This window comes from Narcine bancroftii, chromosome 6, assembly GCF_036971445.1.
Source record: "Narcine bancroftii isolate sNarBan1 chromosome 6, sNarBan1.hap1, whole genome shotgun sequence".
Classification (NCBI taxonomy): Eukaryota; Metazoa; Chordata; class Chondrichthyes; order Torpediniformes; family Narcinidae; genus Narcine; species Narcine bancroftii.
Genome location: NC_091474.1, coordinates 234,225,926 through 234,289,722, shown reverse-complemented (window position 1 = coordinate 234,289,722; position 63,797 = coordinate 234,225,926). Strand labels below are relative to the sequence as shown.

The following is a 63,797-nucleotide window of genomic DNA, read 5'->3' as shown; positions in this document are numbered from 1 at the left end:
ATTCCTGTCTTTCAGCTTTCGTCCCAACTCACTGTAATCCCTTTTCAATACCTCCTCCCTTTTCTTGTCAATGTCGTTTGTACCCACATGTACCAAGACATCAGGCTGCTCTCCCTCTCCTCTCAGAATATTTTGGACCCGATTTGTGATATCTTGTACCCTTGTACCAGGGAGGCAGCACACCATGCGGGTATACTTATCTGCCTCACAGATAAGTAATGGAATCATGGATGCACAACCTCTGAGATCAGAAGGCTCTGGAGGTCAGGATTGAGTGGGGATCTCAGGAACAGTGAGGAAGCAGTTCAAACACCTGCAGACAGGGATGCGTTCAAATTCAATCACTCCCAACCTATTCGTTTTAGGTTGTGAGTCCTGTGTCAAGGTTCAACTGACCTAAATATGTGTTGCCACTGATTTTTGTTTGAACTCAGCATCTGATGCCTCTCATCTCAATGTCCAACAATAGAATTATCCAGCATTGACAGAATACATTCAATCCAGTTTTCCCTCACCCTGCGGCCACTGCATCCTATTGTCCACTGCTAAAGTGAGCTTAACAAATTTTAATTGATATTTCAACAACCTAATTTTAGGTCTTACATCTTCTAAATTCCCCAATAAAAATAATTCAGGTACCTGATGGTATTGAATTCCAGTAATTTCTTTTCCCAAATCTTCCTAGAAAGGCCGCACTTTAGGGCATGACCAGGTTAAATGCAAGAAAGTACTTATTTCTTGACCACATTGAAAACATTAGTCTGATATTTCCAATTTGAATTTATGTAACTTTTGTGGTGTAAGACCTAGCTGATGCAAGAAGTTATATTGCACCAGCCGATACCTACATTGATGATGCTGTCCAATAAGGGTAAATAATTCCACGCAAATAAATTGTCAAAATTATTATCGATAATAACACTTAAATATTTAATTTGATCAGACCATCTAAACTTCACAATTTGTCTACATACCGAATAATCCATCTCCGTCAATGGCATCATTTCACTCTTCTCCCAGTTAACCTTATATCAGGATAATGCCCCATACTGTTACAAATGCTCATGCAAATTCACCAGAGATCGTAAAGGATGATCACAACATCTGCAAATAAATTTATCTTGTACTCATTTGCATTCACTTTAATCCCTTTTATCGTGTTATCTTGTCTAATCAAGAGTTAATTGTATAAAGATGAATATTTTTCCGCGAATTCAATATTTGTTTCAATCTCTTCCATGTAAGGTACTTTATAAGTTTTTTAAAGACATTAATTAATTGATAAGAAAGTTTTTGTGGAAAGATAAAATGGTGAGAGTTTCATTACAAAAATTAACTTGGAAATATGCACTGGGTGGTTTACAATGACCTAATTTTCAATATTATTATGAATCAGCCCAATCAAAATTTATAAATACAATGTTTCAAGTGGAGACTCCCTTGATTTGGGCAACTATTGAATTAGATCAGATTGGTGAAAAGAGGATGGATCAATTTATTTATCGATGGAATTCTCAGTTATTATGTAGTTATGATTTACCAGTGTTGAAACATTTACTTGAGTTATGGATGAATAAAAATGAACAGCTTGGTACAGAAGTAAGAGTTTCAGCTAAGACTCCTTTATTTCAAAATAAACTTTTACCATTTAGTTAATAATCAATTACTGAGATTATGGAAACAAAAAGGTGTGAAGTTAGTAGAAGACTGTTATGAAGCAGGGTGTTTTTATTTCTTTCAACAAATGAGAGAGAAGTACAATGTACCTTCGAGTACCTTCTTTACTTATGATCAGGTTAAAGATTTATTGTTAGAAAATTATGGACGTAAATTGTGCCTTCCGAGAAAATCTTAATTTGAAATCCTGATTACTGATGGAACTAGGAAGGGATTTATATCAAATATATATAATTTATTGCAGGCTAAATCTTTCAAGCTGGATGTAGATAAGACAAGAGTGAAATGGGAGAGAGATTTGGGGATCGATAACCCCCTGGAAGATTGGATGTCAATATGTGAAGATAGTATGACTAAAATAGTGGATGTGCAATATAGACTAGTTCATTATAATTTTATTCATCAATAGTATTTAACTCCTGAGAAATTAAGAGGTTTAAATATATTACTTCGGATTTGTGTTTTAGATGTCATAAGGAAATAGGAACTTTTTACATTCTGTTTGGTTCTGTGAGAGTTAAACCTTTTTGCAATAAAAATTAATGAATTTTTGGAAGTTATGTTTAAATTTAAAATTAATTCAGATCCTACGTTTTTTTTACTGGGTGACATTAAATCATTGTCTTTAGAATTGAAACTAGATAAATTTCAGATTGCTTTTCTGAGTTTGGCTTTAGTAGTAGCTAGGAAATGTTTCGCAGTTACTTGGAAAAACGTAACTCAATTGAATATTCAATGATGGCATAGGGAGATGTGATCATGTATTCCCTTGGAGAAAATAACATATACTTTGGGAAATAATTATTCCTTTTTTGAGAAAGTTTGAAGCCCGTATGTAGATTGGATGCATATTAATTTTTGAAATATTTTTCCATGTGTGGAGGGTATGGTCCTCATCCACGACATATGTAAATGTATTATTTTAATTATTTTCCTCCATTTTTTTTCTTTCTATTTGTTGGGGTAGATTAGTTGGAGGGGGGTATTATGGAATTAAAAATGTATCACATTGTATTTGATATATTCTGTTGATATATTCTGTTATTGAATATAAATAAGTTATCAATGGATCAATTTCTATGCCCAAATCTGATTCCCAACATTATCTTGATTTATGAAGCCCTTGTTGAAGGGTCCCTGCCTGAAATAGGGAACACATTTTTGAAATAAATTTTTTGTGCTTCCCTTTTGAACCAGAGTCTCCATTATGCTACACTGCAGTAAGGTCAGTGCTGGACCCAATTGGTCCCTTAAATAAGTTCTCAACTGAAGATAGCAGAAAAAAAAGATGTATTTAAAACTCCATATTTATTCCTAATTTGCTCAAATGTCATAGATTGACCCGACTCATAACAATCCTCAATACATTTGACCCCTCTCTAGGACCAAGTGCCCAGGATTTTATTCTCAATTGTTAACGGAATTAACATATTTTGAGCTAGGGAGAGCGATGTCGGCAGATGAACCCTCTGCAGCTTCACTCACCCAGGAAACAGCTCGAATGCTAGTTCCCTGCTTGAAGCGTTTCCCTGGCTGGTGCTGGCAGAGCAGTTCCAGCTGCATGGGGGATTATGGTTAGGGAAGACTGCCATTTTTTTTCCATTGATCCTGCATTGAGCTGCTTGTGTGCTGGAATAGCCCGATGTGATGCCGGCTGGGAGCGGCACTTCAGGACCCTCAAGTAAGCCCTGGCAATGCAGCACTGCACCCCTGGGATGGAGATTAATTATTGGATCGAGCGGGTAAGGTGAGGACAGTGCCCCCCTGCACACCTGCTCTCTGCCCCACCTTCCATACCTAGACATGCCTATCCAATCCCCCCCCCCCATCAAACTAGTTTAAACCCTCCCCAACTGCTCTAGCAAACATACCCGCCAGGATATTGGTCCCCCTCCAGTTCACGTGCAGCCTATCCTTTTTGTAGAGGTCAGTCATTTCTCAGAAATGATCCGGAAATCTGAACCCCTGCCCCTGCACCAACTCATCAGCCTCACATTCATCTGCTAAAACTTCCTGTTCCTACCCTCTTTAGCGCATGGCACAGACAGTAATCCTGAGATTACCACTCTTGAGGTCCTGCTTTTTAATTTATTTCCCAACTCCCTATATTCCCTCTTCAGGATCTCATCACTACTCCTATCTATGTCATTGGTTCCCATGTGCACCACAACACCTGGCTGCCTACCCTCTCCCTCCCTCCAGAATGCTATGATCAGAGACATCCGTGACTCTGCCACCTGGGAGGCAACATACCATCTGCTCTCCTAACCAATGAGTCCCTAATTACCATAGCTCTCCTCTTATCCCCCCTTTCCTTCTGAGCTGAGGGGCTATCCCCTGAGCTAGAGATGTGACCACCACAATTGTTGCCCGGTAGATCATCCCCTCCAACAGTATCTAACTTATTGTTGAGGGGGAATGGCCACAGGACACTATTTGTCTATTTCCCTTCCCTCTCCTAACAGGAACCCAGTTACCTGCCTCCTGACTTTTAGGGGTGACTGTCTCCCTGAAGCACCCATCATTGCCTCAACCTCTCGAATGATCTTGAGTTCATCCAGCTCCAACTTCCTAACATGGTCTCCCAGGAGCTGCAGCTGGATGCACCTCTTGCAGGTGCAGCTCCAAATTTCCCACATCCTGCAATCGGAGCATTCAAGCCCTAACTGTTGACTCCATTAATTCCTCTTTCTTATCTCTCTCTATCTCTATCACCACTCCTCCTTTTGGATTTACTGCCAATCTCTTCCCTAATATGCTGGGGAATCTAAAAACCAAAGAAATACCTGTAGCCAATTTCAGGTAAAACTTTGGGAAATTCCTCCCCGACTCCTTAATGACAATCAGGCAGATTTGTGATACATTACCAGCAAGACTTATTCTAATATCTAACATCAACTAGTCATAATTGGGAGAGGATAGAGCAGTTGTCTGATGGCTCCACATTCACCAGGAAGCATTAGAAAGAATGATCTCAGTGGGATGGCTCCCTTTAATCTACTTTTGTGCATAACATTTGCACAATGGATTCAGTTTCCAGTCTTCATTTTCTTGTCTTTTCAAGTCAGTTCAATAAATTGACATGAAAACTCCTCAATTGACCTGAAACAGTCTCCAATTTAAATTTTTTTTTAAACATACTACACTTTCATATAAAATGTTACATATATGGATAATGTGGGGGGGGGGGGGGGGGGGAGGCCTCCTTTATTCAGAATAAACAGATTTGAGTGTCTAACCCTGTTAAGGAGTCTAAATACCACTTGAGCATGAACTGTCTTGTTGACCTTTCCAATATTCCCATCTATGTTCACTGCTCCAAAAGTTGTTTTGACTGAAACACATTTTTTTTCTGTGGTTCTGCTCCATTATATTTCTTTCCACACCTAATTGGACTAAGGCAACCAATTAGCAAATAAGATTCAACCAATTCTAAAAAATAATTCAGAATTGTTTTAAACTTTAATAGAAAGGGAACAATTGTCAAATCATACAGCTCTGAAGGAATCCATACATCCCCCCCGTTGTTTGCTGTCACAGTTCTTTGAGAAGGCTATAAAAAGAAAGGTTTATTTTCCATGTCACCTTGCTGTTTCTCACAGTGGTCCTTCCTCCTTGTTAAACCTTTATCTGATGTAACTGCTGGTGATCTTATTTGTAGTCCCTTTCCAAATTAGTGCCGTTCTTCAGGAGGGTTTCATGAACACTTCTGCCACTACAAGATGGGAGTGATGGTGACATTCGATCCAGTTTTCACCCACCCTGCGGCCTCTGCATCCTATTGAACTGTGATTTAAAAATAACTCTACTGAGCTATGAAATTTTAATTTGAGCTCTCTGACTGGCCAAAATGACACAAACTCTGTGGAATTTTGAATTTAACCATGGAAGGTTATTTTCTTTCTGTCCCCATCAATATTTCATCCTAAGTACTGTAATAGAATGTTTCCCAAGAGGACCTGTATCCTATGAGAAAATCATACATGTAAATGTAAAATAAAAGTTTTTTTTTCATTTTTTTTCCACCAGATAAACTTGAAGATTCAAGTTATTCGTCTGTTTTCCAAATGATCTAGTTACATTCCATTTTGGATTTCTTACTCTTCCAGTTGGAAATGTTCCTTTCTCCGCAGTCGTTGCCTGATTACTGAGCATCTGTGCCGTTTTATTTCTTTCATTTATGGTCAATTTCCATCGTCTCTGATTCAAAATACAAGACAGTCCATAGGAAATCATTTGGTTAGTGCAGCAGTTAGTACAATGCTATTACAGTACCTGTGACCTGGGTTTTAATCTACTGCTGTTGTAAGGAGTTTGTACATTTTTTCCGTGTCCACATGGGTTTCCTCTGGGTACTCCAATTTCCTCCCGTGTGGCATGGGCTCGTGGCCCAGAAGAGCCTATTACCATGTCTCCAAATTAAAACAAATTGGATGTACATTAAAAAAAAATTTGGTTCCTTCACCTCATCAGCAGTACTCCTTTCTTTCTTGCCAGTATTTACAGCAAAATGAACGTTCTCAACTTGCTTACAACAGTTAGAATAATTCTGTGACAAATATTTAGTTATCTTTTAAATGGACAAATGTTTTGTTATTTTATTAAACGTATAATTTTCTTACTTATCCTTCAGTGACAAAGCTGAAGTAGATCAAATGCTCATGACTTTTCAGAACTGGGTTGATCCATATGAAAAATAGCTTCAGCACATTTTGATACCCTGAGTTGGGGCTTGATTCTATCCCAATACAATATTGCTCGAGGTGCAAAACTAAAACCAATCATTCAATATCAGCTTAAAAAAAAAAGACAATAAAATATTTTTACAAACTACTCAGTGCATAATTTTAAGTAGGCCAATCGTATTAAATAAAGAACACATGGGATTAGTTTGTCACGCCACTGTATAACCATATAATCTGAGTTTGTCTTGCATTAGGAGCATTAGAAACCCCACATGGGTTCACAGAATTTTCATTCTTCACTCTGCAAGCCTCAGTGGAGTTTCTGACCAACAACGCACAGTTCTGGGTGGGAGACAGATCGGCTAGGGCTTCTCAGGTCGGAAACGTAATAGCCCATCCACTGATCCCCTTCATTCTCCAAATTTCCATCTAAACTGTTATGGAAAGAAAGTAGTTCAAGGGGATTAGAATAAGAAGCTAATGACCATGACAATCCCATTAGGCTGATTTAATGGGTTCACCACTGACTGCAGTTCTTTTGTTACAGAGAACACAATGTGTTCAAATTATACCTGCCCTATATTTGCCATATCGTGGCAGTCAGTATCCCGTCCTTCCTCCAATACCTCCCCATCCCTCATCCCTCCCCAATACTATCCCTCATCTCTTCCCCACTATTCCTCATCCCTCCCCAATACTACTGCTCATCTCTTCCAACACCGCCCCTCACCCTTCCTCCAACACTACCCCCCACTCCTTCCCCAAAGCCCCTCACCCTTTCCCCCAACTACCCCTAATCTCTTCCCTTTTTTTGAATATTATATTTAATTTTTTAAGAAAATACAGAATATAGGACTCAATTAATATAATAACAGTAATACATTGAAAATAAAATCATACAAAAACATTCATAAAGTCTGAAAAAAACAAGGGAAGAAGAGTCCCTCTTCTCCCAATGCCCCTCACCAGATTTAAAAAAAGGGGACAGACAGTAGGGAATAGAGGGAGATAAAAAGAAAGAAAATAGAAAAGAAAAAGCAACCAGAGCAAGGTTCTCTCCCCCCCTCCTTCCCCCATCTCTCCCCTCCCCCTCCCCCCCTCCCCTCTCTTTATCTCAGAGTCCCATCATTTTAAAAGTATTAAATTTCTAATAAGGAGTATGCTAATTGATGAATATCAAAATAAATCAAACAATCTATACATTTAAGTAATCTAAATAAGGTTGCCAAATTTCAACGAACATACTATATCTATTCTTAAGTCTATGTCATCTTCTCAAGGGCAATACAACTTTGCACTTCCATGTTCCAACGATCAATGTGAAGTAGGGAATCCGATTTCCATGTTACCGCTATACATTTCTTGGCTATTGACAATGCAATTTTAATAAATTTAGATTTTTCCAGAAGTTAACTTTTATAACTGCCAAATTCCCCAGAAGAAACAGTTCCGGGTCTAGAGGGAAGTTCACCCCCACAATTTTTGTCAGCTCTTCCCCCAATTCTATCCAAAAGGGTCTTAAACTTCATGCATAACCAGGTGGAATGTAAAAAGGTACCAACATCTGTACCTCACCTAAAACACCTATCAGAAAATTATGGTTTATTTTTATGCATCTTTTGAGGTATGAAATATAAATGGTGCAGACAATTATAATGAATCAGTATTTATCAGTGGTTCTCAACCTTTTTCTCTCCACTCACAAACCACTTTAAGTAATCCCTATGCCATAGGCGCTCTGTGATTAATAAGGATTACTTAAAGTGGTATGTGAGTGAAAAAGAAAAAGGTTGAAAACCACTGTTTTAATCATCCCTCATTGACTCATTAGGTGCACAGTTTCATAACTTCAAAGGAAATAGGCCAGTGACAATTTTTCTCAAGCAAAATAGTTCAGTAATGATTAGGTCCAGAGCAGTGATTCTCAACCTTCCCTTCCCACTCACATCCCACTTTAAGCAATCCCTTACTAATCACAGAGCACTGATGGCAGAGGGATTGCTTAAAGTGGGATGTGAGTGGAAAGGAAAAGGTTGAGAACCACTGGTCTATATCAAGAATTAATTTAGATAGTCATACTATATACACATAGATTTGACCAGCATTGTGGATCGATTACAATGCCCAAATCAGATTCCTATCTCTCTCTCATCCCTTCCCTCAACACTACCTTTCATCATAGAAGTTAAACAAGAAAGCTTGCAGATGGTGATGTCAAGTTCTATACACAAATGTGCTGGAAAAACTCAGCAGGTCATGCAGTGTCCATAGGAAGTAAAGAGTAACCAACATTTTGGGCCTGGGTCTTTTGTCAGGGCAGAAGCAAAAACAGACAAGCACCTGAGTAAAAAGGTAGAGAGAAGGAGAAGAAGAGCAGAAAAAGGCAGGGCAAAGAGTGCAGGATAGATTTAACTGTGCTTATATGCAGTATTAATTTTAAGAAGTTTTCAATGAGTGTTTCATGAAATCATACCAATTAAAAGCAAGAATTACTTATGTATTTTATATATTTATATTGTTATTGAAAAAATGAACATAAAAACTTGACAAATGGTGTAGTAGGAAACAGTAAAGCTTCAATCCTTGATGAACTCAATGCCTTCTACAGCATGCCCACCAGAACAAGGAAAAATCAAAGGTCATCGTCATGTCCCCAGATGATCCTCTACCATTCATAACTGAAGATGACGAACGGGCTGCCTTCAGGAGAATGAATCCGAGGAAAGCATCCAGTCCGGATGGAGAACCCGGCCGAGAACTGAAAACCTGTGCTGACAAACTTGCCAATGTATTCATGGATATATTCAACATCTCCCTCTAGCAGAGTGTGGTACTCAAACAGGCTTCAACCAAGAAGAGTGTGGTAGCTGGCTTAAATGACTACCAACCACTGATACGTACATCCACAGTGATTAAGTTTTTTGAGAGGCTGGTGTTGAAGCTTATCAGCTTGTGCCTGAGTTCCTATTGAAGCAACAGGTTTACAGCAGATCCCATAATACTGGCCCTACAAAAAGCTCTGGAACACCTGGACAGCAAAGATGGATATATTGGGATACTCTCTAACAACTTCAGCAGTGGTTTTAAAACTGCCCCCTTAAGCCAATGACAATTTTTCTCAAGCAAAATATTTCAGTAACAATTGGGTTCTCAACCTTCCCTTCCCACCCATATCCCACCTTAAGTAATCCCTATGCCATCGGTGCTCTGTGATTGGTAAGGGATTACTTAAGGTGGTATGTGAGTGGGATGGGAAGGTTGAGATCCACTGCTCTAGACCCAATTGTTACTGATATATTTTGAGGAAAATTGCCATTGACCCATTTCCTTTGGAGTTATGAAACCGTGCACATAATGAGTCAATTAGGTACAATTAAAACAGTGGTTTCCAAACCTTTTCTTTCCACTCACATACCAATTTAAGCAATCCCTTACTAATCACAGAGCACCTATAGGTATAGGGATTACTTAAGGTGAAATGTGAGCTTAGGGGGGGCAGTTTGAAAACCAGTGGACTACAGATGGTATTCGACACTATCATCCCCTCAAATTGGATCCTGGATTTTTTCACCTGCAGACCCCAATCAGTGAGGATTGGTAAGAATATCTCCTCCACAATCTCCATCAGTTCCATAGAACCACGGGGTTGCGTGCTTAGCTCCCTACTTTACTCACTTTACACCTACGATTGTGTGGCTCGGTACAAAGCAGCACCATCGATAAAGTTGCTGGTGATACCAGGGTAGTGGGTTGTATTGAAAGGGGTGATGAATCAGCGTACAGGAGGGAGATTTAAAACTTAGATGATTGGGAATTCAGGAAGGGAAAACCAGAGGTGTACAATCCAGTGACCATTGGGGATCAGAGGTGGAGAAAATTTAAATTCCAGAGAGTCACAACCTCTGAGGACCTTTGCTGGCCCCAAAACACTAATGTCATCATGAAAAAAGCACGTCAGTGCTTCTACTTCCTCTGGAGTTGGCTGAGGTTTGTTAAGACATTGAAAACCTTGGCAAACTTCTACAGATGTGTGGTGGAAAATGTGCTGACCGGCTGCATCACTGTCTGGTAAGGAAACACCAATACCCCTGAACAGAAAGCTCTGTTAAAGGTAGAAGACACAACCCAGAACATCAAAGCAAAACTCTCCCCACCAACGAGAAAATCTACATGGAATGCTGCTGTTGGAGGGGAGTAGCAATCATCAAAGACCCAATCCACCCAGCACATGCTCTGTTCTTGCTGCTGTCATCAGGAAAGAGGTATTAGTGCCAGAAAACTCATACCATCAGGTTCAGGAACAGTTGCTAACCTCCACCATCAGACTCCTGAACAACAAACTCATCAGAGACTTATTTAAGGATTCCTACATTGTACATTATTCATTACTGAATATTTTTTTCTTTTATTGCAGTTTGTTACATTACTTTCCTCATTTGCATTTCTCACTTTTGTATACGTACAGTATTTTGCATTACTAATGAAATTCTGCCTGGCACACAGGATAAAGAATCTCAGGGTTGTATGCAATGTCATCTATGTACTCTGACAATAAATCTGAGGGGGGGCATGGTGAGATGGCGTAGAGACGAGGCATGTAATCCCTGTCCTCTCTGGTCAGACTTTTAAGTACCCATTTTTTAACCTTTTATTTTTAATTTTAAAATTTTAATCTTTAGTTTGATATTTTGGTGAGCCAGTATGGCTGATAATGTAATAAAAACTAAGTCTCAGTTACAAAAGAAAATACATTTTCAAAGTGCAGAAGAATTGGGGCCTAAATGACTTGAAACAGCCTTGGACTCGATTTCAGCGATCCCCAAGCCTCAACGATCGCCGGTGGGGACAAAATTTAAGGTAACAGCTACTCACCAGTCTCAAGGTGGCGCTGGTTCGACCCGTTTTGCGAAGGAAGGAGCGCGCTCCCGAGAAGTTAGGCACGAGCCTGGAGGCTTGTTACAAAGAATAACTCCGTTGGAAGAGATGGGAGCGCGGAGGAAGAGGACTGTGACGGTAGACAAGCAGTCTATAACGACTGTGGGCTTGAGTAGCGCTGCTAATTACGGAGGATTCTGCAATTTTATTAAAAAATGGTCTGCGGGGGGAGGGCAGTGACGACCCCCTGAGGAAGTCGAGGGGACGTCGTTGGGTGTCCAAACTCGCAGCAAAATGACTAGAATGCTGCCTTTTGAAGTACAACTAGAAGTGGACTTACCTTACTCTACCACTGCACAGGAAATGGAAGAAGAGCTGGAAGAAAGTGAGTTACAGATTACGGAACCGGATTCTGCATTTCAAACTGCATCTCAGCCTGTTTATAAGATGTTTGAAGGTATTGCTTCTTCTTTGGATGTCATTACTGGTCAATTGAACCAGCTGGTTCAAATGAATACTGATATGAGTTCAGACCTAACTGTGGTTAAGGCAGAAGCTAAAAAAAATTGGGAAAACTTTAAAAAATTTGAAGTTTCCTTTTCTGAATGTAAACAACAGATACAATCCAATGCAGAAACAATAATAAAGGTGGAAAAATCAGTTAAAGATTTAGGAGCCCGGGTAAGAGAATTAACAAAAAAAATTGACTATTTGGAAAATCAAAGCAGAAGAAACAATGTGAAAATTGTGGGTTTGCCAGAAGGTCAAGATCCTGTCAATTTAAAAAAAAAATTTCCTGATGGATTGGTATTGGAAAGAACACATAGAGCTTTAAGAAGAACACCCTTACCTGGTCAACCCCCAAGAGCTGTGAGAGTTCGTTGTTTGAACTGTTTGGATAGAGAGACAATTCTTCGATTTGCAGTTCAAAATGCAAGACAAAGGCAAGCTCCAATGATGGTTCAGAATAATAAAGTTTTCTTCTACCCTGATTTGAGTCAAGATGTCATCAGACGCCGACGTGAATTTAATCCAGTTAAAGATGTTTTATGGCATAAACGTTATAAATTTGCTTTTCGTTGCCCTGCTGTGTTGAAAGTGTTTTATGGAAACTATCAGTCTCAATTCTTTGAGAGTGAGCATGAAGCAATGGTTTTTGCTAATTCGTTACCAGATGTCAGAGGACAAAGAAGTCCACCATTATCTCCTAAAAGAAAATCTGACAGTCTTGGAAATGGGAAAAAAGGCAGAAGTGGAAAGAACGGGAATGGAAAGAGTTCATCTACTCTTGAAATGAGTTTACCATCTGGACTGGAATCTCAAGGCTGATTTTTTTTTGTAATATGTTAATATTTTTGATTGGCTGGCTGGGGAGGAGGAGATTGCACTAATTTCTTTGTTAGTCATCAGTCACTAGTTGGTAATTCACACCCAGTTTTTTTAGGGAGTTACTACCTTTTGGTAGTTTTTCTTTTTTCTTATTAACGAATATTATTTTAATTGGAGGGCCTGTATATTTTAATTTGGCGGTCCTATATAAAAATTTTCTTTTTTTTTTCTTTCTTTGCTATTATTAATTTTGTGATTACTTTTGGTATTTAGTAATTGTATTAGATATGTCTTTTGAATTACAATCAATGGAAATGAATGCAGGACATATTCTTAAATTGAATTGTAAGATTTTTAATGAATTTTGGACTCAACAATTTATGCACCGAATGTGGATGATGAAGCATTTATTTTGGATGCATTTTTGCTTCTGGGACAAGCTAATGAAAATGTTCTGGTTGGAGGAGATTTTAACTGTGATTTGGATCCTTTATTAGATAAATCTCCAAAAGATGTTTAAAAAATCCAAAATGGCAATTCAAATTCGAGCTTTGATGAAAGATTTTAATTTAGTGGACATTTGGTGACGTCTCAACCCAACAGAGAAGGATTTCTCTTTTTATTCATTTAGACATGAATCTTTTTCTATAAGTTATGGATGAGAAAAAATAGAACGATAGGTTCTAAGGGTAAATTATTGACTTTAACACCATTATATAATAATCAACTTATTCCTTTTTCAATGCATAATTAATGTTTATTACATTGGAAATCTAAAGGTATAAAACATTTGGGGAATTGCTTTAAAGAAGGTAAATTTTTATCCTTTATAATCAAATGAGGGAAGATTTTGGTATTAATGAGAATTCTTTATTCATTTATGATCAACTTTGATCCTTAGTAAAACAAATATTTGGTAGAGATATGACTTTACCTAAATTGACTAAATTTGAATCTTTTCTTGTGATTGCACCAAAGAAGGGATAAATTTCATTGATGTACCAAATATTATAGGAGAGTGTGGAAAAAAGGGATGGGATAGATCTAAGATTAAATAGGTAAAGGATATTAATTTTATTTTTTCTGAGGATGACTGGTTAGATATTTGTCATGTTAGTGTTACTAGATCGATAAATGTTCATTATGCAATGGTTAATTACAATTTTTTACATCAATTGTATTTAACACCTGAAAAGATTAAAAAATATATGGTTCTAGTGAATCAGACTCTTGTTTTAGATGTGGTAATTCGGTTGGAACTTTTTTTTCATGCTGTTTGGTTATGTGTACATATACAATCTTCTTGGTAAGCAATTCAATTGTTTTTGGAACATTTGTATAAGATTAAAATACTTCTAGACCCGACAATATTTTTGTTGGGTAAGTTGAAGCCTTTGAAAGATTTGGGATTAGATAAATTTCAGATTGCTTTTGTATATTTAGCTTTATTTGTAGCAAAAAAATGTATATTGGTAATGGAAAAAATCACCATGATAATTATTCGTTTTTTCTTAATAAGTGGCGTTTATATTCAGAATATTTACATTTAAATTGACTTTGCTTAGATTTTAGTAAATATATTTCAGTTTATATTTTAGTTTCTTTTTCTCTTTGGCTCTCCTAAAGAGAGCTGGCTGAGGGGGGGGGGGTTCTTTTTTTTTCTCACTTTTCTTTTTTATATAATTTTTTAAAATTGTTCACAATATGTACTTTTTTTACTGTATGTAATAACCTTGTTGAACAAATAAATAAAGCTGTGATGACAATAAATCTGAACTTTAACTTTGAATCACATAGGCTTTGCGGATGACACCAAAACTGATGTTAAAGTGGATAGTGAAAAATGTTATTTGAGATTACAATATGATCTTAATGAACTGGGAAAGTCGTGCAAGGAATGGCAGATGAACAAATGTAATCTGTTGAACTTTGGTAGATGAAATCAGGGCAGTTATTTTACAGTAAATAGAAGGTCCCTGAAGAGCATTGTAGAACAGAGTGATCTCTGGGTGCAGTTACGTAGTTCTAGGAAAGCTGGGACACGGGTTGGCAGGGTGGTGAAAAAAGGTGTTTGGCACATTTGGCTTCATTGGTCTGGGCAATGAGTACATGAACTGAAATATTATATTCCAAATGTACAAGATCATGGTGAGACTGCATTTGGAGTATTGTGTGCATTTCTGGTCATCTAGCTAGAGGAAAGATATCTTTGTTGGAAAAGGTGAAGAAAAGATTCATAGGAATGTGAAAGAGATTCATGAGTTTCAGTTGTAATGAGAGGCTGGGACTATTCTCCCGAAGCATAGGAGGATCAAGTTGATAAAATCATGAGGTTCACGGATAAATAGTCAAAGATTTTTTCCCCCAGGCTTGGGGAGTTTAAAAGTCAAAGGCATATATTTAAGGTGAGACTGAAAAGATATTGGCCACACACAGATAACGGAGAAGAGGTAGGCAACCTGGTCAGCATGGATAAGTTGGGCTGAAGGGCCTCTTTTTGGGCTTTGAAACTGACCTAGTTACCAAATTTAGAGTTAGAACCATACAACACGGAGATGGGCCCTTCAACCTACACAAGCATGCTAGCCTTTTTGCCCATCAACATTCCCCATTTGCTCTCATTAAGACTATAATTTTGTGCCATTTCATAAGTTTCATTTCCTACCCTTTCCCTTTCTCCTTCCTTTAAATAATCAAAGGTGTCACAATTTTATTTTTCTCTGACCGGAATTATTTTATATTATTTGGGAGATTCAGGCTTTGCTGATAAGGCCATCATTTATAGACAGCCTTTACTTGCCCTTGGAAATATGTGGATGAAGTTTCCCTGAGGCCCCACTGGTGAACGAGCTTGTCATTGCAGTTGCAAGACGAGTTGCAGGATTTAGAATCCAATTTCAATGTGTGAATATCCAAGTCAGAATGCCATGTAATTTGGAGGAACAGCCAAGTCAAGTTGTTGTAGTGGAGAAGTGAATATTGGTGATAATGGATGGAAATGGTAGAGGCAGGGACAATTACAAAAAATATTGTGACAGGTAGATGGATAGGAAAAGTTTAGAAGGATATACAAATGCAGACAAGTGGGATGAGCTGAGGAAGCCTCCTTGTTTGATCTTCTGTGATCATGTTCTTTCCTACTGTTAGAGTAGACCAAATCTTGTGGCAGCATGAGGCTCTTCAGTTTGAAAACTAGTCCTCAATCTCTTTAAATTTAATAATATGAAATTTAACGATTCAGCACTTCAGCCCAATGAGACCCAATTAACCTACCAACTCCGTACATTTTTGGAGGGTGGGAAGAAACCATTACACCCAGAGAAAACTCATGCAGGTCATGGCGAGAACGTACAAATTCCTTACAGACAGTGGTGGATTCAAACCCAGGTCACTGATACTGTACGAGAATTGTGCTAACCATTTCCTGATTCTGGATCTCCCTTGACATACCACACTTTGGTCATAATTAAGCAAGGGAAATCTCAGATCTACTGCTCTCCCACATCTGATGAACTTGAACTTTTCCAACTAGCACAGCTCTGGAAGGAACCCAGAGAACAACGAGGACTATTATACACTTTGTAAATTGTCTCCAGTCTTGACCTCAGATCTCCTGATCTCCATTCTCATCCTTGGCTTCCCAAACTCCCAAAAGCATCCTGATTTTTAGTCTCTTCCCCAGCTTCCTGACCTCCACTCTCTTCCTCATCTCCAGTCCTTTTCATTAAAAGCCTCCATTCTCTCCCAAGCCTTCATATCTCCCTTTAAACACCCATTCTCTCCCCAACTGTACTAATCTCCAGCTCTCAGCACTAGTGGTAGTGGTTGCACTCCTATTGAACTCGCTGCTCCACCCCTTTATTAAAGTGCTCTCTGGAAATCTCTATATATCATGATGTCTGGTTCACCTTTGTTGATCTTGTTCATTACATTCTCAAAGAAATACCGTCCGGTATTTGAATCTGAGAAATGCCACCCCAAAACTGGGGTTGTATAAAATTCGAACCGTAACAGCCGAGGTCTCAGCGCTCCCTTGCAAGGTCCATCTGCTCAGTCCAACTTGGTACAGGCTTTAAATGGCCTGTCAAAGGAGTCGATGGTGGTTAGTTTTAAAATATGCTAATAAAATGTAAACCTTTACTGGGTCTTTTGCTTTTAAAATATTATCACTCCTTTGTTCAGTGGTTCTTACTTGGGGTAGTCTTATATAGGGAGTATAGCTCAAAGCCTACTGTGTAAGTGGAAATTCTGGGGTCGTCTTATACACTGACATATACAATAGTCATGAGTTCTATAGCAAGGAAACAGGCCCTTCAGCCCAACTACTCCATGCTGACCAAACCAGTCCCCATCTGCCTGCTTGCAGCCCACATCTCTCAGAATCTTTCCTATCCACATCCTTGCCTAAACATATTTTAAGTGATGCAATTGTTTCTGCACTCACCATTTCCTCTGGCAGCTCTTTCCACCTACCTACCACCTTCTTTGTGAAAACATTGCCCCTCAAGTCCCTTTTAAATCTTTCCCCACTCACTTTAAATTCCACTATCTTGGGAAAAAGACTATTAACCTCTTCTACACTCCATGATTTTATCAACCACCATAAGGTTACCCCTTTACCATTTATGTTCCAGGGTAAAAAAAAAATCCCAGAGTATCTAGTAACCCCTAATAACTTTTGTAAATATGTTGAATATTATTTCCTTTTGATCATACTATGTTATGTCTGCTCAATTGAATTATTCTTTTCTGAATTTCTTGCCATTTCTTTGATAATATATATCTGATCTATAGTTTCCTTCTATCCTGAACAATTGCAGCATCCCAATTTGGAGGAATCTTTTTCCCGAGACTACTCAGAATGGAGGAGCATTCAGATGGCACGAAGCACCAGGAATCCTTTTGTTAGGGACATAAAGACACCCAGTGTAAGTGGCAGAAGATGCACACCGGTCTCCCAAATAATCCACTTGCCTGGTTCATTAAGCACTTCCTGGCCCCACTTGGGGCGGGGGAGTATGTCTGCAAGACCTACATTTGCCTAAGCAATCAGCCATGATGGAACGGCAGGGAGGACTCGATGAGCCGAATGGTTCCTATGTCTTTTGGCTTCAGTGGATGTATTAGAATTGGCAGAGCTGGAAATAAAACATATCATCTTTGACCCTGAGTGGCTGGCTCATTCAGATATCACTATCTGTCCATCTCTGGTTATTATTACCACAGCACGGTTGGTGTAACAGTTAGTGCAACGCCTTTACCATGCCCATGATCGGGACCGGACCTGGGTTTGAATCCCGCACTGTCTTTATGGGGTTTGTACATTCCCCCCATGTCTGCGTGGGTTTTCTCCGGTTCCTTTGATTTCCTCCCACCCTTCAAAATGTACCGGGCGGCATGAACTCGTAGGGCCGAATGGGCCTGTTACAGTGCTGTAAGTCTAAATTTAAAAACCAAAACCACATGGTTCGTTCCATCATCTTTCACTACTTAATTTATCTATTTTCAAAAAGTTAATACAGAGGTCAATATCTCCAGTCACCCAGATGATTCATCAGAGAGGGAAGGAACTTCTGCCTTGGAAGATGACAGATGGCGGTTTCCTTATTACTGTATTGTCACCTCAGAACTTTGAATTCACAGAATGAATCTAGACCTGGAAATGAACTTGGAGACAAATACTTGCAACTGAGACCTGACTGACAAAATAAAGAAAAGAGCAATAAAAGTTGAATGGAGCTTGAGGTTGAACCATAGTAGGGACTGGACAAAGAGGCAGTAAGTGGATGAGTTGAGGTATGATTGAGTTGAGTTGAATGATGGCTGGGTTGTGTAGAATTGAGAGGATGAATTGAGTTTACCGATGCTTGTGTTAAATTGATAGATGGGTGGATTGAGCTGACGTACAGCTGAGTTGTGTTGATGGATACCTGGGTTGAGTTAACGGATGAATGGGATGAGTTGACGGATGACTGGGGTGAGTTGACGATGGAGGTCAAAAGGAGTTCTCCTCCTTAATCTGCAACACTGATTGAAGTAAATACAATACTCACCCAATGCTGTGGAGAGTAGGTTCACTTCCAGCTGAAGTGGATACAGGTAGTCTACCCTGAGTCCCAGTTTTACAATCCAATGGATAAGACCTCTTAACGAAAGGCTGGGGGTGGACACCACTCAGGGTCAGCCTTCTCTGTCGGTCTCCTGACGTTCTGAGCATAAAACTGTTCCTCCATGTTGCCCTAGACATCATCGGGCTACCATCTCCCAGAATGACGCTTGGTGATTGGCCACTCGAATCCACTGTGCCAAAACAGTTTACAGAAGGTGGTTTAGCCTCAAAAATGGAATTAGACTGTGGACAGAAGATGGACGAAGTATTGGATCCAATTCTTGCAGACTTCTGAGATTCCACATTGTCATCAAACTGGTCAGTAGACCCCTTCAGCAGTACATTTGGTGAGATGGGCAGTGAAGAACTGCTGGCACATAATGCTGAGCTGGATTGTCTGGAGCTAGTAGGGGGAGTTGGCAGCTTACGATGTAGGAATGGACTGGCCGGCTTCTGTTGCACAGGTGGGCTTGGAAGCATTCGATGGGTAGGAGGACTGGGCAGCTTCCTTGCCGTAAGAGAGGATCTTGTTGGACTGGGTGGAGGAGTCTGTTGCTTACTCAGTTTTTGTGTATTTAGGTTTCTGTTGGTGAGAGCTTGAGGGAAGTGTCTGGCTTCCCATACTGGATCTGGGCATCTCCTTGCTCCATGAGAGGAAGGTGCTATGTAATCCTTGGGGCGGAACAGGGGTTTGGGATGTAAAGGTGGACTTGCAAATCTCTTCTCTCTGGGAGGGGGTGAGGGAGTTGTGAATCTGGTTGGCTGAGAAGGGGACCTGGGTTGAGAAGGTGGACTGGCAGGTTTTCTATCTGGCAAATGGGATTGAGGTACAGGTTTTGTTGGAGCCATCTTCTCGACAATGGCAGGGCTTCTGAGTGTCCAACTGTCTGGTTGTTGGGTTGAATTGACACAGTGATAGATTGGAAGGTCAGATCCTTGGACTGGGTTGACTGATGGATGGATTGAGTTCACAGATGCATGTGTTGAGGAATGAGTTGAGTTGCTGGTTAGAGGCGTGGCACCAATGGATGAGTTGAGGTATGATTGAGTTGAGTTGAATGATGGCTGGGTTGTGTTTATGGGCAGTTGTGTTGAATTGAGAGGATGAATTGAGTTTACCGATGCTTGTGTTACATTGATAGATGGGTGGATTGAGTTGACGTACAGGTGAGTTGTGTTGGTGGATACCTGGGTTGAGTTAACGGATGAATGGGATGAGTTGACGGATGACTGGGGTGAGTTGACAGATAGCTGGGGTGAGTTGGCGGATGACTGGAATGGATTGACGGTTGACTGGGCTGAGTTGATGGATGACTGGCTTGAGTTGACGGACGATTGGGTTGGGTTGACGGTTGAATGGCTTGGGTTGATGGACGGCTGGGGTGAGTTGACAGTCAACTGGGTTGAGTTGGATGACTGGCTTGAGTTGATGGACGACTGGGTTCGGTTGACGGTTGAATGGCTTGGGTTGACAGTTGAATGGCTTGGGTTGACAGTTGAATGGCTTGGGTTGACGGATGACTGGCTCGAGTTGACAGATGACTGGTTTTGGTTGACAGATGAATGGTTTTGGTTGACGGATGACTGGGTTGGGCTGACTGTTAACTGGGTTGAGTTGACTGACGATTGGATTGCGTCGAGGGATGGTTGGATTGGGCATTCTGATCGCTGGCCCGGTCTCTTCAATGGAGGTGAGGGCACTCCATGTGTGGCGGGGAAGAAGGTGGCTGAGTTTTCACCTGCGCCCTCTCCTCTGTGTGCTGGACCCCTTGGTTTGCCCACTCTCCCTGAGAGAGGTGAAGCTACCACCATGCACCCGTCGCGCTGCTCTTGGCGCAACCTGCCCTCCGCTGAGTAGCCGGAATCACCAGCGTAGCGCAGGTTTATGATTTTGTAAGGTTGCCAGCCCTGGAGCGGCCCGGCCGTCTTCGAAGTGCGCTCACACTCGGTCCCATGAGTGGGCTCCAGGGCCCTTCCAGCACCTGGCCACCGCGTTCCAGACGTGGGCACCACTGGCCTTTGAAGTCCCTTGGCCCCTCGGGCGCTGACGTCACTTCCGGCGGGTTGGCCCGGCAGCCGCGCCACTGGTCGCTCCGCCACTCTTGCCTTGGCGACGGGAGCGCGCGCTTCATCCGACGCTGCCCCGACCGAGCACGTGGCGGGCGCAGCCGCCGCGCCTGCGTGCGACGCCGCGGCCGCACATGCGCATGCCGGCGAAGGCGTGGAGAGGGGCACCGCGGGGAGGTCGGCGCCGGGAACCGGGACGCTGTCCGTCCGCTGCTTCTTGCAGGTTGGACGCGGTACGCAGGGCAGGGTGGGAGGGCTGGGCTGGGGGCCGCGGGCTCGGGGCGCCCCGGCGCTTCCCCGGCTGAAGCTGCCGATCAGCGACCGCACGGATCCGCGGGCCTGGGCCTGGGCCTGGGCCTGGGCCTGGGCCTGGGCCTGGGCCTGGGCCTGGGCCTGGGCCTGGGCCTGGGCCTGGGCCTGGGCCTGGGCCTGGGCCTGGGCCTGGGCCGGCAGCTTCTCCTGGCTGGGCAACACGCTGAAGTTCGGCCGCAGGGAGGCCCGGAGCTTGGAGTGGACCCGGGGCTCGGGGCCGGCCGGGCTCCCCGCTGACCTCCGCCGGGCGGCCTCAACCCCTCCCCGCTGCATCTTGTCCAGCCGCCGGCTCAGCTCCTTCTGCGTCCTCTGCAGCTCCGACAGGGTGGGGTCCTCGGCCTTGCTCCGCAGCGACTCGGCGGACCTCGACCGCTGCTTCCCCGGCCCGCGGCGCCTCGCCCCGCCCGCGCTGCGCGGCCTCGCCGGCGGCGGTCTGCTCTCGTCGTCCGACCAAACCCGCGACGCCGGGGCCGTGGGGACGAATTGAATTCTGTGGCTGATGGCGTCTCGGATCTTCATGGCCATCTCCTCGTTCTCCGGCTTCGCTATCATTTTCAGGACCGGCCGCCCCGCCCCACTTGCTGGCGGCGATGACCGTGGCCTCCGGGGGCATTGGGCCGTGGAGGAATCCGACCACTCGCTCCCTTCCTCCTCCTCCTCCTCCTCCTCCTCCTCCTCGCCGAGCGAGTCGCCTTGAGCCAGGGCCTCGCATTCAACGCTGGTAAGCGGCTCCAGGGCTCGGTTCTGCGCTCCTGATGCGGGGACACGGGGCTGCGAGCACGAAGCTTCCTCCTCCCAAGACGAACAGTTGTGGTTCAGAGGATTGGAAAAGCCCAACTGCATTCGTGTTCTGTTGGCGACAGAGGAACCCTCCATTCCATCGCAACTTGCTTTCCTGCTCCCTTCCTCAGGGTCACTTGGTTGTGTGCAAGACTCTGCCCCGATGCCACTGTCTTCAGAATAAAGGGCCACGTCCCTTGGCTTGGTGTCAGGCCGCGCCAGCACACAAGCCTCCATTTGTTCAATCAGTGTTTGGAGCCTCGCATCCACTTCTTGCTTCATTGCAAGCCTCTTCTGAACAACGTGTGCAGCGCTTTCCAGGTAGTCCCAAGCTTCCTGCAGCACGGTGGCAGTCAGGGCCGTCACTGTTCTGTTGGTGGTGTGCATCTTGTTCACCGTGTAAAGCAGCAACTGTTGCAAGAGGTCAGGTTGCTCTTTCGCCTCAGGCCACGCCAGATGAGGGCCGAGGTCTCTGACCAGCTTTTCGCCCTCAGCAGCTATTTCCTCCAGCGTTTGGTTGATTTCCTCAAAGCGAAGTGTCAGGAAGCACACCATCTGCTGAAGCATCAGCTGAGTTTGCGTGGCCTGATCAGTGAGACACAGGATGGCATCGTACTTGGAAAGGCTTGGGTTGAGGTACCCATAGGCCGCTTGATGGGCTTCCACCAGTGACGTGGGAAAGTTGACCTTTTCTTCATCTTCACCTCGAGATCGGCTTCTTGATCTCGACTTGTTTCTCTTCACTTGGCTGGCAGCACGATGACCCATTTTCTTGCTTTTCTTGGCTTGCTGAACTGTTTGGCCATCGCTGGACTGGCTGCGGTCCATGTGGTCATTCTGAGCGCGCGTGTCCAGAGAAGCACATACCTGTGAACCGATAACCTCGGGTATTGCCACCTTGGTGCCAGTTGCCGGCTTTACCTCATCGGGCTCTTCGTCATAATTTGCATGCAGCTTGGTAGGCACCACTGATGTAGGCACATTCTGGCACTGGCCTCTTGCCTCTTGCAAAACGTTATTCCTGGGACCTCTGAAATCCTCTTGCACCTCCTCGGACAGGTTAGATTCACTGTCAGAGTTTCCTGAGCCCTTGCTGATGGAAAAGGGGTGGCTGTCAGTGGGAGTTCTGTCCACAAATGGTGGGGCTCTAGTTTTCTTTCGAGATTTAAAAGTACCTTTTGCGAGTTGCTGTATTATTTCGCTTTGAGACGGTGCACAACCCATGGCTGATTTTCTGGCAACAGAAAGTACTAATCAATATGCACTAAAAAGGAATTAACACGACCTTGTGGTAGTGCTGTCAGCTGCAGATGCTCTTGTCCTGTATGACTCCATTTGTCTCCCTGCTCTTCAAAGCATTATTGGTTGACAGGTTTCAAAGCTCTGACTGTTCTTAGAATAAAAAAATTGAGCAGTTTCTTGAATATATTTACCATTGAAGTGCTTGTCTTTCCTTTCACCTTTCTCACCACCCTTGCAATTCGAATGCTGTGGATTAAGAGCATTACACGGCCTGTTTCTAAGAATAAGGTTCTTAGCTGATCGGATTAATCAGCTTTCATCAGTCACTTCTTCTTTGCAGCTCATGAAATATTGGCAATATTTGGGGAGGAGTCCAGACCAACAAAATGGTCAATTGAATATGATAAGGGGGAGAGGTAAGAATTGACTTTGTCTGTGTAGAAGGAGATGGAGGAAAAAGGGAGAGAAACAGCTGGGGGAAGTTTCGTCAGCAAGACACTGGAGTGGCTGATTAAAAAGGAATTAGTTGTGGATATTCTGGAACAACAAATCTCTCTGAAAACTGACAAGAATCTTCCTGAGTGGTAACCATTTACCTTTCAAGCAACAAAGCCTGGTGAACTTTATCAATGTTAAATTCTATGCACAATATAAGAATTGCCTGCAACCAGTGAACTTGGAGGAGTGAGAAGTGAGAATGGACTGTGAACCAAATAACTTTTCTGAACTTTTTACACACACGTGCGGTTAGAATTAGAAGGGGGTTGAGTTAGGTTAAGTATGTCAATAGTGATAAGTTAAAGCTTGATTCTATTTTCATGTTTAAAGATAATTAAAAGCAATTTTTGTTTAAGTAACCATTTGTCATGGTGAATATCTATTGCTGTTGGGTTTTGGGGTCCTCTAGGCTCGTAACACCAGTCTCTGAGTGTCTTTGGAAACTTTGAAGAATGCCTCCAAGGACTTCATGTAGGTGTTAATTGGACATGCTGTGGAGAAATGGATTATTGTTTTGGAAAGCAACAAATGAATAAACTCAGAAGATTAGGTCCGGAGCCGCAGTCTGTCTGAGTGCAGTTGGCTGTTCTAAGAGGGTCATGTGGTTTTCTCTGAGGGTGAGAGAGAGAGAGAGAGTTCAGATCTACAGTTCAGCAGCAACTGGGACTGGAACAGGACAAGCTGGCAAACTTGTGGAAAAACCCCATTTTGAAGACAGGTTCTGAGTTTTTAGTTCAGCCTGGTCAAAGCCCTTGTGGTCCATACAAAAAGAGATGGCTGGTTGCATAATGTTTTACTTGTAATAAGGGAAACAAAAAAGGACTCTGGTGACCTGAAAGAAAGAGGTTATCATCTAGAAAACCCTGATGGGGCAAGTTACTTTAGCAAGACACTGAAGTGGCTGATCAGAAGGAATCAGTTGTGGGTGTCCAACGAGCAACAAATCTCTCTCTGAAAACCAACAAGAACTTTCCTGTGTGGTAACCGTTTGCCTTACAAGCACCAAAGCCTGGTGAACTTCATATAAGAATTGCCTGATACAGGTGAACTTGGAGAAGTGAGACTGGACTGTGAATCAAAGAACTTTTCTGAACTTACACACACATTACATGTATGTGCACTTATAATTAAAAGGGGGTTAAGTTTAGAGTTTGATCCTGTTTTCATGTTTAAAGATATCTTTGTTTAAATAACCATTTGTCTTGGTGAATTTCTATTGCTGCTGGGTTTTGGGGTCCTCTGGGCCCATAACATTGGGCTGTTTCTGGACTCACACACACAGACATCCAGAACTGCTGGAAGACCATAATCTTCGTGAAATAATGTAAATCCATAAAGGGTGACAATGCTTACATGGAGTGTTACCAGCCTGGGTGAAGGTTGCCAAGGTAGGATAGCCTGAGAGTTTAACACAAGATTAAAAAATTTTAAAACCAGGTGTTTGTTCAGTGGAAACCGAAGATAGGGTGAGTTCAGAAGGACAGGTTGGTCCCATGGACCCTTCACTGATAGCTGGAAGGTAATGGAAATTGATCTTTGATTGCTAAGAATTTGTTAATCTGTGAGCTGGCCTCCTACAAAACTCTTGCAGACCCTTTGGTCTGTCCAAAACATACTGATCTTGCTGCACGCTGAGACATCAGTGAGGGAATGCTGTGACTGGCACTTTCCAGGCTCCAGCTGTACGTGCAGAGAGACGCACTGAGGATTAGCGCAGCCAATGTGTGGGCACTGTGGGTTAATGACTACGGTTTGCAGTCCTGTCAGCAGGCACTGAAGGTCTGAGATTGAGGGAAAGCCCCTCAAATAGAGGGGGTGGGAAGAAAGGTGCCATAGTGGTGGCAATGCGTTAAATAAAATCAATGTACAGTGATGGAAATATATGGAAACAACACAAAGAATGCAAAAAGACTGAAGTTTTCTTTTTGTAAGTAATTTATTTCGAATAGAGTCTAACAGCAGATGGCAGTGAAATGCTACAAATCAATATATAGGTTGTCTCCAGCTGTTCTCTTCTGCTGCACTATCCTGTTCAACCATTGTGAAGCCCACTTGTTGATTTGGATAAAAGGTGGATGAATTCTTTAACATGGATTATTTCCTTGAAAATGTAAAGTCCACTGTTTAATAACTTTGGCCTCCTCAAGTTGTGGCTTTTATTATTTGTGAGAAAAAGGCAATTTTTCACATAATTTTAATCATGGGCAAACAAAAGAGACAAGTAAACTGGCTAAACTAAAAGGTGCAGGCTATTGTGAAATAATCCAGTTATGTGCTAACTAGCTACATTGTGCAGTAAAATCCATGTTATATGGAATTCAAGCAACTGCCATCTTCAAACATTTGCAAACAAATTATGGAAAATAAATAGTTAAAATAAATGTAATTTAAAATTATCACCCCTTAGTTCAGTAATCTGCCATTCTGCATAGGCCTCGGATACCAGGGGTTTTACTATATTTGGCAATGTTAGCCCATGTGTATTGATTTACAACCAAATTCAGAAATATTTTGATGTGAAGTGTGTACAAGAAATTGTGTGGTTTGTAACAATATTGATAAAAGGAGCTCGTTCACTACCATCATTCAGAATTTCAAGTTAAAGTTTATTGCAGTGTCTACCAAGTACAATGAAATAGTTCATTTTGTGTGCTATCTGGCAGGAAAACTTGCACATAAATACAACAAATAACACACAGTATAGAATGCAGAGTTACAGAGAGAGATGGATTTTTTTTTACTATTAAACCACACAGGAGATTTCACTTTCCAATACTTTTAAAAATATAAATATTTATAGAGACCTATAAAAGAAAGGGAATGTTTGAGATTCATTTAAATTTTAATACCAACAGTTTATAAATATGGGCTTCATATTTTACAAAATGCATGATATTTATCTCTTAGATTGTAAATAATTTTCTCAAGTGGAATACAAGTCCAAACTTCTGCATGCCTTCTATCTATTGCCAAATCAATAACTGACTTCCAAGTTATAGCAATACATTTCCTAGCTATTGCCAAGGAAATTTTAACAAATTTTACTTGATACATATTCAGTTCTAATTTAGGGTTAATCCTTCGAATACCTCCCAGTAAAAATAACATTGGATCCTGTGGGAATCTTCATGAAAAAACAGTGACACCTCAGTACTTTCTTCAATGAATGATCCTGGCTCCTAGTTTATTTTTTAATCCAACAATCCATGGTTCTTAATACAGTATTGCACGCTTGGACTATCTTTCAGATTAAATTGTAAAATAAGGTCAGCTTTGCGCCAAAAGAAATCCGAGTCTCGTTGGTTGAAAATTATGCGCTGCTGACATCTTTTTGTTTTCCTAGTGGGCAACTGCGGCTGTCACAGAAACACAGTGATTTAAAGGCAGAGGTAAAAGGTAATTAAAAGAAAAACAGGTCGATTGGTAGATAGTTATTACTTCCTGCCATTTCTTCCGTGGAATCCCTTCGCCTTTCTATGGAACCCAGTTTGGGAAACGATGCTCTAAACCTTTCCTATCTGTACCTGTCCTAATGTCTTTGAAACCTAGCAATTGACTCCGCTTCTACCAGTTCTTCTGGCAGCTCATTCCATTTGCCCACCATCCTCTGTGTGAAGATACCCCTGGGGTTACTTTAAATCTTTCCCCTCTCACTGTACATGGATGCCAGCAAGTTTTAGATTCATCTGCTCTGGGGAAAATCTCTGATTATTTACCTTAACAATACCACTCTTGATTTAGGTCTCCCTGTTGCCTCCTATGCTCGAGGGAGAAACATGGGGTGATTATTAATGGAAATGAACTGATGTCTTCACATGTCAGATGTATATCATTAAATATTGAAGTATGTTGGAACTTTGACTGCATGTTTTGACAAGTTTGATTTGAAAGTTAACAAGCTGTATGTTTTTTGAATGAATGCCCATGATGTTGATTAACTAGAAAAGTGCCTGCAGTTCTGTCACAAATGTGATGGGTGCTGTAATTCTTGCCAGGACGACAAGCAGCTTGTATTGGTTCCTGTAGATTTTTTTTTCTCTCTATGGTTAATCCTATCTCCATTAAGTACACAATGTATTTCCACAAAAATAACCCACAGGCTACATCTAAAGCAACAAGCACATACCTTCTGTTTGTGTTGTATGCAAGAGTTTTGTGGGGAGCCAGCTCACAGATTAACAAATTCATAGCAATCAAAGATCAATTCCCATTACCTTCCAGCCATCAGTGAAGGGTCCATGGGACCAACCTGTCCTGAACTCACCCTATCTTCGTTTCCACTGAACAAACACATGGTTTTAAAATTTTTTAACCTTGTGTTAAACTCTCAGGCTATCCAACCTTCACCCAGGCTGGTAACACTCCACGTAAGCATTGTCACCTTTTACATTATTTCACAATAATTAGCAGTGGAACCTGACAGCTTTCTAAGTTTTGGTATTTTCTCTCTTGAGGCCATTTCGGATCAGGCCTCTGCCTAGAAACTGGCTACGGGGCAGATCCAAAATCTTGAACTTACCATTTCAGACTGCAGTCCAAAAAGGCTGCTCCACCATCCCTTTCAAAGGAGAGGCTCCTCGTAGTGCCCTCCGCATCCCCATGGAAGTGGGGAAACGGGTGCCATAGCGCCACCTGTCATCAATACACAGCAGAGCAATGACCATCTTCTCTACCCATAATCAATCCCCCATGCAGCTGAAACTGTTCTATGGTTCCCAGAGCAGTTCTAGCTGCGTGGGGGGGGGGGGGGGATTATGGGTAGGGACGTTGGCCTTTGCTCTGCTGTGTTTTGAGCTGCAGACAGCAGCCCCGGAGGCCGAAGTGGCCCGGTGTGGCTCTCCCAGCCCACATCGGCTTCCCCCTGACAGTCCCCGCTGCCCTGCCTATCTCCACTGCTCCCACTGCCCCACCAGTCCCTGCTGCCCCGACCGCTCCCACTGCCCCACCAGTCCCTGCTGCCCCGACCGCTCCCACTGCCCCACCAGTCCCTGCTGCCCCGACCGCTCCCACTGCCCCACCAGTCCCTGCTGCCCCGACCGCTCCCACTGCCCCACCAGTCCCTGCTGCCCCGACTGCTCCCCCTGCCCCACCAGTCCCTGCTGCCCCGACCGCTCCCACTGCCCCACCAGTCCCTGCTGCCCCGACTGCTCCCCCTGCCCCACCAGTCCCTGCTGCCCCGACTGCTCCCCCTGCCCCACCAGTCCCTGCTGCCCCGACTGCTCCCCCTGCCCCACCAGTCCCTGCTGCCCCTGAATTGGAGGAAGAGGGGTGAGAGGCAAGATGGGTCGTGGCCTGATGGCATCATCAGCCTGCCTCCAAACAGCCGGCCAGCGCAGCTGCCATATAACCACTTACAGCACAGAACAGGCTAGTTCGGCCCTACTAGTCCATGCCGTAGCAAATCCCCACCCTCCTAGTCCCACTGACCAGCACCCGGTCCATACCCCTCTAGTCCCCTCCTATCCATGTAATGATCCAGTCTTTCCTTAAATGTAACCAATGATCCCGCCTCGACCACGTCTGTCGGAAGCTCATTCCACATCCCCACCACCCTCTGCGTAAAGAAATTTCCCCTCATGTTCCCTTTATAATTTTCCCCCTTCAATCTTAAACCATGTCCTCTAGTTTGAATCTCCCCCACTCTTAATTGAAAAAGCCTATCCACATTTACTCTGTCCCTTTTAAAATCTTAAACACCTCTATCAAGTCCCCCCTCAATCTTCTACGCTCCAGAGAAAAAAATCCCTAGTCTGCACAACCTTTCCCTGTAACTCAAACCTTGAAATCCTGTCAACATTCTCGTGAACCTTCTCTGCACACTCTCTATTTTGTTTATATCTTTCCTATAATTTGGTGACCAAAACTGTACACAGTACTCCAAATTTGGCCTCACCAATGCCTTGTACAATTTCACCATAACCTCCCTACTCTTGAATTCAATACTCCGATTTATGAAGGCCAACATTCCAAATGCCTTCTTCACCACACCATCTACCTGAGTATCAGCCTTGAGGGTACTATTTACCATCACTCCTAAATCCCTTTGTGGCTCTGCACATCTCAATAGCCTACCATTTAATGCATATGACCTATTTTGATTTGCCTTTCCAAAATGTAACACCTCACACTTATGTGTATTAAATTCCATCAGCCATTTCTCAGCCCACACCTCCAGCCTTCCTAAATCACCTTTTAATCTACAGTAATCTTCCTCACTGTCCACAACACCACCAATCTTTGTATCATCCGCAAACTTGCTTACCCAACTCTCCACCCCTACCTCCAGATTGTTAATATATATAGCAAACAATAGTGGACCCAGGACTGATCCCTGAGGAACTCCACTAGTAACCGGCCTCCAATTGGACAAACAATTTTCTACCACTACTCTCTGACACCTCCCATCCAACCATTTCTGAATCCATTTCACTACCTCCTTATTTATACCTAATGCCTCCACCTTTTTTCTTAACCTCTTGTGGGGAACTTTGTCAAAAGCTTTACTAAAGTCTAAATAGACAACATCCACAGCTTTCCCTTCATCAACCTTTTTTGTAACCCCCTCGAAAAACTCAATCAGGTTTGTCAAGCATGATCTACCCCTGACAAAACCATGCTGATTACTCCCTATCAATCCCTGTACCTCCAAATATTTGTAAATACCATCCCTCAGAACACTTTCCATCAACTTGCCCACCACAGACGTCAGACTTACAGGCCTATAATTCCCAGGTTTACATTTGGACCCTTTCTTAAACAGTGGAACCACATGCGCAACCCTCCAATCCTTTGGCACTACCCCCGTGGCCAGTGACATCCTAAATATCTCTGTTAATGGTCCCACTATCTGTCCACAAGCCTCCCTGAGTGTCCTTGAGAATATTTTGTACGGTCCCGGAGATTTATCCACCTTTATCTTTTTCAACACAGCCTTCACGACCTCCTCGGTTATCCTTATATGCTTCATGACCTCCCCACTATTTTTCTTTACTTCAACTGGTTCAATATTTTTTTCCCTAGTGAATACCGAGGCAAAGAAATCATTCAAAATTTCCCCCATTTCCTCTGACTTCTCACTCAGCCTACCCTCGCTATCTACAAGGGGTCCAATTTTATCCCTCACTAATCTTTTACTTTTAATGTACCTATAGAAACCCTTTGGATTTATTTTTACTCTGTCTGCCAAAGCCTCTTCGTGTCTTTTTTTGGCCTTTCTAATTTCTTTCTTAAGATTCCTTCTACACTCCTTGTAGTCCTCCTTCAACTTCTCAGCTCCCTGCTCTTTGATTTAGAAAACAATCTTGAACACATTTAACGAACTCTAGCCCATCCAGCCCTCTAACTGTGTGGGTATCCCAATTAATGTGAGGGAAGTTAAAATCTCCCATGATCACTACCTTATGATTCTCGCACATACACGCCAATTCAGATCGATTGGCGGATGGCTGCGCTGCGGAGATTATCCCTCTCGGAGAGAGGTTAGATTATGTGGCTTGGAGACCATCTCTGCACATTCAGAGAGGTAGGTCATTCTGTGTTTTGGGAGATATTTTTACCTATCTGAAATGGCCTTCTTTTAACTTTATAACTCAGTTTAAGACTAAATCTTTGATTACCACTTTTGATCAGGATAATGATACAAAGAAGATAAATGGCTGTGCACCATTATAAAAAAATGATAATATTACTTCAGATCCAGTCCCTGGTCTGATTTCCGGATTGTTAAATCTTTTTGGAAGGTTGCTTCACTCTCTGTGTATTTGGGAATTGGTTATGTATAACTCAAAGGGTGGAATGCTGTTATGGAGACTAAATCATCTTCACTCTGTAGCAATATATGGAACACTGGAGTTCCTGGAGGAAACCCACCCGGACATGGGGAGAATGTACAAACTCCTTACACACAGTGTAGGATTTGAACCCCAGTCTCGATCACTGTTGCCGTATCAGCATTGCACTTACAGTCTCCCAATCCTGATCCATCATTTAAGAAGATCATGGCCAATCCAATCTTGGTCTCGGTTCTGTTTTCCTTCTTCTCTGCACTACTGACTCCCTGAAATATCCAAAATCTGTCTGCCTCAGTTTTGAATAGATACAGTGGTTGCAATGTCACAGCATTCTTGTGTCAATTTGAAATAATCACACCCCTCTCTGGGAAGAAAAAATAAATCATTTTGGCCTAAAATTGCTTCTTCTAAAACAATGCCTCCAGTTCCACATTCCTCCAAAAAAGGAGAAATTTCCTCACCACCTAGCTGTTCAATCACCTCGGAATCAATATTGGGACCAACATTGCACAGAGGACAGTGAAGGAATGGACGCGATGTCCATGCTGACTGTAATGCCAATTTAACCTAATCCTATCTGAATATCCCACAATTCTTTGCCTGCTGATTTGTGATGATCTATCACATCTGCTTCCACTGCTGCCCCCAACATTCCAAAACCTACCACTCATTGTGGAAAAAATACCTCTCACATTTCCTTCAAACTTTCTTCCTCTACATTAAAGCTATGCACTGTGGTATTGGACATTTTCACATTGACAAAAAAAGCCTCTAACTACCCATCTCTGGCCCTTCTAGATCTACATCAGTGATTCTCGACCTTTTTCTTTCCACTCACATCCCACTTTAAGTTTTCCCTCTGCCATCGGTGCTCTGTGATTAGTAAGGGATTGCTTAAGGTAGGATGTGAGTTGCAAAGGAAGGTTGAGAATTACTGCTCAAGACCCAATTGTTACTGAAATATTTTGCTTGAGAAAAATTGTCATCGGCCCATTTCCTTTGGAGTTCTGAAACCATGCACATAATGAGTCAATGAGGTACGATTAAAACAGTGGTTTTCAAACTTTTTCTTTCCACCACATACCACCTTAAGCAATCTCTTACTAATATAACCATGTAACAGTTGACAGCATGGAAAAAGGCCATATCGGCCTTACGAGTCCACACCGGTTCACTTGAACAACTCCACTAGCTTCCCCCTCCCATTCTCTGCCCATAACCCTCCAACCCCCTCATATCCATGTACACATCCAACCTTCTCTTAAATGACAGAAAGAGTCCTGCCGCAACTATCTCCTCTGGAAGATCATTCCATTCTGCCACCATTCTCTGAGTGAAGAAGCATCCACTAACATTTTTTCTAAAGTTTTGTCCCCTTACAATTAACTTATACCCTCTTGTTCCAACCTCCCCTGCCCTCAGGGGAAGAGTCTACTCATGTCTAGTCTATCTATTCCCTTCATAATTTTAAATACCTCTATCAAGTCCCCTCTCAACCATCTACATTCCAATGAATAAAGTCCCAGTCTCCTTAATCTTTCTCTGTACTCTGGATATTGTAAGCCAGGCATCATCCTTGTAAATCCTCTCTGCACCCTCTCCACCTTATCTATATCCTTCCTATAATTTGGAGACCAGAACGGAACTTAATACTCCAAACCTGGCCTCACCAACACCTTAAACAGCCGCAGCGTCACTTCCCAGCTCCTATACTCTATGATTTATGAAGGCCAGCATACCATATGCCTTCTTAACCACCCTGTCTACATGGGAATCACAGAGCACTACCACATAGTAGTATGTAAGTGAAAAGATGGACTTCCAGACATGCTTCAATCTAGTTGCACCCCAACCACCAATGCTTCAGAGTAAACAATTTTTACATTTAGATCTACAGAGGAAATGTTTGCCTAACTTTTCCTTCTAAAAATACTATCCAATCCAGGCAATATCCTGGTGAACTTCTTCTCCATCCTCTCTGAAGTCTTCACATCCTTCTGGTATCGTGGTGATCCAAAATACACACAATACCCCAAAGTGGTCTTACTATAAGTCATAGAACACTGCAGCACAGAAACAGGCCCTTCAAAGCTATTTTACTGCCTAGTCCCACTGTCCTGTAGCCAGACCGTACCCCTCCCATCCTCATACCTGTACAAATTCTTCATAAATATCAAAATTGAGCCTGCATTTGTCACTTCAGCTGGGAGCTGGTTCCAAACTCCCATCACTCTCTTCATGAAGAAGTTCTCCCTTTAAAGTTTTCCCCTTTCACCCTTACCCCATCTCGACTTGTTTTTCAGTCACCTAACCTCACTTCTCAACTTCTGTAGTGTGACTGAGAGCACTCAAGACCAGAGAGAGTACAGCATGCTTTTATTCAGTGAGAATAACAGATCCAGAGTTTATGTAAGGATATTCAGGGGTGGAGTCAGGGGAGGGGCCAGTCCATGGGACATCACATCAGTAGTGAATTCTCAGTTCACTACAACTTCTAATCTCAATTTTCTGAATGATAAATGCCTTACCTCTTCTATTGTATTTCAGTGAGCTGAAGATTTGCACGCCAAGATCCCTCTGTATAATAATGCCCCTAAAAGTCCTGTCACATGCTGAATACTTTCTTCTTACATTTGATCTCTCAGATTGCACTTCAGCACAGATTAAACTCTTCTGCCATTTCCCGTCCATATTTGCTGTATTCTTCGTAACCTCCACTATTCATAACTTCCCCAGTTATTTTGTGCTGTCTAATCAGACCACCTACATTATTTTCTAAAACTTATGTATTTCTTCTTTGGCTTGGCTTCACGGACGAAGATTTATGGAGGGGTAAAGTCCACGTCAGCTGCAGGCTCGTTTGTGGCTGACAAGTCCGATGCGGGACAGGCAGACACGGTTGCAGTGGTTGCAAGGGAAAATTGGTTGGTTGGGGTTGGGTGTTGGGTTTTTCCTCCTTTGTCTTTTGACAGTGAGGTGTATTTATTTATGTATTTATTACCATCTCAAAGGTCCTAGCACTGATCCTTGTGTAACATCACTAGTCACAGACTCCCAGTCGGAGTAACACCTATCTATCATTGCCTTTAATGGCTAGGCAAACCTTGAATTCAAACTACTAAGTCTCTGTGGTCCCTATCTACTGTATATTAATCTTCTGGATCAGCCTACCATAATGGACCGTAGGCAACCACCACTGCCCTACCCTCATCAATCATCTTTGGAGCTGTGGAATTGTTCTTGCAGTGAAACTCAAAATTCTGCAGGCGCTGTGATTGAAGTAGAAACACAAAAATGCTGGAGGAACTCAGCAGATCTTGCAGTGTTCATAGGAAGTGAATATAACCAGCCTTTCAAGCCTGAGCTCTTTGCCGAGGTTCTAACACCCCAAATGATAAAATAAAGGCCTTAGGCAATTTTCTTCTTTGCGCGATACTATTCTCACTCTAATACGATATTTTCTTAACTACTATATGAAACTGCCAAGATAGCAGATCAATTTTATCAAATCACTTCTGAAGATTTAAGAAGATTGTATTTCAGTGATGGAAAGTGTAGGTTTGTTTTCTTGAAGTTTAGAAGAATGAGGGATGGCCTTATTCGAACATGCAAGAAAGATGCTAACGGAACTGGATAGGGTAGATGTTGAGGTGTTCAAAAAGGTGATAAATATATATTTTACAAATTTTAATGATACAGCATGGTAGGAAGCCCTTCTGGCCCATGAAACCCATGCCACCCAATTAACCCACCAATCCTGTACGTTATGGAGGATGGAAGGAAACTGGAGCATCTGGAGAAAAATAACAGGGAGAGCATATAAACCCTTTACAGATGGTGCCAGATTCAAGCCTGGATGTTGGTGCTGGACTGGTGTCCTGCAAACCAGCACATGTCTTCCATATTTGAAATATCACAAAATTAGGGCTTATGGGGAACTGGTATACACGAGGAATTGAGACCAGTATAGATCACCTGTGATCTTATTGAATGATGAGGTAAACTTGAAAGGCTCAGTTATGTAATCCATCTATAGTCGAGAGTTCTTGTACATGGCATTTTCCAGGGAAGTCTCTCAAACCCCAGGGAGAGTATGAATCTGTGGAGTCCTTTCCAAAAGAAGTAGTAGAATATATTCAATTGAATGTATTGAAGACACAGATAGTTTTCAGAAGAATATGGGAATTAACGGTGACAGGGAGCAAGTGGGTAAGTGGAACACAGAACAATAAAGCACAGGAACTGGAGCTGAATCCCCAGCCGAAGCAGCCAGTATGGGGCAGGTTTGATGGGCCAGGCAGCTGACTCATTCTCCTATTTCTTGCGTTCTTACGTTCAGTTAGGTTTTTTGATCCGTGTGTGCAAGTTTTTACCCTCTGTTTACTTTAGTCATACAATTGCAGAAGAATCCATGATTTCTCCTTTTTCACTGAATCTTTATTCTCTTCCTGCAGCCTATTTTGCCTAAAAGTGATGGTAAATGATTTAAATTTAATGCTGCTAATTCCTTTCAGTTGTTAATAGTTACTGATGAGCTATCATGGAAATATGTTTTCCAGATTTAACAGGATGTTATGATAAACTCCCAATTGCCCACAGCCAATTTAACTCACTGGAACCGAAGTAGAAATTTACACATGAAGGGTGATAAATTTAAAGTCTTTGAATTCTTTGTCAGTTTTATAATTCACCATCATATTATTGGCATGTGATCCTCTTAAAATAAATTGTCTGAAACAATCCCTTGCATGAGCCACCCTTCTCCACCTGGAAGTAAGCCATGAAAGTCTGCAGACACTGTGATTGAAGTACAAACACCATGCTGGAGGAGCTCCGTGTACTTCATGCAGCAAAGATGGCCATCGTCTCGCCACCGACCTTCTCCACCTGGATTGGCGCTGATCCCCTTTACTGCACCTTAATCATGAGAAACAATAATTAGTGTTTTAGAACCCTTCAGCCCATCCTGTCCCTGCCAAACTATTTTTCCGCCTTGTCCCATTGACCTGCACTCAGACCACAGCCCTCCATACCTCTCCCATCCACATACCCATCTAAGTTTCTCTGAAATGTTGCAATTGAACTCTTATCCTCCACCGCTTCTCATTCCACACTCTCACCACCCTCTGAGTGCAGAAATTCCCCGTAATGTTTCCCTTTCACCCTTAACCCATGCCCTCTAGTTCTTGTGTCACCCAACATCAGCTTAGATTCATTCTATCTATACCCCTCATAATTTTGTATACTTCTCTCAAATCTCCCCTCATTCTCTGATGCTCCAGGAAATGAAGTCCTCACCCATTTAACCTCTCCTACCTGCTAACTCAGCTGCTCAAGTCCTGGCAACATGTACATTTTCTCAGCAATCTTTCAATCTTATTGATATATTTTCTGTCGTGAGGTGACCAAAACTGCACCCAATACTCCAAGTTTTCCTCTCCAATATCTTATATAACTTCATCATAACATCCCAACTCTGTACTCAATCCTTTAGTATATGAAGGCCAATGTGCCACAAGCTCTCTTTACAACCTGTGATGCTACTTTCAAGGAATTATGTATCTGTATTCCTCTGTCTAACACACTTTGTTGTACCCTACCATTTTTTGTGGAAGTCCTAACTTGGTTTGTCCTGCCATTTTGCAGCCCACTTTTCCAGACCCCACCGTTTGCTTTGAAGGCCTTTCTTGCTGACAACTACTCCCCCAATCTTTGTGACATTTTCCGATATGTGTAGTGAAAACATAGGATTATGAGCTTCTGAAGACTTCCTTTGCCCTGTCGACATTTGGAGAGTCAGTTGTAAATAGTGATAATAGCTTAAAGGATGTTGAGAACAGTTTACCTGTAATTGAGAAGGAGGGGAGAAAGAAGGGCAGGTTTTGTGAACCTGAATGTGTTGGCAAACATCTCAACCTACATGATAAAGCATGTTTCATTTCCTGAAGGAATTAACTTTGAAGCAACTTCAGGCTAAATACAAGACTGGATGTGCATTTTAGTAAAAACATTCTTTCTCCAGTATGTAATAGTAATCATCTGTTGCTCATTCTTACTGGCCCCAATGGAGGATGAATGGCCTTTTAGGGTGATTGAAGTTGGGATCGAGTAATAAACAGGACTGCACAGTAACTTCTGTAAAAGCCATTTTGATTTTTATGAGCAGTTTTTCCAGTAAATGCACAAGTTTAAGGGCTGCATGGTTGGCGAAGCAGTTAGCGCAACGCTGTTACAGCACCAGTAATCGGGACTGGGGTTCGAATCCTGCACTGTCTGTAACGAGATTGTATGTTCTCCTGTGTCTGCATGGATTTTCCCCAGGGGCTCAGGTTTCCTCTCAGGGGTATAGGTCAATTGGGTGTAATTGGGCGGCACGGGCTCGTGGTCCAAAAGGGCCTCTTACTGAGCTGTATGTCTAAATTTAACTTTAAAAATTTAAAAACACACACCACCAGATTCAAGGACAGCTTCTTTCCTGCTGTTATCAGATCAGCTGTGAATAGATCTCTAATACGTCAAAGGTAACGTCCTGTTCTCTCAAAAAACACAAATCTGCTCTTTTCTCTGTAATGCCCTGAACCACTGTACTCTGCATTATCTGTTGTTAATAAGTGTGAGTTGACTTGACTGGAGAGCCGGTAAAACAAACTTTTTCACTGTGTCTCAGTACACGCAACAATAAACGATTCAATCAAACAATTTTCTCCTTTTAATTTTCAGTTGACCTGCAGAGTCCTCCAGCAAATTGTTTTTGGTAGTTACAAGATAACCATTGTTAAAGCTTTTATTTTCAGGTTCAGTGAATGAAGCAAATTTAAATTTCCCAGCGGAGCTGGATCCATTTCATCAGTCTGGTGAAATGAATCCACACCCAATTAACCTCACTCCAGTCCTTTTATGTCTTATTTTCATTTGATGTAAATGTTTCTAATGTGATTAGATGTACTCACTCTTCCAGATGAGATAGTTTTACCTTTGTTTTTTGATTCATGGTATGAATCAAAAGCTACAAAATACCCTCAGGACAAGCTACTCAGATTTTTTCTGGTTAGTTTACTTTTTTTTATAATAGAGTAAGTTAGGTGTTTTAAAAAAAATTATTATGCCATTAGGCAGGCGAATCGGCCCCGCTTGTCATGCACGCGGTAGGGCAGCTGGCCAAAATGGTGCCCTCGGGGGTTTCCTCCCGACCTCCACTGCCTCACCACGCCACGGGGTGTTTCATTACATCCCCACCCAAGGCCCACCAGTCTATGCCATGGCACGTCGGCTCCCGCCGGATAAGCTCCAAATAGCGAAGGAAGATTTCTCACATCTGCAGGAGCAGGGGATCATTCGATGCTCCGACAGTCCTTGGGCCTCACCACTCCACCTGGTCCCGAAAGCCTACGGTGGCTGGCATCCCTACGGAGATTATCAACGGCTTCACGACACGACAGTACTTGACCGTTACCCAATCTCTCACGTCCAGGACTTTACAGCCAACCTGCATGGTGCGAGGGTATTCTTGAAAGTCATCCTGGTGCGCAGGTATCACCAAGTCCCGGTGCACCCTGAGGACATACCCAAAACGGCCATCATCATCCCCTTTGGCTTCTTCGAGTTCCTACGCATGCCGTTCAGGCTCAAGAATGCTGCCCAGACCTTCCAGGGATTTGAATTTCATATTCATTTACCTGGACGACATCTTTGTCGCCAGCAGAGACCGGGCACAACACAAGTGTCACCTACGCACCCTCTACTCCCGACTGGCCGACTTTGGCCTAACAATCAATCTGGCCAAGTGTCAGTTCAGGAAAGAGTCCATGCAGTTCCTGGACCATGCCATCACAGCCGAAGGAGCCACACCTGCTGCTACGAAGGTCGCTGCAATCAGGGAGTTCCCACGCCCGGACAACCTCAAGGGGCTACAGGAGTTCATTGGTATGGTCAATTTCTATAACCGCTTCATTCCAGGCGCTGCGTGCATCATGCAGCCGCTCTTCGTCATCATCACGGCCAAAGTCAAGACACTTGCCTGGACTCCAGAGGCCAGAGGGCATTCAAAGCCACGAAAGATGCTCTCGCGAAGGCTACCCTGCTCATCCACCCACACACCGACCTGCATATGGCGCTCTCCGTTGATGCCTCTGCCGCAGCTGTCAGCGTCGTCCTGGAGCAGCAGGTGAACGGACAGTGGAAACCACTGGCATTCTTCAGCCAACTTCTTCACCTGCCAGAGCGCAAGTATAGTGCTTTCGATCGTTAGTTGCTGGGCATGTACCTGGCGGTGCGTCATTTCCTTTATTTCTTGGAGGGGAGGCCTTTCACCATTTTTACCGATGACAAATCCCTCACTCAGGCGCTCACTATGGCAAGAGATCCCTGATCGGCCCGCCAACAGCATCACCTCTCCTTTGAGTCAGAGTTCACCACCGACATTCGGCACAAAGCGGGGAAAGACAATGTGGTAGCCGATGTACTCTCATGACCGGCCATTTGCCTGCTGACACCTGGCCTTGACTTCGTCAAGCTCACCCGGGACCAGAAGTCCAATGAGAAGACACGGGCCTTCAGGACTGCCATCACAGGCCTGGGGTTCCAGGACCTCCCGACTCCTCACGGTGAGGGCACCATCCTGTGTGATGTCTCCATGGGCACTCTGCGACCAGTGGTTCCCCAGCAGTGGCTCAGGCAAGACTTCTGCCATATCCATGACCTTTCCCACCCATCAGGTCCACGGTCCGTATGGAGGCAGAACATTTCGTCTGGCACAAGCTTCGGAAGCAAATTGCGGACTGGGCCAGAACCTGCACCCATTGCCAGCTTTTCAAGGTACACAGGCACACCAGAGCACCCGTACAAGATTTCGAACTTGTCCAGTTCAGCCACATACATGTGGACATCGTCGGACCCTTACCTGATTCCCGAGGTAACTGTTATCTTTTCACAGTGGTAGACCGCACCACTCATTGGCCTGAGGCGATCCCAATGCCAGATGCCTCCACAGACTCCTGCTCCCGAGCACTTTTGAACAGTTGGGTTGCCCATTTCGGCGTCCTGAACTACCTCACCAGTGATCAGGGGACCCAGTTCACCTCTGCACTCTGGGCACAGCTCGCCAAAGGCTAGGGATCAAGCTATATTACACCACGGCCTATCACCTATAGGCCAATGGGCCCTCCAAGAAATAAAGGAAATGACGCACCGCCAGGTACATGCCCAGCAACTAACGATCGAAAGCACTATACTTGTGCTCTGGCAGGTGAAGAAGTTGGCTGAAGAATGCCAGTGGTTTCCACTGTCCGTTCACCTGCTGCTCCAGGACGACGCTGACAGCTGCGGCAAAGGCATCGACGGAGAGCGCCATATGCAGGTCGGTGTGTGGGTGGATGAGCAGGGTAGCCTTCGCGAGAGCATCTTTCGTGGCTTTGAATGCCCTCTGGCTCTGGAGTCCAGGCAAGTGTCTTAACTTTGGCCGTGATGATGACGAAGAGCGGCTGCATGATGCACGCAGCGCCTGGAATGAAGCGGTTATAGAAATTGACCATACCAATGAACTCCTGTAGCCCCTTGAGGTTGTCCGGGCGTGGGAACTCCCTGATTGCACCTCCACCTTAAGATTGCACTTATGGCCCACCTCACTGGCTCAAACTGGGTTGACGAGTTGCCTTGGGTGCTCCTGGGCATCCGCTTGACACCCAAAGAAGTCCTTACAGGTGTCATCAGCCGAGTTGGTCTACGGTGCACCGCTAGCCCTACCTGGTGAGTTCGTCAACGCACTTCACAACTCCCAGCAGTCACTGCACGGTCTACCTCCTCACCTCCGGGCCCAGTTGGACTCCTTCACACCCCCAGCTCCGCCCAGACATGGCACGCAGGCCTCTTACGTCCCCACCGAGCTGTACTCCGCAGAGTACATTTTTATCAGGCGGGGCCCATCCACAGCACCTCTACAAAGACCATACGAAGGGCCGTACAAAGTTGTCCAGCTTTCAGGATCCACTTTCACACTGGACATTGGTGGTAAGAGGGAACTGTTTATGGTGGACAGGTTAAAGCCAGCCTACCTCGACCCCACCGAACCAGTAGTTGTGGCCCAACCTGCCTGGCAAAAAAGGACATTGGGGCCAGTTCTGGGGGGGGGGGGCTGTGTGGCGGTACACCATTAGGCAGGCAAACCGGCCCCGCTTTTCACGGGCCAAAATGGTGCAATCGGGGATTTCTTCCTGACCTCGGCACTGGGCTCAGAAGCCCGCGCTTGGGGTCCCACATGACGTCCCAGTGACGTCAGGGCCTCCCACCACGGTTCTCAGCCAGGTCTGGGCTGGGAGTATAAGACCAGCCAGGCAGCCTGCAATAAATCAGTTTTGCTCACTGAACTCAACCCGTCTGGTTGTGCGAACATTCAGTTAGCAGTGTAGCCACCGCAACATAATATATATATATATATAAAACCCCACCTAATCTACTCTATTAAATCTCTCTCTCTCTCTCTCTCCCTCTCTGAAATATTTTTGATGTATTTTCTGTCTTCGTCCAGTGCAGTGGAGGGGAGACTGTTTATACTGTTTGTAGTTTTATCTTGATAAACTTGATGACCAGACCATTTTCTTCAGCAGTGGATGCCAGTGAGGGGGAAGCAGGTGCAATTTTGTAACAAAAACATGATGAAATTGACCATCGGTTGCCTATTTTTCAAAATAAATTCAATGTTCATCAAAGGAACTGTTCCTCTATTGAGAAGCAACTGATTTCTATAATATTTGCTCTGCAGAATTTTAATGCATATCTCGGTACCTCTCATGAACCAACTGTGATATTTACAACCACAATCCCTCTGGTGTTTTTGAATAAAATGAAGAATAAAAGCATAAGATTGTTAAAGTGGGGTTTAATATTACAAGAATATAATCTGCAAATTAAACATATCATACGTACAAATAATGTGTTAGCAAATTTTTTGTCAAGATGTTAACATTGAACATGTAAGGAAATATAAATGCTTAAGATTGGGATACATTGTTATAACATGTTATATATTGTGTATTGTAATGATTGTAAAGTCAATTTAGTTATAATAGAATTTTAACTTAAGAGTTAAAATTCCTTTGTAGGGGAGAGTGTTGCAAGTTAAATATATTTTATATATAAATGTCTTTAAAAGAGATAGATTGTGGGGGTTTAGTGTAGGTCACTTCACAAACAGAGTAACAAAGCACATCTCATTTAAAATGCAAGAGTTTCGCTGAAGCTGGACATTCAGACACCAGTGAATTTTGCAAAGACAATGGAACTGCTTTGGAAAGAATTTCAAAAACAGGTGCACATGAAAAATTCAGGTTCAAGTTGCGATAAAGATCTTTCAAGGATTGGGTTTGCAGCCTTGGGAGGAGGTTTGGTTTTTACAAGGAGAGAGAGAGAGAGAGAGAGAGAGAGAGAGATGAGTTCTGCAGTACCTTTTGAGGCTGTAACATGGGAAGCTGGCAGGCTTGTTGAAAACCCCATTTTGAAGTTGGGTTGTGAGTTCTGAGTTCAGTCTGTTCAAAATCCTTGTAGTCCTTACAAGAGGAAATGGCTGGCTGGAGTGTTTCTCCTGAAATAAGGGAAACAAGGTGACCTGGAAGAAGAGGTTATCATTTGGAAAACACACAATGGGACAAGTTTCTTCGGCAAGACACTGAAGTGACTGATTGGAGGAAATCAGTTTGTATGTGTCCAATGAGCAACAAATATCTCTCTTGTAACAATATTGATATTTGGGGAGAATTTATAAGATTTAGAGTAGGTCACGTACATACACACATTTTAAAACAGATCTTATTTGAAAGACTGAAGAATTCACATTGCATGATCTCTTGGGGAATGGAAGCACCTTTCACAAGTAGGTGTTAATTGAACTGATGTCATAAAATGCTTGACCATTGTCTTGCTGGAGTCATGCTGTCTATCAGTACCCTTTCTGCAAAGTGCTCATAGAAAGGAGGTGAGGTCAATTCTGGATTGTTTATCTAAGGTAACAACAGATGGAGCAGAAGAAAGAACTCCTGTTGTTTGCTGAAGAAGGTGGGGGTTTTGCAAGACATGAGTCACATGCTCTCTTTGGAGTTTCAATTGGAAAAGATAGAGAGTTGAGTTAACAGCTCAGTCAGTCAGTGTGTGGAACACTGACAAGTAACTGAAAAGTGCAAACCAGGGAAAACTGTTTGAAACTGATGAAAGCACGTTCCAGAGCAGTGGATGGTTGGAAGTGCTCTCTGTCTGATGTTCCTCTTGAAATAGAGGAAGGAATGGAACTCTGTGGTAGCTTGAAGAAAGAGGTTACCATCTAGAAGACCCTGATGGGGCAAGTTTCATCAGCGAGACCATGAGGTGACTAGTGGTGGTACCTCAGTTGTGGAAATCCTGGAGCAACAAATATCACTCTGCAAACCCTACAAGAATCTTCCTGAACGGTAAACATTTACTTTTCAAGTATCAAACCTGGTGAACTTTGTACATGTTAAATTCTGCGCACAGTATGGTGATTGCCTGCAACCAGAGAAGTTGGAAGAAGGAGAAGTGAGATTGAACTGTGAACCAAAGAACCTTACTTGAATTTACACACACATTACATACACGTGGGCTTAGAATTAGAAGGGGGCAATTTGGGTTAGTATAGAGTATAGTATAAGTATAGAGTTAAGTTAAAGTTTGATTCTATTTTCATGTTTGAAGTTGATTAAAAATAACTTTTGTTTTAAAAACCACTTGCCTTGGTGAATGACTATTGCTGCTGGGTTTTGGGGTCCTTTGGGTTCATAACACTCTGAAATCATCAAGAACCTTCCTGAATGGTAACCATTTAACTTTAAGCATGAGAGCCTGGTGAAAATGTTAAATTCTGTGCACAGTATAAGAGTAACCTGATACCAGTAAACAAGGAGAAGTGAGCAATGAATGGTTGGACTATCAAAGCAAAGAACTTTCCTGAACATATACACACTACACACACGTGCGCTTAGAATTAGAAGGGGGTTAAGTTAATAGTAATAAATTAAAGTTTGATCCTGTTTTTATGTTTAAAGAAAATTAAAAACAACTTTTGTTTAAGTAACCATTTGTTTTGGTGACTTTCTATTGCTGCTGGGTTTTGGGGTCCTCTGGGCTCGTAACACTATACAGATACGATATTGTATTTTCAGTTTCGTTCCCTTTTTTTCATTGTACTGTATTAATGATAAAAACCATTAAAAAGATTGAAAAAGAAGGAAAATAACTACAAAGCTGCTGTGTTGACTAGGGAATAAGAAAATGTAACAGGCTGGCCAGGAAAACACAAAGCAGGGAGTACTGGAATGCACGTTGGTCTACCTGGACACTCTTTGGCTTGGCTTCGCGGACAAAGATTTATGGAGGGGGTAAAAAGTCCACGTCAGCTGCAGGCTCGTTTGTGGCCGACAAGTCCGATACGGGACAGTGAGTTGCTGCCAACTAACACATTCCAGGATGCAGGATTGTGGGCAGAGGGAGGCACAGAGGGGGGAGTAACTACAATTGGTGGTAAATAGAGAACAAATGTACAGTGACAGAAATGTATGGATATGACACTAAGGATGTGAAAAGACTGAACGATTTTCCTTTGTAAATAATTTGTTAATAAAGTTTATTTTTGGAAACAAAGTTATAAGATAATTCTGTGAAGATTTTTCTCCCCAGCATGGAAGAAGATTTTGGTTTTTGTAGTGTGCTCCATATTGAAATTTACAGATATCTCAAAAAAATTATTATTGGTAAAACTAAAATGATATCAATGCAAATTCACCCAGAGGTCTGAACAAAGATTCCATGCCACTGGGTATGACAGAGAACATAAAACAAGGCCAGGTGGTGAAGTAGGTGCTTGGCCTGGTCACCTTTATTGGGACTTTTATGATGCAGCTATACTAGGTATTGGTGAGACCATGTGCAATTTTGGTCACCCAGCAATGGGAATGATTCCAATGAGTTGGAAAGGGGGCAGAGCTTTAATGAGGATGTTGCTGGAACTGGAGGGCTTGAGTTACAGGGGGGAGGCTGGGTCTTTATTCCGAAGAGCGTAAGAGGCCAAGGAGTGAAGTTTACAAAATCACGTGAGGCATGAATGAGGAGAATGCTCATTTATAACCATATAACCATTTACGGAGCAGAAACAGGCCATGTCAGCCTTTCGAGTCCGCACCGGTTCACTCGTACAACTCCATTAGCTCAAACCTCCTGCTCTCCGCCAATAACCCTCTAATTCCCTCACCTCCATGTACACATCCAACCTTCTCTTAAATTACAGAAGGGACCCTGCTGCAAACATCTCATTCGAAAGATCATTCCATTCTGCCACCACTCACTGAGTGAAAAAGTCACCTCTAATATTTCTTCTAAAGTGCTGCTCCCTTACCCTTAATTCATGGCCTCTTGTTCCAACCTCCCCTGCCCTCAGGGGTAAGAGTCTGTTTATGTCTAGTTTTAAATACCTCTATCAAGTCTCCTCTCAGTTGTTCCAATGAATAAAGTCCCAGTCTCCTTAATCTCTCCCTAGACAGGCAACATCCTTGTAAACCTTCTCTGCACCCTCTCCACCTTAACTATATCCTTTTTATAATTTGGAGACCAGAACTGAGCACAGTACTCCAAACCAGGCCTCACCAATGCCTTAAACAGCTGCAGCAACACCTCCCACTATGATTTATGAAGGCCAGCATACCATATGCCTTCTTAACCACCCTGTCTACATGGGAATCCATCTTCAGTGAACTCTGTGTGGTGATATGTAATTACACCACTAGGTCACCAGGGGTCATCTCGGTGGCCTTGTATATAAAGCAGTCCAGAACTACAGTCTTGCCTTCCAGATTTGTCTTGCAAAGAGACAAGACCTCTTAGTGTACATATTAGTTTATTCTTCTTCTTTGGCTTGGCTTCGCGGACGAAGATTTATGGAGGGGGTAAAAAGTCCACGTCAGCTGCAGGCTCGTTTGTGGCTGACAAGTCCGATGCGGGACAGGCAGACACGATTGCAGCGGTTGCAAGGGAAAATTGGTTGGTTGGGGTTGGGTGTTGGGTTTTTCCTCCTTTGCCTTTTGTCAGTGAGGTGGGCTCTGCGGTCTTCTTCAAAGGAGGTTGCTGCCCGCCAAACTGTGAGGCGCCAAGATGCATGGTTTGAGGCGTTATCAGCCCACTGGCGGTGGTCAATGTGGCAGGCACCAAGAGATTTCTTTAGGCAGTCCTTGTACCTTTTCTTTGGTGCACCTCTGTCACGGTGGCCAGTGGAGAGCTCGCCATATAACAGGATCTTGGGAAGGCGATGGTCCTCCATTCTGGAGACGTGACCCATCCAGCGCAGCTGGATCTTCAGCAGCGTGGACTCGATGCTGTCGACCTCTGCCATCTCGAGTACTTCAACGTTAGGGGTGTAAGCGCTCCAATGGATGTTGAGGATGGAGCAGAGACAACGCTGGTGGAAGCGTTCTAGGAGCCGTAGGTGGTGCCGGTAGATGACCCATGATTCGGAGCCGAACAGGAGTGTGGGTATGACAACGGCTCTGTATACGCTTATCTTTGTGAGGTTTTTCAGTTGGTTGTTTTTCCAGACTCTTTTGTGTAGTCTTCCAAAGGCGCTATTTGCCTTGGCGAGTCTGTTGTCTATCTCATTGTCGATCCTTGCAACATATTAGTTTATTAAAGCTGTCTTATACCCGCATTGGTGGTGTGGTTATTGTCAGTACACTCTGTACCATAACCCCCAGGTCCCTTTGCTCCTCTGTGTGCCTCAATGCCCTCCCCTTAACTGTATATGTCCTATTCTAGTTATTTTTACCGAAATGCAACACCTCACACTTGTCTATATTGAAATCCATCTGCCATCTTTCAGCCCACTCTTCCAAACAAACTAAATCCTTCTGTAATCCGAGAAAATCTACCTCACTATCCACACTCCCCCTATTTTCATATCATCCACATATTTGCTTACCCAGTTAACCACACCCTCCTCTAAATCATTAATATAAATGATAAACAATAAGGGACCTAGCACCGATCCCTGAGGCACCCCGCTTGTCACAGGCTTCCAACCTGACATACAGTTGTCCACCTTGACTCTCTGCTGTCTATCTCCCAGCCACCTCTGAACCCATGTCACAATCTCTCTACTAATTCCTAGTGACTGAACCTTCCTTATTAACCTTCCATGTGGAACCTTATAAAAAGCCTTACTAAAATCCAAATAGATCACAACCACTGCTCTACCTTCATCCACCTTTTTTATCACTTCCTCAAAAAACTCAACAAAGTTCGTCAAACATGACTTTCCTTTACAAACCCATGCTGGGTGCCCCTAATCAATCCCTGCCTATCCAAATATGCATATGTACTATCTCAAAGAATACCCTCCATAACCTTCCCCACCACTGAAGTCAAACTTACTGACCAATAATTACTTGGCCTACATCTACTGCCTTTTTTGAACAACGGAACTACATTTGCAACCCTCCAATCCTGTGGTACCACTCCCTCCTCTAGTGATCTTTGAAAAATCACTGTCAGTGCCCCCGCTATTTTTTCCCTGACCTCCCGTAAAGTCCTGGGAAAAATCCCATCAGGTCCAGGAAACTTATCCACCATAATTGACCCGAAAAGCTCCAAAGCTCTTGCTTTACTAATCCCTATCCTTTCCATAACTAAGCCCTTTGCCTCTCTTATCTCGTGTAGCCCAATGTCCCTTTCCCTCGTGAATATGGACGAGAAAAAATTGTTCAATATTCCTCCCATCTCATACGGTTCCTGACATAGTTCACCGGTCCCATCATCCAGTGGACCTATTCTATCCTTAACCCTCCTTTTACTGTTCAGATATCTGTAAAAACCCTTAGGATTCACCTACGCCTTATTAGCTATGGACACCTCGTACCTTGTTTTTGCCTTTCTAATTTCTCTCTTAAGGTTCTTCCTGCAATCTATGTAATGACCATACATCTCCTCAATCCCTTGTTTTTTATATTTGGTATAGGCCTCCCTCTTGTCCCGAATCAGCTTCTTAATTTCACCAGAAAACCACAGCTCCCTCAAACCTTTAGTCTTCCCCTTCAGCCTGACTGGAACATAAAGATCCTGTACTCTCAAAATCTCACCCCTAAATGCCCCCCAAATTTCCTCTACATCCTTTCCGGCAAAAATATCAGCCCACACAACTCTCTGCAAATCCCTTCTCATTTCTTTAAATCTGGCCTTCCCCCACTCGAAGACCTTCAACCTCAGACCCGACCTATCCCTTTCCATCATTAAGCTAAAACTAATAGACCCATGATCAATGGATCCAAAGTTCTCTCCAACGCTTACCTCCGTCACCTGCCCCAGTGCATTTCCAAACAACAGATCTAACACTGCTCCCCCTCTAGTTGGTGTCTCAACATATTGCTGCAAAAAGCAATCCTGAACACAATGCATAAATATTAAGCCATAATGCCCTTTTACTGACTCCGTTTCCCAATCTATGTTTGGAAAATTGAAATCCCCAACCAACACCATCCTATTTCTTCTGCACATCTCACCTATTTCCTTGCACATTTGCTCTTCTAGTTCCCTTTCCCTATTTGGAGGCCTATAATATACCCCCATAATAGTAACCTCACCCTTCTTATTTTTCAGCTCTACCCACACTGCCTCCCTCGACGAGCCCTCCAGTCTACCTTGCCTCAGCACTGCTGTAATATCCTCCTTGACAAGTAACGCCACACCTCCCCCTCTTAATCCACTAACTCTGTCACATCTAAAGCAGCAAAATCCTGGAACATTCAACTGCCAGTTACAACCTCCCTTCAACCATGTCTCACTAATGGCCACAACATCATAATGCCACATGTCAATCCACACCTTTAGCTCATCCAGCTTCCTTACTACGCTCCTCGCATTAAAATAAATACAACTCAGGGATCTCCCTCATCCTACCTTCTTCATATCCTCCTCTCTTCCATTCTCACAATTTTCACTACAACATCTTTTTACTACTTCCTCCTTTTCCTCCCTCAAATTATTCAAACTTGTTTCTTTCCTTAGCCTACTAACCCTCTCCCTGCTGTCCTGCCTAACTTGAAACTCTGTCCCCAACCATACTAGTTTAAACCCCCACCCCTTGACAGCCCTAGCAAATGCCCCCGCCAGGAGACTGGTCCCTCTGGGATTAAGATGTAACCCATCATTACGGTATAGGTCCCATCTTCCCCAAAAAAGGTCCCAGTGGTCCAAGAACTTGAAACCCTGTCTCTTACTCCACCCCTTTAGCCATGCGTTGAACCTCCACCTAATTCTATTTTTGCCCTCACTGTCATGTGGCACAGGAAGCAATCCAGAGATTACCCCCTTCGTGGTCCTACTTTTAAGCTCCCTACCCAACTCCCTATACTCATTCTGCAGGACCACTTTCTCCTTCCTTCCAACATCATTGGTACCAACATGTACCACAACCTCAGGCTCCTTACCCTCCCCTTTTAAGATGTTCTGAATGTGCGTAGTCACATCCCGGACCCTGGCACCAGGGAGGCAAACCACCATCTGATTTTCCTTATCGCGTCCACAAAAACCTCTGTCCTCCTAACCATTGAATCCCCCTATGACTATCGCCCTTTTCCTTTTATCCCAACCTTTCTGGGCCTCAGAGGTTGACACCACACCTCTGCCCACCATAGTCTGACTATCACCATTCTCAGTACTCAAGGTGGAGTACAGATTTCTGAAGATTACAGACTCGGGTGCTTGCACATGAACCTGACCCCTCCCTTTCCTCCTCCTAATGGTAACCCACTGCCTCTCTTCCCGTGGTCCCTGTGCAACCACCTGCCTGTAGCTCTTGTCTACGATAGCCTCACTCTCCCTAACCAGAGTGAGGTCATCGAGTTTCAGCTCAAGTTCCTTGACCCGGTCCTTCAGGCCACACTCCTTGTCTGTGATGGCCTCACTCTTCCTAACCAGAGAGAGGACATCGAACTGCAGCTCAAATTCCCTGACTCAGTCCCTTAGACGCTGCAGCTCAGCCCACTTTGTGCACATGTGGATGTCCAGGAGACGTGAAAACTCCATGACTTCCCACATGTGACACTGAGTGCAGAAAACTGCCCTCACACTCATCCTTCCTCCTACTCCTCACACCTTACAAAGTAAAAATAAACAGATATATTAAATTAACTGTGAATGTCTTAGCTTTCATCCAGCATGCTCGTCCTCAGCCTCTCGAGCCAAAGCCTCAAAGACCCACTCCTTCACTGTGCCACTCACTCACGGGGCCACTCCTCGCTTGCCGCTCCCCTATACTTTATTGGCCCCTTGACCAATTAACCCCCTTACTCTATCCAAGCTCCTCCTCCTCCAGGTGGTCACCCGAACTCCAGCCTCCTCCAACTCACAGCCTGAACCAAGTAGGCCCAAGCCCCAGTAAACCCTGGAATTTAACAGCTTACCTGCCAGGTGGATTAAAATATTTCTCAGGGTTCGTGATTCTAGAACCTGAGGCCATAGGTTTAAGGTGAGAGGAGAGACATTTAAAAGGGGCCTGAGGAGCAATTTCTCCACTCAGATGGTAGTATGTATTTGGAATGAGCAACTAGATAACCATGTAGGTGGGCTCAATTACAATGTTCAAAAAGCATTTGGAGAGATAAATGGATAGGAAAGGCTTGGAAAAATTTGAACCAAATGCAGGCAAATGGAACTTTCCCAGAATGCCATCTTGGTCAGCATGGACAAGTTGGGCCGATGGACCTGTTCTGTGACTCTATGTCCTGTAATAGTTGATTCAAAATTTTCCCAATGTCAATTATTAGGCTAACTGGTCTATGGTTTCCCACTTTCCCTTTTCCTGCTTTCTTGAACAGTAGTGTTACATTTAGTGTGTTCCAAACCTCAGAGACATCGCCAGAATCTAAATCACCATGGTTTAATGAGATGAATGCCCTCATTTTGTACTGAGTAATTCTATGGTTTTACAGGACATGTGTATCACTGCTGGGCCAGGTGGATTAAAATATTCCTTTATTTTGCTCTCTGAAGGCCACAAGGAGAGCTGACCCAGGGTGACCGACTCTGTGAATGAGCTAGTTTCCTGATGCTATATTGTACTATGGCAACAGTGCTATGTTGGTTTGACGCTGGCATTGCTATAGGCTAGTAGGAGATTCCAGAAACCACTTGATTTAACAGCATTTTACAGGAATATGCCCAGAGGAGGGTATTTTAGGGTTACAAAAACCCTGCTCAAAGGGAGAAGTTTCAATGAAAACATTCCAAAACCCCAGGGCTGGATGGTAGAAATCCTTCACTGAAGAGCAATAGTCAAATAATTATGTAGGCTTTGATTCAACGTTTTTATTCAGTAATTTAAGATTTTAAATTTTTTTCCAGAATTTGGAAATATGAGGTGGTGTGATTTGTGTAGCGGTTAGCACAACACCTTTACAGCGCCAGCGATCATGACCGGGGTTCGTAACCCATGCTGTCTGTAAGGAGTTTCTACGTTCTCCCCGTGTCTGCATGGGTTTTCTCCGGGGCTCCAGTTTCCTACTACCGTTCAAAACATACCGGGGGTGTAAGTTAATTGGGTGTAAATTGGACAGCACGGGCTCGTGGGCCAAAACGGCCTGTTACTGTGATCTATGTCTGTATATATATCTAATTCAAAATCTCAATTTGTTGTAATGTTTACATTCACTGTCAGTGATTTAACAAAACCAGCTAACTGATTAGACACAAGTTAGCAGTGCGATGGGGTGTCTAGAGCAGCTATTCTCAACCATTTTTTGGCTATTGCCCCCTGTGGACTCTACTCAATGTTTATGGGCCCCCTTCCCTGTGAAGCAGTCAAGTTTTGGTTTCTTCCGTACTTCTCTCCTCCTAATGACACAAGAAAAGTTCATGTATTGTGAGGTGAAAATCAAACAAGGCTTTTACTTAAATGTGCTGTGGACAACAGGGTGTTGGGGGAGGGGTTGGTGCCATAGTGCCCCCACCCCCCCCCCAGAAAAAAGAATGGCTGTCTAGATGACCTCAGCTCCAATAGGAGGCTAGACCTAGCATCTGGCTTGGTTTGGTCCCTACCAACAGCCCCTTCTATCTCAGGCCCACTGTGGCTCGAGAGTGCATGATCAGCCACAGGTACTACAATTATTTGCCCAGAACACACTAACAGAACCTCCCATCTTGGCAAATTCTGCTGCTAACAAGGGCCAGGGTATCAATCACATAGGAACCACACAGCTTGTCCCCTCCAAACCACTCCACTATCCTGAATTAGAAATATATTGCTGATCCCTTCAGGGTTGATGGATTTGAGAGCGCGAGCACCCTTTCCAACAGCACGCCCGTAATTCCAAGAGGCAGATCACCATTACAACTGCAGGAGCCGTAATGAAGAGGTCAATAAATACTAGCCTTGCCAATGGTATCAAGTTAAATTTTAAATTTTATTTACAGTACATTAGAAGCCGATTCTGGGCATTTAAACCCGTGCCACCCAATTACACCAAAGCGAACCTACAACCCTGTACATGTTGGAGGGTGGGAGGACACAGGGGTATTCGGGGGAATAACCTCAAAGATACAGGGAGAACGTACCAACACCTTACAGACCACCGGAGTTGAACCCGGGTCACTGGTGCTGTAATGGCATTGCACTGACCTGGCGCTAACTGTGCACTAATAATTAATAATAAACTACCAAGCACATAATAGATGATCTCCTTCTCTAACTGTCCAAGTAGAAGTGGTGTCCGATCCCAACCTCATCGTGGGAGTACTGACGTTAACGGAGAATTGTTCTGCCTGAGGAGAGTGAGAAATGACATTAGATTTCAGCTGGCCCAACCCCATGTGCTCGAATGAATGGAAGGGGGCAGGGAGGTCGACCTCTATGGCCGGGTCACAAGGGGAGGAGTTACAGGGGATCGAGTCATCAGTGGGCAGGCCAGCCACTTATACACAGAGTAGCAACAGTATATACATATCACCACCCAATGGCAAGGGAAGCGCAGGCAAAGCTCCCAGACTTTAGAGTCCATTACATAAGCTTTTATTTATTGTGGTGAACTGCTGTACACTCATTTGACTGGGTCCACCTCGTTCTGTGACTGGACCCATAGCTCCTCCCTCTTGGCCCTGTGTAAAGCCTCCAACACCATAGCCCCTCCCCAGAAAGCCTGGGTCACAGCACAGGAGGACCTTCAAGTTTATTGATAGCGTGTCAATTATATCACCGGGTTCGGCGTGAGCAGGAGAAATGCAAACATGCCAGTGATCTGCAGTATACAAGTGTCCCTTGAGGAACAGGATGGAGTGCCCTGGAGAAGTACTGTTCTCTGCTTTACCAGTACATGAGTGCCCCTTGAGGGACAGGAGTTCCCCGGCGAAGTGCTGTGCTTCTCTGCTTGACCACTAGATGTCCCACTGGCACTGTCGATCACTTCCCATCTCTGGAGAGCAGAACATCAGAACATTTTCCCCTTTTCAATATTTTTATTGGTTTCATCCAGTACATGATAATAAAGTAATTAACAAATCGCATATAATAAAATAATAAAATGGTGTTGAGATCCTAAGTTGCATTGAGAACTAAAAAAAAACCCACTGTGCTAATTATCACCCCCCTCCCTTCAGCGGCTACTGGCTAAACATAAACAGTCCGCTACCTAGAGGAAGGTGATCAATGGGGGTCAAAAAAAGGAAAAGTTAACTGATCTTACAAAAATTGAAAATAATTAAGAAATGAACCTCATAAGGAAACAAAGTTAAAATTCATTTCAGTGATGGAACATCTAATTTTTTTTCCCCCAAAGTCAGACATCCCATCACATCAGGACAACCATTGAGTGTGAGTGGGAGGGACGGCATCTTCCCATTTCAAGAATATGGCCCTTCTAGCGATAAGGGACGTGAGGGAAACTACTTGGGATTGTAAAGCAGTCAATATCAAACCTGTTGGCCCATTTATTCCAAAGAGAGTGAGAAAAGGATTTGGAGTCAAAGTAATATTAAGAATTAAAGACAAGGTATGAATACCCCTTCCCAAAAATTGGAAAGAGAAGGACACAACCAGAACAGTGTACCTTCTTCAGTTATACATTTGTCACATTTAGATTAGAATAGAATTTAGCCAATTGGACTTTGGTAAAGTGGGCCTGGTAGAACATCAGAACATTTCCCGTATATCATACAATTGTATGGTTGGAGTAGCGGTTAGCGCAATGCTGTTACAGCGCCAGCAATCAGGACTGGAGTTTTAATTTCTTGCTCTCTGTAAGGAGTTTGTGAATTCTCCCTGTGTCTGCGTGGGTTTTCGCCGGGACCTCTGCTTTCTTCCCGCCCTTCAAAACATACTGGGGTGGGGGGGTTGTAGGTCAGTTGGGTGTAAATTGGGCGGCACAGGCAGGTGGGCTGAAACTTAAATTAAAAAAAAGTCTCATTGTGATGTAGAAAGAAGCCATGTTGGCCCATTGACACAAGAAATGGCGGATGCTGGAATTTGGAGGTAAAATAGTTGACTCACTCCTTTCTTTGACCGATAGAGGGCGTCACGGTTAGTGTAGCAGTTAGCACAATGCTTTTCAACGCCAGCATCCTGGGTTCGAATCCAGTGCTGTCTGCATGGGTTTCCCACCCACCTTTCAAAATGTACAGGGGTTGTAGGTTAATTGTGCGGCTTGGGGTTGTGGGCTGGAAGGGCCTGTTACCATGCTGTGTGTCTAAATTTAAAATTTAAAAACAAACTCAGCGGGTCGAGCAGTGTCGACATTTCCGGTCGAGACCCTGCATCAGGACTTTCAGACCCATAACTATACCCTCATCGATTTGGATTGTAACCTACTCTCTCTGCACATTTGCACCAACTCCCGCATTGTACCACTTCCCGACATACTCGGAGCAATGTAAAATGGCCAATTAACCTGCCATTGGGGCAAGATGGTGGAGGAGGTCTGAGCACCCAGAGGTCATCAGGGAATCTCTACACGGGCAGCACTGGAAGTTACAACTGAAATCTGAGTAGCACCATTGTGTCACCAATTGACTGGTCCCTTCCTACAGTTCACAGCAAGGATGGTAAAGTTCAGTTTGGGACTTTCTATGAACAAACACATCCATTCTATTGCCATTAATAAAATTAGATGTTCACTTCTTCTTATGTAACTGCAGTTTGCCAAAATTGTGACAGTTTGAAGATGGATTGCTACATCTTGGGAAGGATTGGATCTTTTTCTATCTAGAAGGATAAAAGAATTAAATACACAAAGGCCTGCAATAAGCTGTTTTTCCTTGTGCTGATTTGCCTGGGGGCAGCACTTATCCAAACAATCTGATTTGGCAGATGCAGGTGTTGTTTTGGATGGAGCTAGTCACAAGGGGGTAATTTTCTGACATGTTGCTTCATAAGGGCGGGGTGAGCCTCACCCACTGGGAGAGCTTATCACAAATTTGGTTTACACTCATCCATTGAAATGACTGGAAAATTGGCTGCGAGGCTCTCTGACCTTCCCAGCTTATGCCACAAGTCGAAATTAAACCCTACGATGGCAAAGAAAGGGTGGTCACTGGATATTGATAACTTGGTCCACCCTCCCACTAACACTGACCACTTGTCAAGGTGTGAAGCATGAAGACAGCTGTAGGCCATTTAGGGGTGTTGGCCTTGATATTAATACCCCTAACCACCCCCCCCCCCCCCAACAGACAAAATTTCAGTCAGGAGTCTTTGGAAGCATTCATTCAAGTTTCTCCAAGTTCACTATATCTGTATGTTGATTCAGCTCATCTGTTGAAATCGTCATGAACCACTGAGTCCACGTTGTGAATAAAAAACCCATTACTTGAATCCTCCCGTAATCCTGTTCTATTCTCTGGGAACACTGGAACAGGCATAAAGTGCTCATCCCTTTGTCATGTTCTTGAATCCCACATGACCAGTACCTCAGGTCAAATTACTGACCCTTTCCCCATATCTTTTCATACCTTTACCCTTGAGAGCAGTGCATCTCAAACTTTCTCTTTTCACTCACAAACCACTTTAAGTATTCCCTATGCCATAGGTGCTCTGTGATTAGAAACATAGAAGATAGGAGCAGGAGTAGGTCATTCGGCCCTTCGAGCCTGCTCCGCCATTCAATGAGATCATGGCTGATCTTAAAGTTCAGGACCCCGTCCCCACCTTTTCTCCGTAACCTTTAATACCCTTATACTGAAGAAATAGATCTAACTCCCTCTTAAATATATTCAATGAACCTGCCTCTACTGCCCTCTGTGGCAATGAATTCCACAGATTCACCACCCTCTGGGTAAAGAAATTCCTCCTCATCTCAGTCCTAAGTGGTTTGCCTGTTATCCTCGAACCATGGCCCCGGGTTCTGGACTCCCCCACCACTGGAAACATCCCTTTCGCATTCATTCTGTCCAGTCCTGCCAGAATTTTATAGATCTCTATGAGATCCCCTCTCAGTCTTCTAAACTCCAGCGAGTACAATCCCAATTTGCGCGATCTTTCCTCATAAGTCATTCCTGCCATTCCAGATATCAGCCTGGTGAATCGCCTCTGCACTCCCTCCATTGCAAGAACATCCTTCCTTAGATAAGGTGACCAAAACTGCACACAATACTCCAGGTGGGGTCTCACCAAGGCCCTGTACAGCTGCAGTAAGGTAACCTTGTTCCTATACTCAAACCCTCTTGAAATGAAGGGGAACATACCATTTGCCTTTTTAACCACCTGCTGTACCTGCATGCTCACCTTAAGAGACTGATGTACAAGTAGCCCTAAGTCTCTCTGCACTTCCCCATCTCTTAATCTATTGCCATTCAAATAGTAATCTGCCGTCCGGTTTGTATTACCAAAGTGGATAACCTCACATTTATCCACATTGTAGTGCATTTGCCATGTATCTGCCCAGTCCCCCAATTTATCCAAATCACATTGGAGCTTCCTGACCCCCTCTTCAGTGCACACAAACCCTCCTAGTGTAGTGTCTTCTGCAAATTTGGAGATATTACATCCAATCCCCTCACCCAGATCATTAATGTAAATTGTGAACAGCTGGGGTCCCAGTACAGATCCCTGTGGTACCCCACTGGTCACCGCCTGCCACTCAGAAAATGAGCCGTTTATCCCAACTCTCTGTCTTCTATCTGCCAGCCAGTTCTCAATCCACATCAATATCATGCCCCCAATCCCAAGAGCCTTGATTTTGGAAGCCAGTCGTTTATGTGGGACCTTATTGAAGGCCTTTTGGAAGTCCAGGTACACCACATCTACTGGCTCTCCCCCATCTATTTTACCTGTCACCATCTCAAAGAATTCCAATCAATTTGTCAAGCACGATTTACCTTTTGTAAATGCATGTTGACTCCGTCCGATCCCTTCTCTGCTAGTCATATACTCCGCTATTACCTATCCTTAATAATGGATTCCATCATTTTGCCCACTACTGATGTAAGGCTCACCGGCCTATAATTCCCCGCTTTTTCTCTAACCCTCTTTTTAAATAGTGGGGTAACATTAGCTACCCTCCAATCCATGGGTACTGATCCTGAGTCTATCGAGTTCTGGAAAATAATTCTTAAAGCATCTGCTATCTGAATGTCCACTTCCTTGAGTACCCTAGGATGTAGATTATCAGGCCCTTGGGATTTATCTGCCTTCAATCCCTTCAATTTCCCCAAGACCATGTCCTTAGAGATACTGATTTCTTTCACCTCCTCCCTTGCATTAGTCTCTATGTTTCCCAACATCCTTGGGAGGTTATTTGTATCCTCTCTTGTAAAAACAGAACTAAAGTAAGAATTTAATTTCCTTATTCCCCATTATATATTCCCCTGATTCTGACTGCAATGGATCTACTCTGGATTAGTAAGGGATTGCTTAAGGTGGTATGTGGATGGAAAGAAAAAGATTGAAAAGCACTGTTTTAATTGTACCTAATTGACTCGTTATGTGCACGGTTTCAGAACTCCAAAGGAAATGGGCCAAACAATTTTTCTCAAGCAAAATATTTCAGTAGCAATTGAGGCTAGAGCAGTGATTCTCAACCTTCCCTTCTCACTCACAGACCACCTTAAGCAATCCCTTACTAATCACAGAGCACTGATGGCATAGGGATTACTTAAAGTGGTCTGTGAGCGGGAAGAAAAAGGTTGAGAACCACTGGTCTAGAGCTTTCTAGGCAGGTGAAACGGTCATGACGTGTCGCTTTGTGCATTGTCTGGTCTTGACAATATCTTCTCCAAAAATAAATCTAGCCTCTGTCATCTGGACTTAATTTGAGGACAGGCGGCAGTGTTTCTTTGGTGTCCTGACTCTGACATCCCTTAACCTGCTAAGTAATGATCTAATCATTTATCTCTTGCATGCCCTCTTCACTCTGCTACCATCAGGGAAAAAGGTACAGGAGCCTCAAGTTGAGCACTCAGTAGCACAGGGACAGTTTCTTCCCCGCTGCCATCAGATTCCTGAATAATCAACGAACCAAAGACACTGCCTTACTTTTCGTGCCCTATTATTTAAATTTTTTTATAGTAATATCATAAGATGGTATGAATGTTTACACTGTGACACTGCCGCAAAACACCAAATTTTATGTGACCTGTTCATGACAATAAATTCTGATTCTGATTCTAACTAGGCCAGGCAGCATCTTGGTAAACCTCTTCTGCACCCTTTCTCAAAACCTCCACGTTCTCCGCATAACGGGGGCGACCTGCAATAATTTCATTGACGTTTCTTAGGTGATGAAAATGTTTGCAAATTCTTTATACCCCAATGTAATAAAAGCAACACACGAGTCACACTTCCTCTATGGCACATGCTTATAGCAAGGAAACCTGTGGCTTCCTTTTCAAACGGGTTGTCCAACCTTGAGGTAGGTGCTGGTGCTGGGATCATGAGTCTCCAAGAGAGCACAGTGATTAACAGACCAAATTTAATTTTGAGCCAGATCTAGAAGCAAAAGATGTGTTGAAGAAAAAGATTTGCAACCAATTTCCCAGTGGAATCTGTAAACCCTCTGCACTGTCGGTGGATGTCAGCCTGGTCCTCTGACTCCTTTCCTCTAGCTTGGTCTCTTTTTCCCTCTGATTTCTCTCCCCCAGATCTGTATCCACAGAGCCACAAACAACATCCTCTCCTACATATCCAGTTAATTCCTTTTGTCTGTTGGTCTGCACTCCTTCCCTGCCCTTCTCCCCAGCTTTCTAATTCAGATGCCTATCTGCTTTTTGCTCATACCTTGACGGGCTTAGGAATGAAATGGACGCCTATGGACCCTGTGAGACCAGCTGAGTTCCTCCGACATTTCTGTAGTTTTTTACTTGTTCTGCTCTTCCCAGGAGTCAAATGGAACATCAGCTGGATTTTGAAGGTTATAGCAAAGGGGAACCATAAGAGGAAACATTCAGCAGTCTTTAAACAAGGGCTGCCATCTACTGCATTCTTCAGCATCACAGGCTCTTGTTCAGCTGTTGCTAGCAAACCTGCAGGATCTGGAGGTTTGACGCAACGCTCGATCAAAGGGTTAGATCGTGTCCACGTGCAACGGTGCTGGTTGCTGATATGGTTTCAATTTAAATTAAGTTTAGACATACAGCACGGAAACAGGCTCTTCTGGCCTACGAGCCCGTGCCTCCCAAACAGCCCAATTAAGCTACAACCCCCACGTTTCTAAAGATGGGAGGAGGCCAGAGAGCCCAGAGGAAATCCACGCAGACACAGGGAGAGTGTACAAACTCCTTAAAGACCACACAGGACCCTAATCCGAGTTGCTGGTCCTGTAACAATGTTAACTCCTACGCTAACCCTGCTGTTACTTCCCTATGGAACACAAATTTTTTAATATAACTAAAAATTTATTCACAATAAATTATTTACCAACAAGAACATTGTTCATCTTTTTTTACACTCATAATGTCAGTCATATCTATACATTCTCATCAATGTACCTTGCTACATTTATTCCTTCAATACACCATTGGCACCTTGCTGTTTCTCCCACCCCACCCCCCCCCCCAGCTCCCGTTGGTTGAGTGTCTTCCCCTTGGTTTCTGCCCCTCAATGCCCGATAATGGGAGGACTCTAGACTTTGGTCCTTCCCCACTGCGCCCTTGCGTTGGCTGCACCAAGCCTCAGTGTGCCCTTCAGCTCTTACGCCTGCAGCCTGGAATTCACCATTTTCCAGAACATCATTCCCATTAAACGTGGAGAGCTGTCATATCCGCGGCCTGTTAGCATCCCACTGAGTTACACCGTCACGCCCTTAATCCCATTGTCCATTATGGCCACTGGATCCCGGTCACTATCTGGACAACTGAAGTAGCCACCTCAGTGTTTTTATTCCTCCCAGGCTGTAGGCTTAAGTTGTGGGTGTTCACTGAGGTGATGAGTTCAAGTAGTTGATAATTAAATTGTGCAATTAAAATTCAGATTAGCCCAATGGTTTAAGACATTACTGGCAATGACTCACTCAGTACTTTGGTATAACAGTCGTGACATAACAGTATATTTTTGTTCACCAGGCTATGTCAGTTAAACATAATCGGGGTTTAAAATGTTAAGTTTGTATAAACTGAGCAAACTTGAATGTGCTGGAGAATCTCAGCAGGACACCCAGCTTGCATAGGAAGTAAAGGGTGACTAACATTTCGGGCCTGGCCCCTTCATCATGAATAAGCAAGACAGGCAGGTACCTGAATAAAAAAGGTGGGGGCAGGGAGGAGGGAAGGAGGAGGGAGGAAGGGGCAGGGGGGAAGAGCACAGGCTGACAGGTAAGCTGTCATAGGTGGAAGTAGGTGGGAGGTAGAAGAGAAAAAGCTGTTAGGGGTGAGGGCTGTGGTTAGCTCTTTGGTGGGAGAAGGGAATGAGGGGGTGTGGGATGTGGAACTGGAAGAAAGGAGGTGGAGGGATAGGGAAAGAGACATGGGGTGGGGGGAGGTTAATAAAAGAATTGGGGAAGTCGGTGTTAATGCCCATAATTTCAACTGTCCATGATGTCAACTGCCCAGTGTTTTCCCTTTTACTTGTTTTTAACTTTAAGAATGCGGCATGCACCTTCCAAAGTGCACATACACCATCGACTGATCCCATTTGCTTTGTGGGAAGGGCTGGTCAGTTTTGGAATGGTGGTGGACCTTGCAGGGGGCAATAAGGCCACATGTCCTTGGAAGTGCATGTATTGTATTCGTGGCTGACTTCATGTTGCAGATACGGAAAGTTTACATACTTTTTTTAACCTAAAATAGACTTTATAAACAATAAATTATTTACAAAAGGAAAATCGTTCAAAGTCTCTTACCACCCTTAGTTTCACGTCCGGACATTTCCATCACTGTACATTGTTACATACATTCCCATTTATAGCATTACTGTGGCACCTTGTGGAAAGATTACATATTTTTAAACTGAAGATCCTTTAAGTCACCCGATTTTACCTCACACTTCAGATTCTCCTTTCCCTCTTGGCCTCTCTTTGAGATGGTGCTGTAACATCTGCGGGCATCTCAGCACGTGACTCAATGATAATGGCCCATGTGGCCAATACTGACAAGGCCACTTGAAAGGCAAGGCACCGAATGATGCAGGTGTCATGCGGAAAAATGGGATTAGCATAGGTTGACATGGATATGATGGGCTGAAGGGCCAGTTTCTGTGCTGTATCATCAATGAAATACCTTGGATATTTTGCAATGGTGATACAACATAAAATTCCTACCATTAAAAACAAAACCTTTCTACCTCTATTTTTATTTCATCCACATGCCTGTCTAAGAGTCTAATAAATGCCCCAATGCTTCTGCCTCCACCACCAACCCTGGCAATGCATTCCAGGCACCCACAACTCTCTGCGTGAAAGACTTAACCCTTGATGTCTCCCCTTTCTATTCAATCAGATTATACCTCCTTTTAAATGAATAATGAATCATTTTAAATGCTGTCTTGTTGCTCACAGGCAGGCATTAAATGGTTGCACTCCATGCATTTGACTCTTGAGTGCCCTTTGAAATGACCATACAAGCCACTCGGTGAGAGAAGGAAGAAAACTTGATAGGTCAGCTCTCTTTGACCAAGGTTCTGAATTTGGAACAAGAGAAGTCTTTTGGCTTAATTGACTTTGCAAAGTCCACCTCAAACATCAGGAGGCAGGGTTTTTTTTAAATTTAAAAGGTGTTCCTGCAATTCATACACATAGATTTCCCCGGTCTATTCCTGTTGGTGTGTAATAAATGTAGATAACTGCTCTCGTTTGGGTGCCTGGTTTAAAATGAGCCGAGCGTTGGGATTAAACAAGAAATTCTAATTGTAGTTTAACACACAAAAGTGCTGGAGAAACTCAGCAGGTCACGCACCGTTCTTTACGCCAAAGGTACATCACCGATGTTTCAAGCCTGAGCCCTTCATCAAGGCGTGAGCAAAAAGCAGGCAGGCGCACGAATAAAAATAGAGCAGAGGAGGGTGAGGGGGTAATGATCGAGATAAACCGCATTATGAGCGACCTAGATGGGGTAGATAGTAAGAAACCTTTCCCTGTGGAAGTGGTGGCTGAGATCGGAGGTTTTAAGGTGAGGGTAAGAAGTTTGGAGGAGATGTGAAGAATCTTTTCCATTTTTGCAATCTGATAGGCACTGCCTGAGAAGGTGGTGGAGGCCAGTCCTCTCATAACATTTCAAATTCATGTTTATTATCATCTGACTGTACAACTGATGAAATAGCCCTTCTTTGGACCATGGTGCACAAACATAGCCAATACCCAGTACATAATAATCACATGTATACATAAGAATATAATCTAAAATAAACAAATATAAATATTTTGGGATGATTCATTCGGTTACAGGAAACTCTTTATCAATCTCACAGCCATCACGAAGAGGCTATTTCCCAGCTTGATAGTTCTGATGTTGTTGCTCCTGTACCACGTCCTTTTTTTTTTAAACTTTATTTAAAGATTTAATCACAGGAATAAAAAGAAAAATTACATTAAAAAAATATAAAATAAAGTAATATAATTACAATACAACATCAGTAACCTAACTTAATTCAAACTAACCCCCCAACATACAAGAACTAAAAAAAATTCTATATAAAAAAAACCCACCCTTCCCCTCCCCAAAATAAAGTGAAGAATTAGTAAAATTAATAATATTATATATTAAAAAAAAGCACACACAAAGAAAAAAAGAATAACAAATAAAAATAGTAAAAAAAGAGATTTATCAAATCTAAAATATCACATCTAAGAACATACTTAAATCAAACTTAATTGCATATACTTAACAAATGGAGTCCACTTCAACATAAAAAGACATCTTATCTTGAATTGAAAAAGATATCCTTTCCATAATTAAACAAGACTTCATCTCTAAATACCACCTATCCAAAGTTAGTATATTTCTATCTTTCCAAGTAGATGCTATACATTTCTTGGTCACTGC

General features: G+C 43.3%; 1 protein-coding gene across 1 annotated transcript; it reads right to left on the bottom strand.

The window, feature by feature from the left end:
* Positions 1-5,120: 5,120 nt before the first annotated feature.
* On the bottom strand, positions 5,121-23,058 carry LOC138737378 (photoreceptor cilium actin regulator-like). The gene is made up of 2 exons (XM_069888124.1): positions 18,620-23,058; positions 5,121-6,796 (listed from the first exon to the last, which is right to left on the bottom strand). Exons 1-2 carry the CDS (start codon positions 23,056-23,058, stop codon positions 6,673-6,675), a joined length of 4,563 nt encoding a protein of 1,520 aa, XP_069744225.1. The 3' UTR covers positions 5,121-6,672.
* Between the last annotated feature and the right edge of the window lie 40,739 nt (positions 23,059-63,797).

Excerpts from the sequence above, each read along its gene's own strand:
- LOC138737378 (XM_069888124.1), bottom strand. The coding sequence starts at position 23,058 with ATGGGTTGTGCACCGTCTCAAAGCGAAATAATACAGCAACTCGCAAAA. Across the intron at positions 6,797-18,619 it reads CCTACTCTCCACAGCATTGG|TTTAGATGGAAATTTGGAGA; the intron begins GTGAGTATTGTA and ends TTTCCATAACAG.